This window comes from Phoxinus phoxinus, assembly GCF_949152265.1.
Source record: "Phoxinus phoxinus genome assembly, chromosome: 10".
Lineage (NCBI taxonomy): Eukaryota > Metazoa > Chordata > Actinopteri > Cypriniformes > Leuciscidae > Phoxinus > Phoxinus phoxinus.
The window spans coordinates 33,676,208-33,737,271 of record NC_136885.1 but is presented as its reverse complement, the minus strand read 5'-3'; the positions used below and the strand labels follow the sequence as shown (position 1 = coordinate 33,737,271).

The window sequence follows — 61,064 nt, the reverse complement described above, 5'->3', positions numbered from 1 at the left end:
ATATTATGACCACAAGTGATATTTACCTTGATCACAATTAGAAGCTCCGCACTGACTATTGTTTGGTAAACAAACAAACAAACAAACAAACAAACAAACAAACAAACAAACAAAACATTATTAGGGGAAAAGTGTTGGTGGAAAGGACACCAAAACTACAGATTAATGGAATTTGAACATTTGTAAAAAATAAATGATGCATTTTTTTTCATCATTTCATGATGGATTTTTTATCTGACAACAACAGTTAAATAACAGTTTTGATGATTCCTGCTAAAGGTTTTTTTAAAGGTCCACTGTTTTTTTTTCACTGGACATGAAGTGGAAACCCAACACAGAACTTAATAAAAGTACAGAACATACGTTGTAATTAACATGTAATCATGTAATGTTGCTTTTTCCCACTGTAACCTTATACACAACAGACCTGCAACCCAATGTTCAGCCATGAATCACCACAAATTCATATGTTTATGGATTAAAGGATCACGAATATAAATCTCTTCAGTTTCTCCAGTCACTTTCCCCACATTTAAACAGCTTTTTTTTTTTTTCAGGGTGTCATAAATAAGAATTGTGTTCTGAAGTCAAATAAAGGTGAAATAAATGAAATCAAATAAACAGCTGAGTAATCTTGGGTGTTTCTGTGTAAGGTCACCGTTAGGTGTGCAAACATGATGTTGTCATTGCTCGACAGGATCTGTGCCAATAGCTTTGATTTAAAGCCAAATTTTGACGTTACAAAACGTTCTTTGTAAAGGTTTCAAGTTTTCAAGCTTTCCTTCAGCCGTGCCGCTCTCCTTAGCTCTGATTGTAAAGTTTTATCAGATGAAATAAACATCATAATTCAGAGATGATGATCAGGATCAGGTTCAAACGGGCAAAGAATGATGTCAAGGCTGTCAAATGTAATTCTTCTGATATATGTGGAGCTTTAAACATCTTGTTGGTGCCTATAAGTCGTGCTCAATCCTGTCAGGGAAAGGTTTTAATTCACACAATGGACACTTATGTCGGCCCTTGGGTTTGTAGGGCCCCACCTGTAAACTGTCAGGCAATGGCCCCAATTAGTTTGCACACACCCCAGTCTGAGGACTTAATGACTACATTGTATGTTAGAGGTTTATTTGCAACTAAACTTCAACCAAACGGTGACAGAATTGTCATGTTTGGGTAAACGGCTCATTTAAAGTAGTCAAGATGGGTTTTTGGAACAACTATCTGGTTTGTAACAACATGCAAATGAAAGTTTGCATGCAGATGATTTGATTATTGGATGTTCACAGTTGCCTGGACGGTTGTTGTGATTGGTTGATCTGGGTGCGACAGAAGGAGGATTTGGTTCCCAGGCATGAATAGCCGTGCCAGAGCCCTCTGAATAATGGAAACCAGTGAAACTCAATGCAGCACATCAAGAGCGCTTGTTCTCAGAGAGATCTGCCAGTTCTGCATGTGATGCGAGTCTCTCCAAAATGCAGGGTTTCTAACTCAGGCTACTTAAAAGTTACGACCGCACTGGTGTCAAGCCTTAATCTGGTTTGCATTTAGAGAAAATGTTGCTCAAGTCACTTAAGGCTTTGAAACGGTTTAAGCTCCAGGTTCACATATGTCTCAAGATTTAGTTATGTGTCAATAAATGTAAAGGCTGTGCATCTAAACCACTGAAAAGCTGACCGGCATCTGTTCCAAGGGTAAATGACACCTGAAAAGCATGCATTTTTAATAATGTCTGTCTCCATATATTGCGTTGGATACTTCAGATCAGGTTAACAAGAAACAAGCTACAGGAAACTAATGTGTCAGGTGAAATTACACAACAAACATTATCATGGTAGCTGGACTCTATGCGCAGGCCTATAGTCATTCTGAAAGTGCAGGTCAGCGACCCCCTCTTCTGAAAACACACAGAGGTCAAGGGTCAACTTTAAACAACCCTCGTTTTGATCACCGCTTTCTTTTATTCAGATGTTTTTCTGATCTGTGGCCATTAATCATTTCAAATGAAAAGGGATAAATCTCACTCAAAACATTTCCTCGTCACATTTTATATGTGTTAATACAAAAAAGGAGAAATAAATAAATTATTATGCATAAAGAAAAGGGACTTCAAAAGGCCATTAAGATTTTTGTTGTATCATGACATTATTTTAAAGACATAGTTTAACCCAAATTCTCTTTACTGTTGTAAAGTGAAAAAAAACAACTTTTTTTATTTATTTATATTGATTCATATTTATATATATCATGATACATTTGTTATACTGTCTTTAATTTGATTAAATTAAATCATTTAATTTTAGTAAAATAATTGGTGTTATTTTAGTATTATTTACACTCTAAAAAATGCTGGGTTGTTTCAACCCAATTTTGGGTAAAATATGGACAAACCCAGCCGTTGGGTTAAATTTTTACATTACATTTTTAACCCAACGTTTGGGTTTGTCCATATTTTACCCAAAACTGGGTTGAAACAACCCAGCATTTTTTAATTGTATGATGTGCTTTGCCAGTTTTATGCAACTGACATCATGCATAGTTAGTTTGGCAAAGTCGTATTAGTTTCTAAGTGAGGAAAAAACACTCACATTATCATTTGTTGTTGAGTTCACTTCTGCGGCTGTGTGTGGATTTACAAATCTGGCACATTTATTAAGGTACAATAAACAGTGTTATGACGTTGGGTCGTTGCTTGATATCCAATGCAAAAGTCCTGAAATGAAACCAGTTGAGAAACGCTGCCTTTACAATTATAAGAATTAGAGGAAAATGTGCTGAATTATCATAATTATCTTGTTTAAGCTATTGTCATGAACCTGGTATCTTCCTTTTTCTCCCTTCCTTCCCCTTCTGGTTATTTTACACACACATTCACACACACCGTCTGATCAGAACTTCTCTGATTAGAACCTTCTTCCCTTTCTCCTCTGATTATTGTCTAATATCACGTATGGTACTGACCGCTATCTACCCACCAGTTGTCGCCTCTGGCTGTTTGTTGCTAAGCTTATGCTTTGCCCAGTTTCCCTGCTGATGTGATCTGACTTCGGTCCGGTGCTTCCGCCAGCCGTCCTTGGTTTCGTTTCTCCTCTATCCGGGAGTCCGGGACCACCTGTCAGCCCTGGGCCTGCAGTTTTCTGTTATATTCTACAAGAAGATTATTTTCTGTTTGTGTCTGCCCACGCGGCTTTACCTGTGCACTATTCTGTGCGGCGTACCTGAGTTATATTAAAGTGACTTTACCTGCCTTCGCGTTTGGGTTCTCTCTCCACATCTGTGACCGCTATATTCTCTTTTATTACTTTCTTTGAATTTCAGGGTGAAATAGGCTATACAAATCCAAAAGTGATTCTAACTAAAACGTTTTAGTTAACTTTACTTAATGTCTTAACTTACTTGTAAAAGTTTAGTAATCTGTACTATTCACACTATGCTTTGTTTACTCAGAAAACCCAAGTTAACATGAATTGATTGGTTTGAGTGTGGTTTTTGAGGCGGGGAAATTCTTAATGGATGTTACACTCACTTCTGCAGTTATTTGTATTTGTTTGCATTCACTATTTTACCAAATTCATCTTGAATGTTGAATTGAATATTAAGTTGTGTAAGGTTGGAAATAATCAAAGCAACAAAGACATTTGTTTTTCACCAAGACATTTTCAGCACAGCAGTTATCTGGGCCTATGGGCCAGATGTTTGGGACAATAGCGAGGTTGTGGTCATCTGATTGGTCAGTTTGAATGTCTCACTGGTCGAGAGATATGACAAAACAAGATTTCAAATGTTCTTCTCTCTTTTTTTCTCTGGATGCTGAGCTGGTGTTGAGAGAGTCTCTCTCTCTCTCTCTCTCTCTCTCTCTCTCTCTCTTTCTCTCTTTCTATTTCTCTCTCTCAGGTAACATTTTACATTTATGCTGGGTACAAATGGTTTAAATTCTCATTACATCCATGTTGTAACTATTTTAAGTGTAAACATAACCTTATTGCACATTGAACCTTTTTTAATTCATGGAGTCAGATTAAAACGAGATAATTGCATATGAGAACATGTGTCTTATTTAACCAAAATTCCTTTGAGACGCTGGAAAGACTTGAACACGCGCGTCCTTTACCGGCTATTTGGAAACCGGAAGTTGGGCCGAATAGCCGGCTTTTACAGTTGTGCCAACTAAAACTTAATACACTACTTTACTTGAAAATTTTAAGGCAATCAGTTTCCTCACTTTTTCTAAGTAAAGTCAACTAACATTGTACAGTGTGGGTTCACCTGTTCAGGTTTGTGTTTGTGTTTAAAACCTGCATTACTTTTTGGGTGTTTTCAAAGAACAATTATTGAATAGTCTTTTGAATAATAATAATATAATATAATAATAGCACATTGTCACAACTAAAGATCTGACCTTATTGGTGTCTATATATGTTCATTCTGCAGGGTTAATGTTACACGGCCTGCTCTTCTTAAAGTAGCCAACAAAGAAGTCTCAACTATTAGCGGAGCTGCTTGAAATATTCAGTAGGAAACCCACACCTGTTTCCAGGTAACCGATGCTGCGCTTCTGAGCGTGTGTGTGTGTGTGTGTGTGTGTGTGTGTGTGTGTGTGTGTGTGTGTGTGTGTGTGTGTGTGTGTGTGTGTGTGTGTTTGCGTTCACCTCTGCAACTGCCCGTTTCATCTACTTCAAACTGAACTCAAGGACTCGATAGCTGCCCGAATTTTCTTTTCATTCAAAGTGTCCGCATGAAGACAATGAGGAGAAGCTTGTTTTCATTTTGCACTGAAAACTGATTGTCTTTTGCAGATGGAACAGGAATATTGTTAGAGATTTAGATCTAAACCAAGGCTGGGCGGCTTAGAGATATCTTGGATTGTTTTTGTGCACATCTGAGTTTTTGAAGGTGTCCGTCATGAATCCCATGTGGAAAGTCTATAAGAGTAAAGTCATGAAGACCATCAACCCAGATATGGACGAGGAACCGGTGGAAGAGGTACAGACTGGCAATATGGTGGTCAGATATGGGTGAACATGCACTCAAAACATATTCAGGCCTACATTCAAGATTTGCATTATGTATTTGAATTGCATATAAAATCTCCATCCATTTGGATTACAGAGTTTTAACATAAGCAAACTAATAAACTTAATGTGATGCATATTTGTCCGTATACATAGACGAAATGCGTAAGATTTGTGCACTTAAACGTTATTTTACTTTTTGCATTTATTTGGTTTTATTCACATCATCATATTTGCAAAATGCATGTATTCATATTGCTTAGAATGTGTTAACTGTGAAAACAATTTAATTTATTCGGTTAAAAAGTAACTGTAATAACCGTAAAATACGGTTAGCTGGAACAAGCAATAGTCGATTAGTATGTTATAGAAATTGGATTTATTGAAGACCAATATAAACCTGGTTATTAAAACACATTACAGAAATCTTACTTAAAAGTTTAGTTTGTATCCAAACGGATAGAATTTCCATATGCAATTCAGTTGCATAAATCTTAGGCCTAAATATTTTTGAGTGTGTTTATTTGGCAAATCTTTATAGTAAATATAACAGCTGTTTGTAATGAGCAAGATAAACCTAAAGTAATATGAGTGAATCGACAAACATTAACCGGTAAATGAGGAAAGAACAACTAAATGCTAAATTTCAACTATCATACAGTGGCAAATATTTATGCAGTTTTTCATTTATATCGATATCTAGAAAAGCAGGATTCCCAGTGGTGGATTAATATACATAATACAATTGTGTTTATAATACATCAGCCGGTCCAGTATATCAGTCTATTGCTAGTACTGGGCCTCTTATTATGTGATCGCATGAATATGCATGAATATGCATGAATATGTATTTTTTTTAAAAACAAGAAAGAAGAAAAACTTAACGTTAGATTTATCCCAAATGCCAAGAAATAATGTCACAAAATGTCTTAATCAAACATTTTAAGTGCATTGAGTGACATCCATATAAAAATAAAAGATAAAATAAGACCCAGCTACATGAATTGCATCAATTATCAGTTTATTCTTGTGAATTCTTATTCGATTAGACAGTTTTTTCCTCAGTTCCTGTACTATATGTTGAGTTGCTAGCGCATGTGCTTTTAAAGCACTAATGATGCATTTCTGAGTTTCTGGATGCATTTGAATATTTTAATCATTCTTTCAAGTATCTGATCAAGGGAAACCTTGCCCCACTTTTCAAAGGCCCTGTAACAGGATCTACAGGAGTCCGTGTAGTAGGACTAGGATGGCATTCCAGTGGTTTATCGGAGACGGATAACTTACTCAGGGTGTGTTGGACTTGTTGGCAGATTCTCCACAGTTCTCGCCTGTCTGTGAAACCTCTCGCTTACCTGTGTGAACTTGCATAGTTTCCATAGTCTGCTACAACACACAACAATGCCAACAGATTAGCATCGTATTCAAGATAAACATCAGATGCATGCTTTTATTTTCTTTCAGCGCTGACTCAGCGCTGACTCTTCAATGCATAAAGTAAATGCATGATGGGAGTTGCTCCAAATTCATAACAGTCATTTAAAAGTATATGTTTTGTATTGAATGTATTGTTTGCTGGTCTTAGCTGGCCATCAGGCAGATTTCCACTGGTCAAGCTGGAGTTTTTTATGGTTTTTAAAGGGGCAATAATAGTATTATTTGACATTATTGTTTCATCCTTGCATTAAAGTCGGCATGAAATGGAAATTGCGATAATCTTTTCTTCCCTATAGTGACGTATATCCTAGTAAACGCTTCACGAACAAGAACAAATATAGGGCGGGGCTTGATTTTGTCCGTTGGGAATGCATTAGATGGTTGTGGTCTCCTATTGGATGATCTCATGTGATTGACAGGTTGCCCCGCCCTCGTCATCAGAGAAGAGAAGAGCTGCAAGAGGGAGGAGAAGATATTTTGATTAAAGATTAGGCACATGAATTTAAAAATTAAATAATGATAAATAATTTATAACAAATACTGTGATATTCCATAAAAAAAAAAGAATTGTCAATTTTGATTTCACAGTGACTTTAAAAGGACCTTGGTGTAGTTTCACAAAACACCACAATAGTTTATTCATGTATATGTATTGTACTTTAAAGAGCTATTTCTACCTGATTTAACCCATAAAAATGGCCTTTTGTTGGTATAAATCAATGTATTTAGGTGGATTCAGTGATGTTAAGAAATATTTTTTTAATATTTTTAGTGTACAAAGGTTGTAATTATGTAATCTCTCTTTATCCATCATTTGTTTTTACCTCTTACTGACCATTAATCACCTTTATTATAGTGCTTTAAAGCAGCTTTACAGTGAACAGGACACAGGGCATTTGGTCTGTAAAGCATATATCTAAAAGAAAACATTGTTCAGCTGAAGTCAGTTCAGTGTCGATCGAGTTGCGTTGTATCAGATCATCAATAATTAAAATTAGTTAATTTCCTCATTAAAGCTGTTCTGATGTCATCGTCCAGCTCTGTTCTGTTCTCATACAACAGTGTCAGTTCAGTCAGATCAAAAATATTATTGAATATAAGTGTCCCCATTATGACTTTGCCTTTGATTAATATTTGTCTGTGAAGGTCTGTGATGTGGCTGAAGATATAATACCTATCCAGACCGATGAAGGACCCAGTGCAATGACACAGCTGGCCAAGAGAGTAAGTTTTATTGAATAAATAAATAAAGTCTCCTGTACACTGTAAGAGTGTGCTTCACACACATGTGCAGGGCTAGTTCATATTTGTCCACAAACATAAAAACATTGTTACACAATTTGTTTAGTTAAATTTATGTCACACTTCAGGATATTACATGTCAACAGCATATAGACATACTGATGTTTGTTGGTTTGAGTGTGTGAATGTGTGTGTATTCCTCCTCAGATGCAGGGAGCCGGAGCGAAAGGTTGGAAAAGTGTTTCGTCTTTATTCACCCAGGATGATGAACACCAACTTCTGGAGGCAGAGACCCAGCCGGCAGCGGATCAGTGAGTGTGACGATGAAAAGTTTCCATGTTCCTATACTTGAAAAGCCTGTTTTATCCACTAATGTTCTGTATTAAAACGGCTTGCTGCAAACAGGGACAAATGCAAATACTATTTCACAGTTACACAAGAGCTAAAAATGGTCAAACATCTGACTTTTTTTGTGTGTGTGATTTATGTAAAAGTTGGCGAAAGTTAAAGTTTAAGAACGATTCTTAAAATATTTTTTCAAAGAAGTCTCTTCTGCTCACCAAGGCTGGATTTATTTTATCAAAAATACAGTAAAGGCAGTAATATTGTGAAATATTATTACAATTTAAAGTAGCTGTGTTGCATTTAAATATGTTTTAAAATGTAATTTATTCCGGTGTGATGCAAAGATTACTTTTCAGCATCATTACTCCAGTCTTCAGTGTCCTTTAAATGCTGATTTACTGCTCAGGAAACATATGATTATTATCACACAGCAAACAGTTTTGCTTCTAAAGACGTCCGTCCAAACACACTCCAGACGTCTATGCTGACACACGGCAACATTTGGGAAACCAAACACCTTGTAATCACTGTTGACTTTGCTTACATGACGGAATATCATATCTCGCAAGTTATTTTGGTACAAACGACATGTAACCAAATTCAAGATTATTTTGGCTAGAAGTGTGTTACTCATAGCCGGACTATATCGGGTCTATAGTTAACCTTGTTGGTGAAATGACGGCTATTGCTTGCTGGGCAATGTTGAAATCAGTTTCGTCATTTTTTTTATTTTATTTTTTATCAGGATTCTTTGATGAATAGAAAGTTTAAAAGAACACCATTTATGTTTAGCCTTATAAATGCCTTTACTGTCCATTTTGATTTATTTAATGCATCCTCGCTGAATAAAAGGACTCACTCTAAAAAATGCTGGGTTGTTTTAACCCAAATTTGGGTCAAATATGAACAAACCCAGCCATTGGGTTACATTTTGCATTACATTTTTAACCCAATGTTTGAGCTTGTCCATATTTGACCCAAATTTGGGTTAAAACCCAGCATTTTTTAGAGTGGGTTATGTTTCTTGCTGGACAATGTTGAAATCAGTTACTTTATATTTTTGTAGAAAATGTGATAATATATATATATTTTTCAGTATTCTTTAATGAATAGAAAGTTCAAAAGAACAGCATTTATTTTTAACCTTATAAATGCATTTACTGTCCATTTTGATTTATTAGCATCCTCGCTGAATAAAAGGACTCAATTTCTTTGAACAGCAGTGGTTATGTTTCTTGAAAGAACCTTTATTTAAAGCTGCAGTCCGGCACTTTTTTGGGTTTAAAAATATAAAAAAAGACATTTTTGAAAAAAAACTTAACCAGCCAGTGTTCAAAACGATCTGCTTGCCTTACCTCGATTCAAAACGGTAAGCTTGTAATAATGATTTTAATTCCAGTGGTACTGGTGGATTTCCGCGGGAATTTCGAGCATGTCTTTGCGTCATTACGTCACTTCTGTACACATAGAGAAGGAGTCCCCGGCTAGCGTGTGTGGATGATGGTGGAGATTTAGCTTAGCACTTGGTATGGCGGATCCCGAAAGTTTAAAGCGACAATCACCAGTGACAACTGGGATTCACCAGTTGTAAAACCCAAAGACTTCGGACTTCAGAGTGGCTACAGAAAAAATATATTTTTCACGTTTTGACGTGATATAAGCAATCGTTAGGTTTAATCAGCATGATATAGCTACTGCAATGCTTCCCCCCACCCCCTGAATTTGGTCAGAACAAAAGTGAATGTTACTTACTTGTTCAGATGACATTTTCCGATGAAAATTCTAATGTTGACACTTTCAAAAAGTATACTCTGAGATTGCTGATGACAGTACAGTATCCACAGCGACGCGGCAACCTCAATACATTGTGTTCATCCGCGCTGTTTCATGCCGATTTACTACCCACGCACAGTTAATAATTCCGCGAATAACTGCAATTGCAGATTTCTAACAGAGATGGCGACAAAGAGGAAAAACAACGGACTGCAGCTTTAATCAGAAAAAAAATAATTGCGAGTTGCTAGTACACTCTAAAAAATGCTGGGTTGTTTTAACCCAACTTTGGGTCAAATATGGACAAACTCCGCCATTGGGTTACATTTTATAATTACATTTTTAACCCAACATTTGGGTTTGACCATATTTGACCCAAAATTGGGTTAAAACAACCCAGCATTTTTTAGAGTGTAGTAGGCCTATGTTGTTTCCTTTATCGTCCATACAGTCCATTGGCAGTGATGCCGGAGGAGCCTCCACGACCCAACAAGCGCAACACTGGATTCTGGGATAACTTTTCCACTAAATGGCACCAGGCAGCGGCGATGAAGCAAGCGGAGGCCGAGGAGGCCGGAGGAGACGGCAGACCGGAGGAGGAGGAGGAGAACGAGAGCGGGGCGAGAGCTGAAGATGTCGAGCACCAGGCCGGGCAGGAGAGAGAGGAGGAGGAGGAGGGAGATGGAGGCGCGGGGAACAGCTTCTCCAAGTACGCCACACTCGGAGGAGGGAGCGAAGACACACCGGCCTTCAAGTGGAACTTTGTCACCAGCAAACTGGCTGAGCTGAAGACCAAAAGCATGGCCAAGAGCAACTAGCCAACAGTGGTATAGAGAACTAGAGAAGGTTATCACAGTTCAGACCTCAGGGGCCACAGTGCTTCATATGAGCCGTATCGCACAGATGTGATCGCATTTCACCCGTTTAAAAGCATCGACCGTGACCGACACTGTGGCCTCCTCTGGCCTGGACTGCTTGGCATTCGTGTGGGAACTTCCGGTTACGGGAAACTCGCACACACGTCTGATATTAAAGGTGATGTGTGTCATTTTTTTGTGATAAAATACTGAATCTGCAGCAGAATTTGCATGCTTCACCTTTAACAAACACTGTAAAACATCAGGAAATTATGAGAGTTAAGTAATATCTATATGCTTCAGAGGACAAAAGAAGTTATAACCCACAAATAAGTTAAAGTTGAGCTTATATAATAACTATTTTCTTTTTGTTAAGTGAAATCAGTTCACTACAAGCACAATAACACCCTAGATACAATTTATTTTAAATAATCATTATTTTTGCAAATCCATGTGGTTGAGCATAAATGACACACTTCACTTAAAAAAGCAACACTGTAATTTGAATTATAGGAATGAGGTATATACTGTTGCAGGGATTGATGTCATAATGTGAATACAAAGAAAATATTTATTTTCATTAATTTATGTATATGCATAAATCAATTCCTTAAAAGTAGTTGAAGATTAAGCCCAATAATATAAAGCCCATCATCAAGATGAAATATGATCTGAAAAACCTAGAGGAACAATCTCACCTTAAGAAAAGAGTAGCATTCAAATGATTGATTTTACTATTTTATTTAATGTATATCATGTACAACACTTTTTGTGTATTGTATATTTAACAATGCAATTTATAAAGTTGGGTAATCTCTCATTTGATTTTATTTTATTGGGTGAAGGTTTACAGAATATGTGTCCGGTGTAGTTTATGCGGTGTTCTGTCTGTTTCATAATGTTTCATAACTCCTGAAGTCCAATGTGATAAGTGTATTTACACAATATCTCAAAGGTTCTTTGTGTCTCCTGTCTGTTCAATGTTTGCTCTCACATTGATTGATTATTTTTTTTCCTGCTTTGAAGTTTTATTTTATGATACAATAAAGTTCTAATGCAAAAATATGTAGAGATTGTAATATATTTATGACTTCCCTGCTGTTACCAGTAGTGAACAGCAGGTGTCAGTGCAGGCCATAGAAACCAAGTGTTATCCAGCTCACTAAAAGAACCGGTTCAATTGAACGATTCGCCCACGAACCGAACATCACCAAAGCTTGTTGCTGAGATGGTTTAGCTATAAACAGTAGCTATTATATTCTACCAGAAAGCATGTGTTTTATTCACATACTCACAAGGTCTGCATAGCGTCTTTTTAAAGGGCATTTAACTATTTTACAGCGCATTTGACCTGGCCAAACCACCTTAAAAATCATAATAAATGAATGGGGCCTCCTTCAAACAATAACTTTGGTAAGTAAACAGAATATTTATATCATTTGATTTATGACAGTGTTTCCCTAGTTTTATTGCACAAACAATAAACACCTACCTAGTATTTGGGTGGAAACTACGGGCAGCACATTATCATTTCTCACTCCATTAGTTAGTTCACTTATTGTCTGAATCTGAGGCTGATGGATGAATGCAGATCCATGAGACAGACTTGAACTCCTGTTTTTATTGTCTCTCAGTAACATAACCCGCTCTAAGCCTGTCATAACATATGGCTCCATGCAGGATCTGGATAGTTTATGGCCTGCAGGTATGCTTTTCTCATACAGGTGTTGTGTGAGAAGAGGTTGCAGGCGTGCACCAATAACTCATCATTACAGCAGACACACACACATACAGCTAATAACCGAAGTGATATCAATCTGGATGGATTGACTTTCAGTTTTAATGAAATCGCCCAAATACTGTTTGTGTTCATGGTAGCACTTAAAATGTAGAACTTTGTGTCTGTAACAAATGCAGTAAATGAACAAAAACATGATTTTATAGCATACAACGGATTGGTAATTTGTATAGTAGGCCTACTTTGAAGATTATCACCTGTTTTATAATACATCATCTACAGTATATCCTGCACTGCATTTGGAACTGAAATCAAGAGAGTATTGTGTGTCTGGAATGGATAGATCTTTCACACACACAAAAATTTGGACCATATTTTTTCAAATTGATTTAATGACAATTACACAAATGACAATCTGTTATGCAAAAAAATCCTATAATATATTATCCAAATTGAATTTGTTGTACAACATTTATGCAGATTAAATACAACATATAATTTTTTTTGTATTACAGTATTTTTTGTAGGCTAATAATCTATTATTGGATAATGAGCATCATTAAGAATAATGCAATGTACACACACACACACACACACATAAAATGTAATGCTTAATTGTCATGAACATATTAATGCATGCAAAAAAATTATGCAATGCCATCATCATCATTTGTGTTTGCATGCATGTCATTGACAAACTGTCTATGTATTAATGCACCACTATTGTAAAGCATCCTTAACCTCTGGAAAGGTTTAAATTAAACGTATTATTATTAAAAAATAAGCTTTTTGGTTATGCAAAATATTGCATTCATTGCAATATATGCATTTGTTATTTTTCTTTTTGATTTTAGACGAAATAGGCATGCATTTCCTTCGCATTCAGCCTAGAGTTTGTTGACGTCTCAGTCTTTTGTGAGGTAAGGCATCACCATGAGTGAAATTATAAGACAACCATACAATAAAACGCATACCAGCTCAGCCCAGACTTTAGTCATCCGCACATAAAACAGACAGACATGCCTGTTAGCACCTGTGGGTGACAGCGGCTCGTGACTCACAGAGCATGCAGGCAACAGTCCATCTGGAGGATCACCGCACAAACACATGCATGCCTTTACCTTACAAACACAGAACCGCCCGAGGCCAGGTGTAGTTTCCCATGATACAGAGACACACACAGACACAAATACAATTACCACGGAGAACAAATGTTAGCTGTGACAGAGGGAAGTGTTGACCTCCTCACCTGAGCTTCTTCTCTGATGTGGCACATTTGCCCATTTGTTATCGTTTGATGTCTGAGTGAAAGGCAACTGGACTACTCTTTACTCTTTAGTGGCTTTCCTTTCAAATAAGCTGTAGCTGTGATTTTTTTGAAGGGAATAGCTGAACGTGGGAAGAAAATGTGCTGGTTATTTATGCAGCCTAGCCTGCAGGCCACAGGAGACGCTTCCTGAGAAACTCTCGGCTGTACTTTTTTGCTTGTTCATAGATTTCAAGAGATTATCGGCACTTTCATCCCACCCCATATAATATACAAGCAGAATGCTTACAGAAATTTTAGATGTGTGGGGAAAGTAGAATAGCCTGGAGGTGCTTATGCATAATACTTTCCCATGAATCAAAAATAAATTGAGATTTTCATATTAAAAGAAAGTAAATTACAAGAGGGAAAATTGGTTCTGAGAATGAATTTTGAGCCCGCTGGTACGGCAGCAGTTCCCTGATTATTACGCAGGAATGAGAGTATAGTACCTAGTCATATTGGCCTAGAAAATCACAACTATTTATTTTCTGTCGGTCTTAGTACACGGTGTAACTACAGAAGAGTCAAGTTTTAAATAGGATAAATATCGAAACTCTTTGGTCATTTTTTTTTAGAGAGATGCTAACGGTCTAATCAGATTCAATGATCTATGCTATATGCTAAAAGTGCTACCGCACCAGACCCGGAGATCGGCTGAATGGATTCGAAAACGTTAAAACTCGACTGTTTAACTCTACGGGAGTTGGAAAATGAACCTATTTCCCAAAAAAGTGGAGTATTCCTTTTAGACTAAGTTATTTACATAAATGAAGAGAGGGAGTTATAGACTGAAGAACAACTTGCGAAAGTGCGAATTGGCACAAACATGTCCTGGAGAAAAAAAACTCTTCTGAAGCCTCTGCTTCTCTGGAAAATGTGACCTAGTTCACGTGCAAGGGAGCCGACACCGTTTCAAATTGATTTCTCTGTATGTTATTAGTCAATTTTTCTGTCATGGACGTCAGGCTCAGGATGACGCTTGAAGGGAAGTGAATGGGAATCATGGGAGGCCAGCTTTTTCCCCATGACACTCATTCACAAATCAATATTGATTTTGTTATTTGTGCATTGCCCATAAACATGAATATTGATGTGCTCTTATACTTGCATGCACGCTTAGACCTGAAATATGTCAGTGTTGTTTTTGTTAACTAAAACTATAACTAAATCTAAAACTATTAAAAAATAAGTTTCAGTCATATATAAAATAAAGCTGAAATAAAATACAATTATATTAGATGGAAAAACTCAAACCTAGAAACTGAAATAGGCTAAATAATTTTGAGTTCAAGTACTAAAACAAAAGTAAATTATAAAAAATATAAATAAATACTATAATAGTACATAAATACGTAATATTGTACATGCTTAAGAGATTTTGTGCATCGTGAATTGTTGCATTCTCTGCATTACCTGATGCTATAGTGAGATTTAAATTAAATTCTCTTCTTCTATTGGTTTTCTTTTACAGGTAAACTCCTGCCATAGCAGAACAACAGTGGATCAGGACAATCTTACTAATGACATTTGCATTTTTGTGCAAAGCATGTTTATGGCTTCGCATGTGAGCATTGAGCAGGTACAGGAACTGTTGCATGTGTTAAAGTTTGTTGTGTGTTTGTTTATTGTATTTCAGGATGAGAGTGTGTCTTTGACCCTTCTCCCCACTGCTTCAAATCCACACTGGTGTCCATTTACTGTTTCTACAGCTGTTTGGGATGTTGTCTTTACTTTGCACCCGTGCTGCTAATATAGCTTCAAATCCCCTTCCCCCTGTTTCCTACAATCCCCTAAGAGTCAAAAAGAGACTAGTAGCATGAGTCTCACTAGTGACAAGACTAGTGGACATTTCTATAACACCAAAGGAGGAGGATACAACTGAAAAATAATCTCTTTGGGTCAAATATGGACAAACCCAGCCATTGGGTTAAATTTTGATAATGCATTTTTAATCCAACGTTTGGGTTTGTCCATATTTGACCCAAAATTGGGTTAAAACAACCCAGCCTTTTTTAGAGTGTATGTGTCATTTTATAAATTTCTTCATTTATTCAATAAATGCAGTAATAAGACATTATAGTGCTGATACCAATCAAATCTTCACTGCCATTCATAATTCCTCTCCCTTGGCCTCATGGGATAGTAAAGTGTCCATCGTATGCTCACCTCAGAATATGGCCGGAAGTAGTAGGTCATCTGGGGACTTGTTGCTTACTCTTTTATAAATACTGAGAATTCAGACATACAGTTTTTCCCCTACTTTATAGCAGGGAAGTTTGCGATTCCGGACGCAGCCATTGATTCACTCATTCAACTGATTCGTTTGATTGAGAATAATTTGGGAATGGGGCAAGTTATGAATGGCTTATGGAATCATTGACTCCCTTGATTTGCTGAAAAATGCTGTGAACGAATTGCCGCTGTGTGTTGATTGGAGATGCAACTGCGGCTTTGTTTGGAATTTTGTTTTGTTGACAAAATAGAGCAAAACATTCATCATTTAAAGGGGTGGTATAATGCCCGTTTCACAAGATGTAAAACTTTTTGAGGGTGAGCAAAAACGCACTGTTTTTGTGTCTGTTCCTTTAAATCCAAATGAGCTGCTGCTCCCAACACAGAGGGCGGAGCTACAACAACTTGTGTTCTTTTACCTCACACACACACACATGCACTGAAAATGTAAAAAACGTTTAGCCTTTTCTGTTCAAACCGGAGTCAGACAATGCTGGAGAAACCCGAGAAGAAGTGACAACATGTAGACAACATTTCTGAATGGTTTGTTGATGAATTTATGTATAGTTATCGTCTAGTCATTGATTAGCATATTCTGTCTTGATAATCTATAAATCGTGTTCCTGGAGGCGGGGTTTATGTAAATTTTAGGGTTGGTGTGTCACTAACCCCAGAGGAATGTGGTGTAGTCCCAACCAGACGTTTGTTGTAGTCCTTAAACTATTTCTTTAAAAGCAAATATCTTCCTTTGCTTTGAACTTTGAGCGTTGTAACTTTGCAGATGTTGTTTATGCTCAAACAGCAACATTACACACTAACTACAGTTAGAAAAGTGAAATCATAATCAACCACCCCTTTAATATAAACTTTAAAAAAATAATATTAGCAATGGATAAAGCTATATAAAACAGTGATGATGGACAATGGCTTGGCATTGTATATGGCATTTGCAAACCAGACTGTCCAACCGAAAACGTGTCGGATGGCCATCCTCGACAGGACTAAAAGACTTCTTTATGCTTACATACACCGTACTTGGCAGTGCCTGGCGCTGCACGGCCTTAAACAGAGGGAAGATCTCAACTATCTGCCTCTATTTTCACCTACCGTGATCTGCTCAGGGTCAAACATCCCCTCCTGTCCGGCCTGTCAGCAACAAGTCATTACAAACACAGTTCCTCATGACATTCCTCTGGACATAAGCTCCCATGTGTCTGTTTGAGGAGCCAGCCTGTGCGTGTTTGCAAGCTCAGCAGTGAACTAAGGTTACTTTGATATGAAAATCACCTTAGGATGTTTATGTTTATTTAAAAAAAGTTTGATATACTCGCTAGAAATCGCCATGATTAGCCGTTAATGTCCAGGTGTCTGCCAAAGCCCCCGCTCAGCGCCTCAGGTGACAGCAGCCTGTTGTTTGTGTCCTGGACAGATTAGATTGAGATAACAGGTCTTTTTTTTTTTTTCAATGTGGCTGGTGTGATTGACTTCGAGCTTTTAAGTGTTTGTGGTGTTTTCCCCCCACAGAGTAACTGACCCTGAAGTAATACACACACAGCTCAGTTTAGCTGTTCAAAGGCAGCTCATTTGACTTGAATAACCTTTAGAGACCAAATGCATTCCTAAATATTTTCTCTCTTTTTCTCTAACAACATAAATTGAAACAATCATACCTCAAATGTGGCGTTTGAAGCTGTTGAGTTCTTTAAAAACATAAAACGCAGGGACGTACATCGGTGTCAAGCTGACCAGGGTTAAATACAAGGATGTAAATGTATATGCTTGAACAGTTTTTATAGCCTATATAGGTCTTTAGAGCCTTTTTACTCAAGATACCTCCAAAGGAGCGAGCAAAGATCAGTATAACCAATGTCCGTCACATGTAGTGATATCTAAAAGTTATTTTATATATTTTTTCAGCAGAGTTCTAATTATACATGTCTATGAATGACTGTAATGCAGGTAAAAGGTATTTATACTAAAAATTATTTTTATTTTTATTTTGATCAATCTGGCTCCTATGAAATATTTTCAGATTTTAACCTGCTTTTTTATGTCATTTTAAACGCACAAAGTTTCATAATTATTATTAATATTATAGTTATTAATAATTATAAGGTATATTATTTAGATATTTGTTTAATACGACTTTGCTACAATAGGCCTGTGATGGTTCTCAGACGTACACAATCATGTACATATTTCCATATAGACTATTGCCTAAGGTGTGTTGTGCAAACGATGGGTTTTTGTGAAACTAATTTCGAAACTATGAAAAAAAGCAAAGCCTCATTTCTCTACAGGATATTGGTTGCAATGAATGCTAATGAATTCCTGCAAGCTTGTTTCCTAGTGCCTACATATAAGCTGGATTCAAAGAACAATGTTTATATTAAACTCTATATTTAAATGTTAGCATGCATTGACCAAGTGTGATTTATAAAATTATGTTTCTTAAAAGTAAGCGCAATTATCATATTTTGGTATGTACCTTTATTATGGAGCATGTAATGTCTTAAAATACACAGGCAGATCACTAGGTTTTGGAATAAAGCTGATGTCTATCTCATTATACAGGGCAAATGGACCACATTTTGAAGAGCAAGTCTCGTGTTTAACCCTGTAGCTGCCACAGCTGAAGGGTAAAATCTCATTCATAATGGCCCAAATGGCACCACCGACTCCATTATACAATCATAAACATGTTCTGATTGTGATAAAGCGTGTTGCTCTAGCTGTCGGCCATCAGGGGGTTTGTTTGAAGCTCTGCGCTGTGGCGGAGGGACGTACTTCTGTGTCACGCTGACCAGGGTTATATACAGAACTGCTCACCCCAAAAACTGTGGGCGAGGTCACACCCCAACCAGTCTTTGATGAGTCTTTTCTCATTCGAGCGCTACAGACGCTGCGAGTGCAAGCAGGGACACACATGTGCACACAAACAAACACAGATGGTCTTTTCCCTTGGAAAACATATGGAGTTTTTCCAGGTCTTGGAGCTAAACTGGCTAATTCCCCCTATCTCCTGTCCATCTGATTTAACCTTTCCAGAAGTACCTGATCCCCGGAGAAAAACCCTTAAAGCCCAGCGTGACCGGCCTCTAGACTGTGGGAACTGCACTGTTGACTCTCGCCCCATAAAAACGGCTCGCAATTACAGAGAGAAGGACAACCAGATGTAAATTAGACGGAAGTCCAGCTGCCCATCACTGCCCAGTGCTTTATAATCAAACTCAGCAGACTTTGAGGTCAGTGGGAATGGGCGATAGCATTTATTTTGATCCCATTCCATGTATCATGAAGGTTGACATTGCTTTATATAGTATATTGATAAAGTGTTAATACCTATTTTAAATTTAAAGTTGAATGATTTTGGAAATTAAATAAATTTAACATTAAAAAAACGTTAAGAATATAAATTGATTATTGTAATGGAATAATTTTTAACAATAATTATAGATCATGGTCAGTCCTTTAACTTCATATCATAAGATTCAACTTTTAAGCTTGATATACACAAATTGTCATGCTAAATAAATCAAATTAACAGTATCGTAAGTACACTATCTGTTTTTTTTTGTGAAAGAAATTAGTACTTTTATTCATTAAGTACACATTCAATTGTTGAAAAGGGACAGTTAAAACATTTATAATGTTGCTAAATATTTTTATCTAAAATAAAGGCAGTTCTTTTGAACTTTGAACAGCATATTTATTAGAATGATTTCTGAAGGATCATGTGACACTGGAGTAATGGCAGGGATGTTTGGGATGTTCATTTTTGACCGACAACCAACGCTCGTTATTGGCTAATAATAATTGCCCAGGTCATTTTCAAATTATTTTAGGAAGGTGACGATATTGAACTTTGTGCATTGTCACCGCCTGTTAATGAACTCTCACGCACAAAGAAAATGAAAGCGTATGCTACGCACATCATGTTAATCAAACCAATAAGTTAGAAAACAGCCGTTGCCGTCCTTTGGATGAGACGTTAAACCGAGGTCCTGACTCTCCGTGGTCATTAAAAATCCCTAATTTTTAAAATTTGCCCCTTGGCCTTTGTCCATCATGGCCTCCTGATCATCCCCATACACTGATTGATTGGCTTCATCACGGTCTCCTCTCCACCAGTAAGCTGGTGTGTGGTGGGCGTTCTGGTGCAATATGGCTGCCGTCGCATCATCCAAGTGGAGCTGCACATTGGTGGTGGTTGAGGAGATTCCCCCCCTTCTATGTAAAGCGCTTTGAGGTTTCAGAAAAAGCGCTATATAAATGTATTTAATTATTATTATTATTATTATTATGTTGCGGCTGGTCAGGCATGTAAATGATGCCTCGGCCCCTCAGGCCCCCTCGTGACTGCAAAGCTCTTTTACCAAGATGCCTTCTGGATCACCATCATTATACATGAGACATTTGCACATATGTTTTGAAATAAAAAGCAAATCTGACTTGAAACAGTTTGGAAAAGAAGACATGGCGTTTGAAATAATGTTCATGGTTCAGTACACTTGAAAACATGGAATAAACATGGCCCAGCTGTTGGCCTGATGTTCCTCCTGGTGTAATTCGATCACTGAGTCTCTAAATCTCCACCAACCGCAGCGCTCGATCACAGACCTGCACGTTCATCTGCCTGGTAGCAGAGATCATTCATTTTTTACAATCGGGGATCATATTGATTTACACAAAACGTGGAACACAGTAATCTGATGGATATATTTGTAATGAAATTTCCTTGTTAATTTGCATGGAGAGCTTATGCACAAACTTTAACAAGATGGCAGTGGGTCGCTTGTACAGACGTTAAGCATCACGTTACTGTCGAGACCTTTTACCCTCAATAACTCGAGTCTGTATCTTACTGACTGCAGACTCTCCAACACGGCTTTCCTCTCGTCCAGATTCACACCGCTCAAACTCTCCAAACGTATGCTAACACCATTAGTGCTTTTGTTGGTCCTTTTGGTGTCTGTGCCTCTGCAGCATGTTGTACATGTCTCTTTGAGGAACATTTGTAGAAATATATATTTATATATGATATAAATATTAATAATATTAACAGACAGACAGACAGACAGACAGACAGACAGACAGACAGACAGACAGACAGATAGATAGATAGATAGATAGATAGATAGATAGATAGATAGATAGATAGATAGATAGATAGATAGATAGATAGATAGATAGATAGATAGATAGATAGATAGATAGATTAATTTAGAAAAATTTGTAATTTTGCCACAGTGAGACTGAGGCTTAAAGACAACCAGCAAAATAAAATGAATGAACGAATGAATGAATTAATGTTTTTTTATTCACATATTTTATTATAAATAGTCCAAAAATCTAACGTTGTGAGTTGCAAAACTTAAAATATAAAAAAAGCCCAACTTCTGTCATGTTTTCCTGTGATTTTCCACCAAACACTTTCTGACCTTCATTCTCAGGTCCTGATGTCAGGAGGTCATAAAAAGAGCCGTAATTCACAAGCCATGTTCCCACAGTCTCTCTCTCTCTCTCTCTCTCTCTCTCTCTCTCTCTCTCTCTCTCTCTCTCTCTCTCTCTCTCTCTCTCTCTCTCTCTCTCTCTCTCTCTCTCTCTCTCTCTCTCCCCCTCTCTCTCCCTCTCTCCCTCTCTCCCCCTCTCTCTCTCTCTCTCTCTCTCTCTCTCTCTCTCTCTCTCTCTCTCTCTCTCTCTCTCTCTCTCTCTCTCTCTCTCTCTCTCTCTCTCTCTCTCTCTCTCTCTCTCTCTCTCTCAGATACTCTCCCTCTCTCTCTCTCTTTCTCAGATACTCTCTCTCTCTCAGATACTCTCTCTCTCTCTCTCTCTCAGATTCTCTCTCTCTCTCTTTCTCAGATACTCTCTCTCTCTCAGATACTCTCTCTCTCTCTCTCTCAGATTCTCTCTCTCTCTCTTTCTCAGATACTCTCTCTCTCTCAGATACTCTCTCTCAGATTCTCTCTCTCTCTCTTTCTCAGATACTCTCTCTCTCTCAGATACTCTCTCTCTCTCTTTCTCAGATACTCTCTCTCTCTCAGATACTCTCTCTCTCTCTCTCTCAGATTCTCTCTCTCTCTCTCTCTCTCTCTCTCTCTCTCTCTCTCTCTCTCTCAGATTCTCTCTCTCTCTCTCTGACCCCACAGAAGGGAGGTTACGCCTGAGAGACTGAAGTGAAAAGGCCTGTCCTCTGATTTATGACCTTCTCCTGCCATCGGATCTTCTCCTGCACCGAGATGTTTTTTGTGAAGCACCGAAACAGACCCTCCCAGAAACCCCCAAGAGTTTTAGGTTTCCAAAGCCCATCAAAGTAAGTTGTGAAGCTTTCACACACGTGCAACGATTGCCATGATTTGGGAACTTAATTTAACACTGATAAACTATTTGAATATGGCCTTTTTAAATGACAAGATTTTAGGTTAAAACGCACTACTGTTATCAAATATTTTCAATAGTTGTATTCAAAGAATCGTGATTTTTTTTATTTATTACAGTTTCTACAAAAATATGAAGCAGCAGCACAACTGTTTTCAACATTGATAATGATAAGAAATGTTTGTTGAGCATCAAATCATCAAATTAAAATGATTTCTGAAGGATCATGTGACACTGAAGACTCAGAGTTTGATCACAGGAATAAATTACATTTTAAAAAATATCCGCATAGAAACCGCTATTTTTAAATGGTAATAATATTTCACAATATTGTTGCTTTTACTATATATTTGATGAAATAAATGCAAGCTTGGTGAACACCTCTTTCAAAATATAAATAGTGTATATATGAATAGAAAGCTGTACCATTTATGAAAGTCTGTGGAAAGTCAATACTATAATGTGTCCAATGCAATATAAAAAGATAAATGTCACTCGTGGTTCCTGTCTGAGGATGTTTTCACCTATTTTTAGGTTCAAACTGTGTTTCTTTGGCAGGTGCGTGTCTGTATTTCTTCCTGTTGTAATTCTGTGCTCTGGTTAGCTTTGTTATTTTACTCCTCCATCCGTCCTCCACAACACCATTATCATGCATTATTTTCATCTGGATTATTTGAGTTCTCTTCCGTTCAAGTCCGATGTCATGTCGTGTGGTGTTTATGCCGAAGGATCATTCCGGGCTGTTCTCCGTCCTGACTCATGCACGGCGCTGGCAGATTGGAGCTGCTGGCCCAGAAGAATTAGGCCAGATTTGCCACACTTCACAACCCCAGCCGGGCCTGATGCACATTCCCTCCAAATGCACGAGGGCGATTTGTGAACAGAGTCTCATTATACCACCGTGGCACAATGCGAGTGGAAATCTTGGCATGCTCCTTCCTTACAAACCCAAAAGCCTTTTCAGACAGAGTTCAGATGTGTAGTGTAGTGCTCTTCGTCTGATGAATGCTTAGGCTTCTCAGACTGTGTAATTGTGCTTTTACAGTGCTTACAAGACCACCCACGACACCACAGCATCAAGACTCAAACCTAAACCTGATCACTGTTCTTCTTCAGGAAATGCAAATCTACATTTTCATCTCCTTTAGTTTTTTTGAGGGAAACGCATTTCTTCACTTTATTCTGCTTAACACGCAACATGAATGTGTGTCAGCTCAGCTGTGTGCACTACAGTATAAGTATTACTTTTTTATCAGGAAGTTGTTCATCCTACAGGCATATTTGAGCAAAACAAACTTTGTCAGTTTTGTACTCTTAGATAGACAGATATATAGATAGACAGACAGACATATATATAGATAGACATACAGATATATAGATAGACAGATAGATATATAGATAGATAGACAGACAGACATACAGACAGATATATAGATAGATTGACAGATATATATATAGATAGACAGACAGACAGATATATAAATAGATAGATAGATAGATAGATGGATAGACAGATATATAGATAGATATATAGATAGACAGACAGACATATATATAGATAGACAGACAGATATATAGATAGATAGATAGATATATAGATAGACAGATATATAGATAGACAGACAGATATATAGATAGATAGATAGATAGATAGATAGATAGATAGACAGACAGGCAGATAGATTGACAGATATATATATAGATAGACAGACAGACAGATATATAAATAGATAGATAGATAGATAGATGGATAGATGGATAGATAGATGGATAGACAGATATATAGATAGATATATAGATAGACATTCAGATATATAGATAGATAGATATATAGATGGATAGACAGACAGATATATAGACAGACAGACAGATATATAGATAGACAGATATATAGATAGATAGACAGACAGATATATAGATATAGAAAATATACAAAGTTCTGGCATGAAACTCTACATGGTGCAGACCAATAGGTCCTTTTACTCACCTGTTCATAATCACATCACTATCTATAGGGCGCAGCTGATTGGTTCCTGCCGTATCAGTAGCCAATGAGCTCTCTGCTCAACCTTCAAATACTTGGGTAACATTTGCCTGAGCTTTCAGAAACCCTCCACCTTCCCCAGCTCCACCTGTACACACACACACACACGCACATGTGATAGTGTGCGTGTGTACACACTACATCACACACTCAGAGATAATGTTGGAGGACCGAGACAAGGATTGCAAACATGATCTCTCGACCCGTCCCGTCCCCCGCAGCAGCTGCTCGAGGGTGATGTCTGTGTACGAGGGAGGAGAGGAGCTGTTTGATAACCAAACGTGTTAAAAAAACTATATGGACAGGACCAAAAACAGGATGCACAGCAGGCCACAGTGTTTGGATGTCAGGAAGACGACTGCTGTTTCATTCACATACGAATCTGACGGAAGAGAGGAAAGAGAGGTGGGGTGGAAGAGGGTAACTGATCAGCCCGGCAAAATAGAAGTTATATTTGTAGGTTTTAACCCTCAGAATCTCAACACAGATGATGTATGTTTAATCAATGCACTTTTAATGAAGCTAACGGTTGTGCTTCTTGCAATTTAAATCTCGCAACAGTGATTCTGAGGGTTAAAATCAATAAAAATGGACCCTATTTACCTCAACACATTCCTAGTCTTATGTACACAATTTATTAGTGTATTTTATATAATAATAGTTAATAATAATAATATTGTCTTCAAAATCTTTCTTTTAAATGTTACAATTGCACCATCTCTGAAATGACTTTTCAGCTCATCCCCTCCAACCACCTGAGTCCATTTTTATATGTAACGACCAATTTTGACCGTCCAATCAAATCCAGTCTCACCCATTTTCACACTGAATATCCTGTTTTACTTGGTAATGTCACATTATGTAAGTAAAATGGGTTGCAAAGAGTTTTTTTTGTTCCCCCAAGGTGATTTGGTGCATTTTACTGAAGTGCTTTACATGTTGTGCGAATGCTTTCAGAATAACCAACACGCCTGAGCTGCAGTGAGAAGTGAGCTGTGTGCTGGAAAGAGACGAGAAGTGGTGAGGTGAGACTCAACTGAGCCGTTCAAAATGTTGCCCAAATGTTGTTTAGCAACGGAGCCGTGTGTGTTTGTAACAACATTGAAGACTAAAGAAATCTAAGACTGACAAGTGTGTAATCATCAGCTCTGTGCTAGCATGCAGCTCTCACTTTGATTTATAGCATTACACTGTTGGACCGTGCAATCATTTTTATTTCCACTGACATCATCTACATCCTCACCTTCCACACTTCTCTGCTTTGGGAAATATGACACAACCCATGAAGGCTTTTGTCTGTGATGCTGACAAATGATTTGAAATATTAATCTTACAGACTGCACTTACCAAGAGCAATTTCTATATACACTACCAGTCAAAAGTCTGAGGTCAATGAGATTTTTAAAAAAAAATAAATTAATATTTTTATTTTAAATTGATCAAAAAGCGACAATAAATGCTTCAACAAATCTATTCAATGCTGTTCTTTTGAACTATCTATTCATCAGAGAATCTTGATTTTTTTTTTTATCACGGTGCTCAAAAATATATGTTTTCAGCATTGATGATAAGAAATGTTTCTTGAGCAGCAAAGCAGCATATTATAATGATTTCTGTAGGATCGTGTGACACTGAAGACTGGAGTAATGATGCTGCTTAAATTCATTTTTGATCGCAGCAATAAATTACTTTTGAAAACATATTCGAATAAAACAGTTATTTTAAATAGTAATATTTTACAATATTACTGTATTTTTGATGCAGCCTTGATAAGCATAAGAAACTACTTAAAAACAACATTCATATTTTATGTAGACATTTAGACTTGGAAATCTATCTTAAAGTCCCCAGATATTTCCAGGTTTACCCACTGTACAACATAATTATAACACAAAACACAACCAGCAACAGTCAATCAGAAATAGGACTTTATTTGAATTGTATCTGTAATATCTCTTTAGGTTGAAATCTAAATTCTTCTTTATAGACACATATACAAACGTACATGGAGTGTAAACATACATGCAAGAGAGAGATTTCGGGTGCTTGGGAACACTGAATGCATCTTGGACGTTGGGGATGAAAAAGTGTAGGAATTCTGAAAGGAAAGATCACAGTTCTTTCTCTGCGGGCCGCAGTCTGACCTGTGCATGCCGCAGCGGACCTTTGCTTCATTTATCAGTGGTATCATAGAGACTGATTCATTACCACAAAGGAGAATCAGTGTCTGATTGATGTTTAGATGGGGAGGCGTGTTCAAAGGTCTCCGTCAATATGAGAACACACCAGCATCTCCCACACTGGGAGTGAAAGTCCCCCCGTCTGATCAATTGCTGTCATGTCTTCCTCTGCTTTGCTAAAATTGAACTTTACTGAACTTTTGTGAGTTTAACACCAAAGCAGTGTGACCAAGTGCATACAGAAGACTGCATTGCCACAGGAACGGTCATTTGCATAAAAAAGTATGCTTTTCCTTGAGTCAAATGTGCAACCAACCATGATTTATCATTACAGTAATCAAAATAACACTGATATTTACCAAACACGGGAATGAAATTGAGCAATTTAGGGGCAAAATAATGGCCGTTCAAAACCCTAGTGAGCTGCGTACCAAGAGATTGCCAGTTTTTCAATGCCAGGTTAATCAATAATGAATATTTGGAGCTACCTTGCTGTTTAGAGCAAAAAGTCAATGCTTTGTAATATAGTGAGTTTTTGCACAAAATCGAATTACCACAACATGCATCCTTCCCAAATAGGGCAATTGCATTTGGATTAGAACAGGGGGGAAATCTAATCTAATCTAAATATAGTGTTATATACTGAAAATTATTGATAAAAAATATGCCATTTCACCCAGTATTTACTAACTCTTTAGATTAGCAACATGCTGATGTCAAACTCTCTCTAAGCAGCTCGATAAGGTTTGGAAACATATCAGTACAACAGTTCACAGCACATTTCTTTGTCATGAGTTAATGAAACTCAAAATCAGGTTGTTTTTAAGGCCCTGCATATTTATTTGCACACTCAGACAGTGTTAAAAATACGTATCATATCAGAATATATAGCTCTCGCTCCGTCTCTCTTTCTCCAAATCAGTGCATTAATATCCCCACGGGGGTGCTCTGTGTGTTTGTTCCAACGCCTGCGTTAAAGGAAAAAAGGCAACACAGAAACTAAACTGGGACATTTGAGAAATGAGGTACACATGGTTGATTTAACACTCATGCATTGGGTTTCCCAGCCCCAGAAAAAAAAGCTTAGTGGTTTTCAATGTTAAATTATTCATCAGGTGACATGTTCTTTAAGTTACGTTCAACAAATAATTGTTTCTGAACTGAAGTAACAGGACGGACTCATGTCTTTCTATATACAGGGAACAAGAGATGACATCACTATCGCCCCCTATACCCTCATACAGTGCACTAAAAGATCAGAAACCATAGTGGACATTATTGAGTGCACTCATTTAATCCCACAATGCACTGCAATAAGTGTAATAACCGATATACACTCAACAGCTATAGAGAATAGCCATGCAATATGAGAGTCTTGCCAGAAGTTGAGCCACAGAAAAATTTGTTTACTTGTTTTCATTTAATCCCTTTAAGTGGACTATATTAGTAAACTAATGTATGGAATAGTGAATGAGGGTATAAGGGGCGATTTCGGACATAGCCACAGTGTACGTCGTGACAAGAAGCGTCGGTTTGCAGCTTCATGTGTGACTGACACAAAGTAATATAAATGTTCTCATACTGGCTGTGAAAAGCAAAACAAATCTCTTAAATACAAATGTCCCACATAAAAATAAATACAGCACAGTTTCCCGTATTGGAACACGGCTCCAAAAAAAGTTTCAGTTTAGTTACCGTGATAATCAAACAGTAGACTCTTTAGGACCCTCTTGGACTGCGTTCTTGCAGCCGTAGAGCCACTTTATGACCCGTGCATTTCTCTCAATAATTGAGACACCTGTAGGGATCTGCTCGGCCAGTTCCTCCTGGAAAAGCCCTTCCCCGGAGTGTCGGGAAAACTCACTGGGCTCCGAGCCGCCGCCTCCGACGCTCCTCAGTAGCAGCGAGAGCGTGTCGATTGAACTGGCTCCTTTTAGAAAGTTCTCTGGTCCGAGTCTCTCCACCATATCGAAGTCCAATCCACAGTAGTCGAAGAAGCGTTCCTGCTCGGACATGGCTACCGAGCAGCGTAGTCGTAATTCTGACTTGGACCGTTTCAAATCGGCCCGTATCCGAGGAATGACGGGCTTCCACGGATCCATGTCGTTATTGTTGTACTTGCCAATGCTGTTTCGTATACTGTTGATCTTAGATAGCTTCTCTTGAAAGCCAGTGTTGTTGTTGTGTGTCTCTGGCGTCGAGTGCTCTTGCTCAGATTTGCTCGATCGTCTGGTCTCGTTTCCGCCATCGACAGTGACTTTGTCATTGGACCAGGACATTCGCGAATCCCCGTCTCGAGAGGAAGACGCCTTCTCCTCATTTATCACCAATTTTTTTGCCTCGTTCAGGCTGTTCTTTTCACGCATGGATCCCTGGAAGAGCCGTCGCACGAAACTGTAGCCCTTGACCTCCACATTGGTGTTGCCGTTTTCGCCACCATTGCTGGGACTCCTGCACTCTTTCTTCTGTCTGTAAATGACCAGGGAGTCTGGACGCAGCATGCGCTTGCCGTTACTCCGGCGCATTATTGGAGCACTATGTGGAGCGACTAATGGAGCAATGATTGGAGTTCTTGGGGAAGGTACAGGAGGCTTATTTGCATTGTTGCGATTGTTGGTTTCCACATCAGTTTCATTCTGACAGTTCTCTTTCCTGGAGTCATCCTCGTTTTCATCCCTCACGAACTGCGGTGCAGAGAAAGGCGCCATTTGATTTCGAGGTGGGAGAACGGGAGTTGAAGGAGTGGACACGGTGAAATTTCGACGGGGCACCGGTGGAGGGGTTGCACAGGGCACTAATACGGGCTCCTGCTTGGTGTTTATGACCTGTTGACTCTTGACGTACTTCGCCTTGTCTGCTTCCAGCCGCTCTACAGCGCTAATGGACCGACCCCTGCTTCCGGCATCCATCTGCCTGCGAAGGTAATCTGGCCCCTTGTTTAGGAGCCGCAGCGGAGAAGGTGAACCAACGGGAGTTAAGGGCTTCATTTTAGAGTTCTGGAAAAATGCATCCAAACAGAAAGGACAAAGCAATTGCTTTGCCCTACAAAGAGAAGGAAACCCTCTTGGAAACTACAGTTTCAATGCTTCTTCAAGATCTGACGTGTCTCAGAATAGTAGCAGGATTTTGATCCATTTATAGGATCCCTATGAATGTAGACTTTTCGGCATTTTGAAAATCTGAGAGGTTTAAGCAACAGAGTTGGCTGCTATATTTAGTCTCTTTACTGGGTGCTTTTGGAAAAGGGACAGATCTCCATGCAGTATTTACACAGGCATTGGCATGAGGAAATCCTTTTTCTGCAATCTAAAATCTCAAATCCCAAATGAGATGTTCCCTTCACCACAGAGTATCAGAAATAGCCGTCGATGTTCGCTTTCCCCCTCTGGTTTGGTCCTCTTTAACTTCCTCTCTTCTGTTGATCTTTTCAGAGAAGGTCGTCTTGGGGGAAGAGAGCTAATGAGCTTGATTATTTGCTTTTTGATAGCCGTCTAAGGTCTTTGGGTTGGGCTCCTATTGTCCTGCGATGTTGCGGTTGGGTTGACCTATACAGCTGGCACCGGGGCACTTCAGATTTTGATAGACAGAGGTCCTTTGCTTCTCCCTCTATACCTGGAGCCCTGTGAAAACAAAAACGGTAGAGACACAGTTCAGTCTTTTTAGCATTTCTCAAGGGAGATCTAATCTCCCAAGGCGTAGGCCATATGGCAGTGTGGATAGAAGTCCCTGTAGCTTTTTGTGTTTCGATGCAGTTGGCAGAAATGCATGTCTGGGGCCACAGGCAGTGCCATTAGCTCATGCATGGACTGAGTTGACTTCCCAATGCTTGAACTAGTCCTAAATAACCGTTCACTCGTACAAATGTGCTGTCCTGCACAAATTTAGTGTATTTAGCTCTGAATGAACATGCATAATGCATGACAAACACAGTGAAGTCTGGATTGACATTATAATTTTGCTAGTGGAATTTTACCCATTTACCCTCAGATGCATTTAGAAAGTCTATTAAAGGAAACTGTGACCATGTGCATACAGACTGTAGAGGTAATGGCCTTCACCATCAGCATTAGCTTAACCCACATGCCACATTTGCATTCCTTAAGGGCTTTGCTAAATAATGCATGACTGCGTCCATATTTTGTAGACCCCAAATTTCCTTTAAAGACGTAGTGGGACCACTTTTATTGTATTTAATTTTGAACACACTGCAGTGGCTTTTACAACTCTACAAAACTCTGCATGGTTTTACTGCTTTTAATAGAACAGCAGAATATGATGCAAGAATTTTAGCTTAAAACAATTTTGATTGCATGGTTTGTTCTGAAAGGGAAGACATTCAAAACATGATGCATCAAAGTGCTATTTTTGTACACCCTCGAAGGAGAAAAAAAAACAGCGTTTTCAAGTGAATATGTCCCTGTGACCTAGTAAACGGGAAGAACTGCAGAACTCACTCTTTGTTTGCCAGTTTCACTATGATGAGTAGTCATTTACTGCAACTAAAAACAGGTGTGCGCTGTTAAATTGCAAGCTCTATTTTTTTCAGTATTCAGACTTGGTGAAAAAAAAAAAAAGGAAATCCACTACAAAGACAAAAATCTGATGGAGAAAAATCCCTAAGATAAAAGAGAGCTCATGCACTTCTGACTTTCTACCCTATAAATATAGCACCTCTCATGAACCTCGAACCCCCCCCTGAAGCCCTTCGCTATAAATCCAGTCAAAAGGGGAACTGCAACATTTTCCAGATGTCAGACAGTCCCGGGAAAAGCAGCCATTGTTTGGGAAAGTTCCGGGAAAGAATTCTGAACAGGTGTTGAGCATGAGATGGATCTCAGGGACTTTCAGAAAGTGGTGAGCAACAGGGTGTCCAAACTCAGAAAACGGCTTGTTTAGCCAGTTGGGCTGAGAAATACAGCTAACAGCCTCAATGTTTTTCACCCTTTTGATTTTATGATATTCAAATATTTACAGGTGAAAAATTTGAATATCGTGCAAAAGTTCATTTATTTCAGTAATTTAACTTAAAAGGTGAAACTTGTTATAATTGTGATGATTATGGCTTACAGATTATGAAAACCCCAAATTCAAGATTAGATTATTGTGAAAAGGTTTTCTGTAAGCCATAATCATCATAAATCATCAATCATAAGGATTTGCTCTGAAATGGCTTAAAATATATTTTATTAGATGAACCATCAGTCAATTAGACACAAAATGTTTAATGCAAAAAAAGTTTTTATAACTAACTTTTCGTTTATATGCAATGCATAATAATAAACAGCAATATCTTTCATTTTATATTTAAAAAAATCCTAATACTGTGACAACCGTAAAAATGTGTAAGTATTGATTTTAACCAATTCATGGAAATTAATATTACTTACTAACTTTACTGTTCTTGCTGAAATTTAAATGAGACACGATTAAAACATGTCTTAAAACTCAATACTTACAAGCCAAAACATTGTCAATTTTAGATATGATGCTCAGCCCATTGTGAGTTGCGCATGATTAATCATTAGAATAACCCGTCAGGTTCATGTAATTGAAATATGGTGTAAAAACTACAGCACAGTAGTGTGTTTCATAACTATCACACACTATTATTAGTCGTATCTACATCACTCTGCACTCAAGGGCATTATTGGCTTGTAGATGCATTACATCATTAATATAGATCTTTCCAAACCAGCGTTAAAGCTTGAATGCTGGACCGTGGTGTTTAGGATGGAAACGGGGCTAATAATAGCCGAGCAGAGGCTTGAATTAAAACATGCTACATTTACTGACTGATAGAATAAATCCCTGGTAAATTCTCCTTCAAGCACCAAACATCCCCAAAACAACTTTCTAAACAATACAATTATTATTTTTATTATGTGAATTTAAATACACTTATTATAACTAAACTCTTTTGCCAAGATGTTGGTTCAAAGAAGAAATGAGAGGTCTGACTGATTCACAGACGACTCGTGTCCTGCGATTGATCCAATATGAATCAGTTCAATTGATTCATTAAAAAAAGAATCATATCAATCAGCATATTTGTTCATGAACTGGACATTCAAATCTCAAGCTCATAACGCACCTAAAACAACAAAGTGAGACTAACTGAAAATATGAAAATAAAGTAAGCTGCATGAAAGAACAGCCTCCAATTGTCTTCCAATAGACACAAAATATCTCTCCAGAAAATAAATAATGTCAAGTTGACTCAACTAAAAGTTTGTGCGTGCGTGTGTGTGTGTCTCACAGATAACTTATTTTCAGTTTGTATAACTGTTATTTGCAAAAGTTGAGTCAACACGAAAAAGCTAGGGGAAATTAGTACTAAGATTTTTTGTTGTGAGTGGATTTTTGCTGAACCAACACAACAAAATCAGTAATCTCAACTTTTTTTTCCAAGTTGTGTTTTTTACAGTGCATTTAAAGAAAAGTTTCTGTTAAGCACATGGTCAAAACATTACAGTTCACACCATCATCACCCAGAGCGTCTGCTCCGTTACAATGGCCTCTATTACTCTCTATAGAGGCACATTAGTGCATGAAACTGTCTCTCTCTTTTGAGGGCTGAACTGCGCCGGTAATAGCAGCGGCTCGGCTCGCGACGGCTTGTAATTAACCCCTGCTAATCCAGCCTCTCTCATCTCAATGGCTCTCCGTGAAGCTGGTGGGCAGGTCGTCTGCCGGCAGGGGTGGTGAAAACAGACGGCCAACAAGGTCAAAGAGAAACCAGATGTGTTCTGTCAAGCTGCATCTAAGCTATGATCTACTGAAGACTTCACGCAAAGCAGGAACACAACCATACAAGGCCTCTTTCTGGTTGAATATCCTGAGATGTGTTAGATTATGGAAGGGAAATGATTCACAAACTGTTTAATGTTTAAAGTCGGCATGTGTTGTTTAGTACAGTTTGCTGTAAACCAAACCTTAAATGGTGTTCATAATAGGGCAAAAACAATCTATATATTATTCCAAAGGGGGAATCTCCAAAGAGGAACTGTTTATGTTTACTAAAAATATATATATATTTTAGAATCATTGAGATACTATTATAGTTTTGTTATTTTTTCAATTGGTTAGTATTTTTCCATTTTATTTGAAAATTGTAGTAAAAATTGTGTTGTTTAAATTTCATTATTGCTTTTTAAATATGCCTTTATGGTTTTTAATATTTTTTTTAGTTTTAGTTATTTTAATACATAAATTTAGTTATTGTACATCAAAAAATAAGAAATAATAAAATAATGTTTAAAATTTTATTTCAAGTTGGGATGGGCAACGATTAATCGCATCCAAAATAAAAGTTTGTGTTTAAATAATATATGTGTGTGTACTGTGTATAATTATTTTGTATATATAAATACACACACATGCATGTATATATTTAAGAAAAATGTGTTATTTATATATAACATATTTATATATAATATAAATTATGTATAAATATATACATGCAAATAGTCCTTAAATATATATATATATATATATATATATATATATATATATATATATATATATGTGTGTGTGTGTGTGTATTTATAAAATAATTATAGTACACACATATATTATTCAAGCACAAACTTTTATTTTGGATGCGATTAATCGTTGCCCATCCCTAATTTCAAGTAACAAAAAAAAAATATTTTAATGGTTTGTTTTAGTTAACTATAATAAATATATAATATAACTATAATAAATAATATTAATAATAAAAAAAACTTATTTTTTCCAACAGAAAATATTCAATTCAGGAATTGAAAATTGGTAAATATTCAAGTCAATGTCTGTATTACATATTAATGTTTTGGGAATAATAGTTCCAGACAATAAAACAAGCCCCTGTTATGAATTTCAAATTGAAAGATATTGCATCCAGTTGATAAAAAACGTTAAATCCTGTAATCAAAAGCATCCACAAACGTGTCTGTCCCACCCAGTCTGAGCTGCCCAATTACACATAAATGTCCCGTGTTGGATATAAAACTACAAAAGCTTCAGTCAGGACGTCCATCACACACACCAAACCCTGCATTATTAATCGGCGCAGACAAAAGCCCCCTCTGGCTCTGGAGATGAGATGCTGAACTGAAGGCCGAGGCTCATTAGTAAGAAAAACAGAGAGAAAGAAAACACATGACAATAAAACTCAACAGACACAAACACTCTTCGCAACACAAAGGCAGAGCTAGCAGATATCTCCTCACTCTTGAGGGCCATTATGCGGCTGATGTATGATGGGTGGGGTGATGGACTGGCATACGGGCCACAGGAGGGTCACAAGGGAGCTCTTTAAAACATTACAGACCCCCCTAAACACTCTCCAAATGATGTGGTGGACTTAACTGACCCCTTTGTCATTCAAACCTGACAAATGCGAGTGGCTGGATTGCCGGAGACTTTCAGGGGTTTGTCAAATGATCAGTGTTTACACCTGGCATTAACACCCGTCTCGGCTGATCCGATCACAATTGCTCAGCGATGAATGCAGGTGTGAACGGCTCTGGATCCAGTCGCTCAAACCGCATTTAGAGCCGTGTTAGTTTAGATGGAAGCCAAACGCTTAATTGAAAATAAAACTTGATTCATCGAACAGACATCCTTCCGTAATCTTATCTAACATGTCAGAAGTTTCAATGAGAAAAATAATTGGATAATGAAAAGAGTGTAACATTATTCGATTACAATTACAAAGACATTATTTTTCATTGGAATAAAATATAAAAAATAAATGTTAATGTTTGTTCCAAACACTTTGTTTAATAAAAAAAATTATATATTTTAGTATCATTGAGTTTTATAATTGGTTAGTATTTTTTCATTTTAATGTTTTTTTTTTTTAAATACGTCTATATAGTTTTTACAAATTTTTTACACTATTAGTTATTTTAGTACATCCAACTAAATGAAAACTTTTGGAAACTTGCTGAAATAAAATAAGAAATAATACAATTATAATTTTAAGCTTTTATTTAAAAAATTTACTTTAAGTAACAATGTTTTTTTAATGGTTTGTTTTAGTTAACTATAATAACTCTGATTCTAAGGTTGTCCGAAACATTTAACGGGCGAATTTCATAAAGCGATCAGGAATATATATTTAATCTTAAAAGCCATAAAAACTATATATTTAAAATGTTGGTCCTAAAAATGCTTCGTCTTTAAAAAAAAAAAAATTGTATATATATTTTTTATTATCTTAAACTTGAGCATCTACTTTTTAACTTTTCATAAAAAATGTAGCAAGTTTTCATTACTGTAAAAAAAAACAATTCCTATTAAAATGTAAATTTGAAATTAAAATGTGTTCTAAACACCAAAAACAAAAGGTGGTTTATTAACCATCGAGCTAAAACACAGTTTTAAAAGAACTGATTGATACATTTGGAGAAGTGTATACACATTCACATATGAACTGTTTCTTTGGTCTTTTAACTCAAAATGTCTTCACTAAATCATGAACACGGAACAGAGTAATGATTCAAAGCTGAAAGTGAATGAATTAAAGGTGTAGTTCTCAGGCTTATCTATTTATGCACACACCTGAGGAAAATTGATTTAAGATAAACTACTGTAAAAATACATGTGTAGGAAAACCCTGCTGTTATCTGTGGCACATTTGCTCAGCGCCAACCGCAGACGTTTCCTCTTTATCACATTCACTTGCTTTAATTATAGTCGTCTGCTTACGCAGCACTTCTCTAAACACAGTCTCTCCTCATACTTGTGACTCTCAAAACTCATTCAACAACCACAACAAGCTAATGTGGGTTCTCATGATCACTCTCACTTTGACCCGTATATAGATTTAAACAATGTTTTGCTACTGCAAACGTATAAGGCTGCTTTATGCAGAATACCTGCTCAGATCATGGGTTTATCATTCAGTGAATGCAAGAACTGATCAAATGTACATCATGCATGTCCCTTTGGATGAAAGAATCTGCTAAATACATAAATACAAATGTCATTTTGCACACAATCTCTACTACATGCCTTCTGTCGTCTGATTGATAGTTCATACATTTATTTTTTTACTAAGTAAAAGTTATTTTAGTTTAATTGTAAACTGGACTGAAGCAACTTTTTATACATATATTTTTAGAAAAATCTGAGAGTATCAAATATAATCAGATTTTTTGGCTTTTTTGTTTTTCCCTCCATATTCTCAGTGTATAAATATATGAGCCATAAATCCTGATCAATACCAAATATGATACATAAACATGCAAACTTTTTGGTTTAAATATTTTGTCTAAATGTTCAATAACTGTTCCAATCCATTTTTGACATTATGGCAAACTGTATATCAGGCATTACAGGGTTAAGATGTTGTGTAAAGGCGTTAACACATCACATCAGTGGACTTTACCCTACTTTTCCATTAGTTACGTCATAAACCGCTTTGGTTCCTTCTTTATGCCAAAGATATGCCTGATAAAGGTGCTATAAATTCCCCCAGTGTAAAACCAAAAACTCTACAGCACAAAGTGTCCTCCTCTGAATCTTCAATAGATGCATGACCTGGACTCAGCGCCGGACGCTGAAGGCAGGAAGAGAAGGAGTTGCCTTGAGTCATGAGTGAGGTGATAAAGCTTGTGCATGTCTATAGCCCAGGACAAACACAAAGAGGCATGGAAATGTCTTGCCTTTCCTGAGAGAAAAGCACAAGTTGTGTGTGTGCAATGAAAGGAAAGGCGAGGTTTTCAATAGGGTTGCACTATATTGAAATGAAAGAGATTTTTGTATTATATTGTATTTTGTTCTTCACCAGATGACTTGAATAGCTCTATCTGGAAATAATTTAACATTCTAGCCAAAAATTAAAACGTTTTGGGGAAACATTTGTGTGTTTAAACTTGGGTTTACTCTTAACACGAGCCAACTCAAACCATAATGTTAACCATTGAGTTTTATTTTATTTTAAACACTTTCCATTGAGTTTTTATAGGCTACATTCACAGTTTTTGACCAATTCAATATGACTGAAAAAATATAATTATTATGATTTTATTGTGATACAGTTAAATGCATTTAAAAGAAGATTTTTTTTTATAATACTATAGTACTGTAAAATAAAAAAAATTGAGTATTTTTTTTTTACTGTAAAATTACAATACTAATATTTACATCTTAACTTCTTAATTTTCAAACGTATACAGTCATGCTTTTATTTTGCCAGCAAATCAAGCCTGCACAAGCCGCACTAAGAATCACAATATATATATATATATAGGCTATATATATAGGCTATATATATATATATATATATATATATATATATCATCCAGCATCAGGGGCGTAATTTGTGGGGGGGTTGGGGGGGAGATAACCCCCCCAATATTTAAATCTATGCATTACAACCCCCCCAATATTTGTACCATGAACCTGAATTGTACAGACTTTTAAATGCAGTATTTCAGATGATCAAATTACCTTACGGATAATGTAGAAGGTTAAGTCTTAACTTGATTGCCATGATCCAGAAAAAAACTGCTCTCATGGGATAGAAGTGATAAAAGTTGTTTAGTTTATTCCTCCAGAGCCTTGTTTTCTCAGATAAATTGTCTGTATGTTTTAAGCATGTTTTCACAGCGCTTGCTGACTGTGCCAGACACATGTTAAAGTCACTGCAGACCCGAGTGTTTACAGCAGCGGTTCAAGCTAACGTGACTTGTGATGGGGTCAGAGAGGTCATGATGGGCTGATGGGGGGGGGGGATCCAGTCCTCCTGTCTAACATCAAACCATCAAATGGGACACAACAATCCTGAATCCAATTTTCACTCAGTGACAACAAACACAAAACACTACCAGTGATATTGCATCGATTACCCATTGTGACCTGAAGCCAACAACTGGCCCATAAAAACACTTAACAAATCAACAGTTGGCAGTACAAATGAGTATGAGAGAGTTCATATTTAAATAGAAGCAATAGTTATCTATCAGCCTTTTCTCAACTTAGAGGAACTTATACTTCTCAGAGGTTCCTCTTTCATAATCAGAAATTCACCAAAAAATTTAAATTCTGTCATTAATTACTCACACTGATGTCGTTCCAAACCCGTTAGACTTTCGTTAATCTTCAGAACACAAATGAATATTTTTATGATGAAATCTGAGGGCTTTCTGTCCCTCCATTGACAGTCTACGCAACTACCACTTTGATGCTTCAAAAAGTTCATAAAGAGATCTTAAAACTAATCAATATGAATTGTTTGCTCAGATTTCACCAAAAAGATCTTCATTTGTGTTCTGAAGATGAAGGAAAGTCTTACGGGTTTGGAACGACATGAGGGGGAGTAATTAATGACAGAATGTTCATGTTTGGGTGAAATATCTCTTATTTTGAAACTACATGAGAGAATAATTAAGTTTGGGATAAATTTTTCCTCTCCTAAAAATAAAATGAAAGCCAGTTCTCAATCACTCTCAAACGCCATGTGATTCACTGCCATTTCTTCCTGCTTCATAACCTCCACCGAACCTGTCAGCTGTCCTCTCTCATTAGCCGCTAGTCTGGCTCGTTGGTCGCAAACAGGCCCAAAGTGCCACAGAAATAGCCCCTAATCTCCCCTCAAGCCCCCCCGCCACATCAGCAAAGCCAGCGTCGAGTTGAGGGGAAGATCATTGGTTACCGGCCCTGTCAGAACAATGTCTTGTGAGCGTGACAAAGGACACAAGCCCCTTCATGTGTGATGAAGGATCCGCGCGGCGCTAGGTTTGATTGGACCTGGCAGGACGGCGGTGCTACCTCGCCGAACCCAGGACAATTAAAGAGATGTGTGACTATGAGCGACCCGCTCCCACAGCTGTCAGCCCGGCCCACGGGGACGTCCCGCATCGGGATTTGTCCATTTAAAATTAATACTAAAGAGAGTAAATAAATCATGAATGGAAAAAAAGACTATATGACTACAGTACATCAGTCAGCCCATAAAACACACACACACATAAATGTGGGATACAAAATTAGGTTAGGGTCCCATTCTCACTATTAACTAGTTGCTTATTAGCATGCGCATATTATTAGGATATTGGCTGTTTATTAGTATAAAGCACATATTAATGCCTTATTCTGCATGACCATATTCCTTAATCTACCTAAATTTAAAAACTACCTTAATAACTATTGATAAGCAGTACTTAGGAGTTTATTGAGGCAAAAATCATAGTTAATAGTTTGTTAATAGTGAGAATTGGACCCTAAACTAAAGTGTGACCAAAAATTTTAAAAGTAATTTTGACTTTAGCTCACAATTCGCATTTCTGAGGAAAAAACTAAGATATGTGAGAGATAAACAAGATAAAAAGTAACCTAATTCAGTGATGGAAACAAAAAAACAGAATTCTGAGAGAAAAAAGTCAGATTTGCGAGATATAAACTTATTTTTAAGTTTATGGCCTGGTTTCACAGACAGAGTTTAGATTAAGCCAGGATGAAGCCTTAGTTTAAGCCTGAGTTTAGGACATCTAAGTAGCTTTTATAAATGTGTGACATAAAAACAATGACTCTGACATATTTTAAGATATGCCAGTGCAAGTTGCTTTCAGTTAAAACAGATCAAACATGCATTTTAGTCTGGGACAGCTTAAACCTTGTCTGAGAAACCGGGGGGTATAACTTTCAATTCCGAGATAAAAGTCAGATTTGTGAGGTGTAAACTTGTCCTTTTAATTCCTTGGAACAAACAAGCTTCATAAAACCAATAAGGTGGTCACTTTAAATAATCTGCAGGACCCTTCAGCCTCTAATTAGTAACCTGAGCTTCACACGTTTAACACGCAGCCACACATTAGTGCCACAAATGTGAAGTTTCCTTTTGGGGAAATGACTGTTTACGTGATTGCACTCGAACGGCTGAAAGAAGAGAGCAACATTTGGCTTGATGGAGTTTGCACGATAAAAAAAAACAGCTGCTGCCTTTCCGTCCTGGACCCATAAAAGACATTTGCGGGATACAGTATCACAGCAGTTGAGACTGATGTGGTCACACCGGGATGAGTGTGTTTGTGGAATCTCTGAGAGGGAAAAGCCTGGAAAACAACTGGTCAGAAGCGTGTTCCCTACACTCTCAAAAATAAAGGTTCTTTATTGGCATCAATGGTTCCATGTAGAACCGTTAACACCTTTGGTTCCATTCCATTGTACAAAAGGTTCTTTATTGTGGAAAAAGGTTCTTTAGATTAGTTTTAATGTCCTTCACAATAAGACAAACATGTTTCTTTTAAGAACTGTTCACTGAAAGGTTCTTTCGGGAAGCAAACGTGGTTCTTCTATGGAAAAAAAAAACTTTATTTTTAAGAGTGTATAGGGTTCACTTCCAGTCAGTAGGGGTCACAGTGTGGGCCATGCATCCCAGAAGCCGGAGTGGCTCAGCACTCGCATATAATCTGAAAAAGGTCATTGCACACGGCCCGTGGGCTTCTCTTCTGTGTTTTGAGCGTCCTTTCGCATTTATTCATCTCAAAGTGGTTGTCAGCACCTCAGATGAGATGCAGACAGCTAAGATCTGTTATTTTATATTGTAAAACATTATAAATAATATACATATAAAAAAAAGAGCGAAAGTATACATCTCTCTTTTTATAAGTGACAAATAAAATAACACCTTAGCAGAGAGATCATATATATATATATATATATATATATATATATATATATATATATATATATATATATATATATATATTCTCAATTCAAACACCCACGCAATCTAATTCCTAAATGATATCGGTTCAACTGTAAAGCTTTGATAAGTACGATCACAGATCTGTGTTGGCGCTGCTGCTGAGCCGAGAGAGCAGTTGTCAAGAAACAGCTTCATAAACAGTCTTTTCAACCACACAGGATCATTATTTCTGTGTTACAGTAATTGAAATGATCACAGAAGTACTGGGATAAAAGTTTATAGTTCTGATATGAACATTGATGTCTACGGTGATGCCTGAGGCCCGTCCCTGATAATAAAAAGCATGCATTAAAACAGGGTTGTAACTTTTGCAGTGAACTTCAGGGCATTACACTCAGCAACACTGCAAAGACTTTAGTGTAGTTTGCCGGTTGATACTGGACCTTACACTACTACAATATCTTAAAACATCTGCACAATGACAGGAAAGGCAGCAGAGGAGCATCGTAGCCCTCATCATCATGCTGATGTTTATATTTGACATGCATCTGCACATCAGACACGTGTTTATCCTATTTTGGGGCTTGGAAGACAATACACCAGTATGAAGAGACCTCACTTGTGGTTCAAGGACAGATGAAATCTCTGCGTTTGGTCTACTTTTTTGGAGTGTTTAGACTGGTTTCGAGTGGTTAATACTGCTGACCTTGTGGAAAGTTAGTGCATGGTCTGCGCACCTAACCTAAGTAAAACCCGTTGGAAGGGGAGGGTTACGAGCATTACCCTATCCATTTGCACATAACATAATGCATTAAAACCATACAAATTGAGAAAAGACTCTTAATTTGCTGGTAAGCAGTCTTTTTGGATTTGTGTCAATTGTATTCGACTACTGCGTCCGGGGTTTCCAAAAAAACACATGTGGTCACCTCACTTTCCTCTACCTGGAGTCTATTCTTTTGTTTAAAGCTTCTCCTACAACACCAACCCAACTCACCCTTTTACCTCTTTTGCACTGTTTAAACTTCAGGTAATAAACTTACATAATTTACTAGTATAGATGAGAGCCAATCATTGTAGGTCATACTCAATGCAGAAACAATTCCTTCTCTAAAATTTTGTATTTACTATTTAGGTCAAAATCTTGCATTTCCAAAACAACATTTTGTCATATTAATGTCTCAATTATACTTTTATTGATCGTAACTGACTGTATGAGTGATTTTGGCAGATTATAGCCAGAACATACAGACATGAAATACGTTCTTCATTATGCAGTAGATGAAGGAATTTAGTCTCAGCTAGTCATTATTATTGCAATTCGGTTTGGTGCCGCTAGAGGCGCAGGAATTACACTACCTTTAAGAAGAAGATTTTTTTTTTACAAAATAAATATTATTACATTGAGTAAATGATAAACCAGACTAATTAAGTTTTTACATACATTAATATTCATTCATCTGAAGAATAAATAAAAATCAACCATTTAAATTTAATGTAAAAATGTGCTCATGTTCTAGGCTATACTTTATGCATATGCAAATTACATTAAAGCACCAAAATATTCCGTTTTCAAAACTATCAATATTATGCAATACATAGAGATAGGCTTATTTAGGCTATATGGAAGAAGAAAAAAATCTCACCTATTCATTTATTTAGGCTATTTAAAACACACAGACTCATAATTTGTATACCTCCAATAGTATCCACATAAAACTCAACGAAAGCTGCAGTGACATCAATTATTTATAGAAAACAGAAATAATAATGATCCAATTCGTACATCGACCTGAACTTAAAATATTTTTTAAATCAATGGCCGTTTATGTTGAATGGACACAAACTCCGCTGTTTGTTTACACAGACTCACGAACATGAATTTATGCCAACATGACTCTGTAAATTAAAGTCGCTATAAATGCTGAATGAACATGATCTGATCGGATATGTATTCACTGCTCGTACACTAAGTGCTAGACTTGCGCTTACCGTGTGTCGTGATCCGTATCCACATGTGAAAGCTCTGGTAATCTCCGTTAACTGACTAGCACGAGCTGTGTCTCAGTGGTTTGTGAGTCTGAACTGAATGCCGGAGAGCGTCTGTGGCTCGTGGATGTACCGGGATCATCCCACTACGGTGGGCGGGCAGGTATGAGTGTAAACTGACCCCCACCACAAACACGACAGCAGAGGGGGATTGTTTGGGGGGATTGACCTGCACTACAACACACAAAAGTGTTTAAACAGGTATTTATATCGATATACCGCCGACACGCATTGCCATTGCATTAGATGAAAAAAATATTATCAAGTTTTCACAGTGACACTTTTTACTCTGTATATTTCTCAGGATGGGTTTCACAAACCTTAAAAGCATGGACTACAAATGTGTTGCTGAACCTTTCCCTGACTCACACACACACACACACACACACACCCACACCTTCCCCCCGTTTTTTGTGGTGATTCTTTTAGTTTACTCAAGCATCCTAGAACTTGAGGGGAGCAGACTTCATGATATCCTCTAAAAATCCCCCAAAACACCATTTTGATTAGTCACTGACTAAAAAGAAAAGTGAATGTAGGTCTGAGAAAAACCTAATGAATTACATCTGAAGTGTCCAAGTACTTTTCAACATCTGCACATACTGTGTAGCTATTCATGCTTTTGAAAAACATCTTGAATCCTAAAATTGTTTGTTGAACAGGTTTTACTTTTGGCTTTTTGTCAACATGCAGTCTTGGGACAAATTCTATTTACCAGGATTATCAATTACACTCAGCAATATAAATCATCTAAATATAGACTACTATTTTTTGTTTGCACAAAGTTTGGATGGTGAATAGATAACTGCAGATAAATGGATAACCATGATAAGCTATCAGCAACGGCTCCTCCTCCAAAACATTACTCAGAAGAAGCTCAGCGCTGGCCGATCATCTATACGTCTGAGCATGTTGTTCATGCAATGAAGAGAATGTTGAGATTAGATTAGTGTTTAATGTTTTGTGAACCTTGGCTCCATAATGTTGTTGGAATTGCATAAAGGTATACCCTGCAGGGGATCATCAGGAAATCAGGGGTGGAAGACAGACTCTGAAAATAGTGCATGAGATGAATTTACTAATTTCTAATTCCATAATTCATTCCTAAGTATTTTCATTATTTGAAATTATTTAAGCGTTAACTGAAATAATATATATATTATATATTATTTTCCATATCTATATATATATATATATATATATGGAAAAAAAATGTTTTTAAGCATTTTCCAAAAGTTGCTTGTCCTCACTGACAAAACTGTCCTCACTGATTGGCAAACGGTTAAATCATCTTCAGGGTCTTTTCCATTGTTTTTCAATGTAAATGCGCACTAGACGTGCGTCTTTTAACTGTTGCATTTGTGTCTTTTGCAGGGGCTCGCACATGACGTGTGAACGTGTAAGTTAAAAATAGGTCTGTCAAGACAACTCTCTGAGTGTTTGGCATGGAAATAGATTTGACAATGTTGACATGTTTGGTCTTGGAGGAATAGATCTGCTATTGCTGCCACTGCTGCTGCAGAGCAAGTGTGAGACTTGCGAAAACAACAATCCAATCGATGCGATAAGATCCAGCGACAAATAATTTGTCTGTCCACACTAGACGCGACTGCGAGATGCGTACAAATCAATCAAAACCCACAACGCGAGGGAGCGCAATAATGACTGAATTTGAGCAGATTTTTGGGCCCGCCGCCTCAAAGTTGCAAGGCTGTTTTTTCCGCTCACAGGCGATAGGGGGGTGCAAGACGACCACCATTCAAACCGAAAAAATATAATATAATATAATATAATATAATATAATATAATATAATATAATATAATATAATATAATATAATATAATATAATATAATATAACCATTCCAATGACTCTGCAGCTGTTCAGTTAAGGTAAAAACCTGCATAGTTCACCTTTAACATGAGTTATCGTTTTCACAGTCCACTCCACAACGTGATATGGAACGTGTGTTTTTAAAATGCCACATCATGTGCGAGACCCTGCAAAAGACACAAGCTCTACAACGTGACTACGACATTTTCAAATTTATCCACTTGGGAAAGCGTTTTCAAAAAGCTGTTTTCACAGGACAAAAACACCATCTCAGTGTGGACGGAAGGCCAAAACGGAAAGAAAAAGATGCTTAAATGAAAGCGTATTAATTTGGACAGGGCCAAGGATATATGCACAATATGCATCACATGACTAAACATACATTGTCATTTGCAAATACTTCAATTTTTAAACAGTCCACACAACAATGTGAAAACACAAAACTGTTTTTCAAATTCATCCTCTTGGGATAGTGTCTTCAAAAGCTCAGTGTGGACTGAAGGCCAAAATGTAGAGAAAAAGACGCATTTTCAAATGTATCTGTACACTCTAAAAAATGGGATGTTTCAACCCAATTTTGACAAACCCAGCCGTTGGGTTACATTTTTAAATTACATTTTTAACCCAACGGCTGGGTTTTTCCATATTTGACCCAAAATTGGGTTGAAACAACCCAGCTGTTCCACGCACATACACACACAGTGTGCAATTCCCTCATAACAGTACAGTACTGTAGTGATGCTCAAAGCACATATGCCATTTTTACAACACCCCTCGTGGTTCAGAGGTCCAGTTCCTCTGCAGCATCTCAGTCCATCTGAAGGAGAAACCCAACACCGTTTAACCCCGGTCCTGATACGGCTGACCCTTGTCCTGCACCCGGAGGACCCTGGAAACCAGACTTCCTGTAGGCCACCCTGTGTGTGGGTGCCAAGGGCCCTGACCTGTTTGACGCCATCGCTGGCGTCACCTCCCCAAGGGATTGAGTAATCTTTTTAACGTCACTCTTACACAGCAGGTGACGAAATCCTCGCGTAATTTGCGGTGCCAGACAGCTGTTTGGTCTCTTATTATCGAGTAGTGTTAATCTCTAAGACTGTGTCGTGATCACGTAGGAGGACGGGCCGGTTCCAAAGTCTCAGTAAGAAAGTCCTTTCAGAATAATGTTTGACATGGCCTGAGGGGCCACAACCAGCTGATAAAGTGGTAACTGCACTCTGTTGTCTTGTGGTGTCCCAATAGGCAGTTCGTGATAAGATTAGTATTCAACCAATATGAGATTTTCAATGGCTGATAGTGATACTGATATCTAGGCCCTGTTTACTCCTGGTATTAAGATGCGTTTTGGTCAATCGGATCGCGAGTAGACGAGGGAGACACAGCCATTTACACCTGGTGTTTTGTCCACTTTCAAACACTTATGTCCTGATTTCTTTAAGGAGAGGGTCTATGAACGAATAAATGTATGGGTTTTTCAGATCTTTCTGTCTATTTGGCAAAGCACGCACAATGTACATATGAACACGACCGGCCTTTTGTGGCTGTTTGAACACATTCGACCACATGAGCGTCTACACTAAAGCAATCCGGTCGAATGCGTTTTCGGCTACCTCTGGAAGTGGTGGAAAGTGGACAAGCTCAAAATGTTTTCGGCCCTGTTTACACCTGTATTTAGTGTCGTCCACTTGTGATCCGATCGACCAAAACACATCTTAATACCAGGTGTAAACCAGAGAGCAAGGTGCCAGATGGCCTTTATAATACAGTATATACAGTGAAATACTTCTATTTTAATGCACTTTTATTATTTTATTTTGAACATAAGAGATGCAGATGATAACTTGAATGTATGAGGCTTCTGGTGTCAATCACTTACATTTATTTTAGTACAAAACATTCTGATAGAAGGCAGTATAAAATTATCATATTATCTCGATTCATTATTATAATCATAAATTGGTTTGTAGCACAAATAGTTTTTCGGTTTGGTGCACTTTGTTATTCGGGTTCTTTCAATGAAAATAGCTTACTTCAGCGTCACAAAAAAAGGTTGGATTGTATCAGCATAATAATTTGAGTGACAGTGAAATGAACATAAATTTGAGTGTCTTTGTATGTAGTTTGTGTCTGTTTTGCTTGAATGGCAGCAGCAATGAACAAAATGATAGCAACATGTTCTTCAGCACGATTTGAGATGATTCAAAGAGCTTCAGTGGAGGTGTCAGACTTCTGGACCCTACTCTACATAACACAAGTTAATGATGAGTATTTGCTGAATAGAAAGCCTAATTTTCTATATATTCACTTAAAGATTTATAATCTACAAGGTTGTTGATAGATATTCTTTGCTAGATCTAATTGACCATTTGGACACGGTTATCAGCCATTGAGAATGATCTCAAAATGGCCAAACATTTTATGATTAATCTACCTGAGTAATATCAGTCTGTCACTCGATAAGACAAGTCAATGATATTAATGATTTACACTTTTGTGTATTACTGCTGTGAACGCGCACGCATGCACACACTCCGTCCAGGGGCGTTTCCTGTACAACTACGTAACTCGCTGCTTCTCTACCATAGTATGATGCATCGTTGGAGAAATCAACTAGCTAGTCACGACTGTTTCCCGAAACCATGTTGTCGCAAAATGGTCGTTCAACCATGTTGGTTTATGACGTCACGCACGTGGTGGAGTAATAACTTCTTTTAATGAAACTGTTTGAGATTGAATTAACTCTAAATGTTTTGATATAAATTACAGACATGGCATCTGAGGACTATTTCTCATTTATCTCAGTTATTCTGCTTTATTTCCAGATTCAATCATAGACTCGTTCTTACACACTAGAGCTCGTTCACACTCTTCAAAAAACGACGCTTTGAATCTCTTGACAAACTAAAAGACGTAAATGACATTTGTATATATTCTAAATAAAAGATACAGATTGTACTGAATGTCTTTATTTAGCTCAAGATAAGGATTTATTAAGTCCACATGTCATGTAAACTAGAAACTCTGCTTCTAACCACAGGTCGAGAGCTGTCGTTAACCACACAGGTTTGTGAAGCTGTTTGCGAATGTTCGTTGGAACAATGGTTTCGGGAAACACTGACTCTTGATCTGGACTGGTAACGACGGAACTTGCGTACAGTTGGCTAACGATGCTTTTGGGAAACGCACTCCTGGTCGAGATTAATGACACACCTTCAGGGTAGGGAGTCACAGTAAACCCAGCTTCCTGTCTGAATGCTGGGACCATTTGCATCTTTGCATTTGAGGCCCTATACGTTTGAAGCACACGCTTTCTATTAGAGGATCAAGCACATAATCACATAGACCGATTGATGATGTCCGGATGGGGTTCATTGACTTTTGCTAAACAGCCTTTTAATCAGTGAAACAGACCGTCTTACCTGAGCATGTACCCGTTGCTCCGCGTCTGTGCATACACCATCTGTGACTTTATAGATTTGGTTTGGAAATGTGCCAGCTTACTTGAAAAATTAATGACTTTTTCTTTCTAACGGCAAAGTTCTCCAACAGAAAGGGTGAAAACATGCATATCAGATTCAGCATGTTTCAGATTTTTGAAAACCAGCTCACATTTACATTGCATAAAGAAAATCAAGCATTGTGCATTTTTGCATTGTGATATTTTCATGTCCATTCAACATGTTTTATTCTCATTTCGTTCTTTTGATCAGTTCTTGGTCAGTTTTGACAGGTTTCGTGAGATTTACCCAGACAGTTCTATAACATTTGTAGTCTTTTTCCTGGTTGGTGGGGCCTTCCATTGTTTAAAATGTGGTTCTCTGTAGATCTTGGACTCTTTTACCTTTCCCTTTGCCCTGACCTTTGACCTACCACACTCCCTACCGACCCCATCGTGACTCTTTTGTTTAGAGTCTACATCTGGTCTGGAGCTCCATGCCCTCACGTTGTTTAGTTTAGCGCTCGTAATCTCTCAAATGAGACACACAACCAGAAGAACATCCTTCTTGTCTTGGATTGTTGACTTCTCTCTGTCTGTCTTTCTGTTGATCATTCTATCCATCAATCATCTAAATTGAACATTGGAGTCTTTTATCATATTGCTTTTGCTGCCAATTTATAAAAGCTGCATAAATTTACTCCTAATTTATGCAGTTAGGAGTAAATTAGCAATTCTGTGCTCATTGTGGTTTATTTTTAAACTCAGTTTCTGTGTAGTCACAAACCTCTTATAGTATTGACTAAAAATACATTATATATGGTTTATTAAAACCACATGTTTTTTTATGTTGCTTTATTATGGCAGTTCTCTTCTCTTCTTCTAAGGCACATATTTAAGTCTTTTCTAAAAGGATTGCTGCAACTTTGCCAACTCAATGTCTACATCTAAGCTGTAAAGTTTGATAAACCGATCAGCCTTGGCAACACATAAAACAGAGATCTTTATCAGATATTACGTTTTCTTTCTCTGTTTTTATGAGAATACTCTTACATATTACTTCCACAGGAGCACAATCTCAAACAGCTTGAGCTTTTTATGAAATCTATTTGTAGATGTCTGTGAATCTTCACTTAATATACTGTAACTAATGTGCTAAAGTTAGATTATGTGCATGGAATGAGGTTTCACTGTCATGCCTAAATTGTCTCGATAATGGCTATTAAGGGAACTCTTTTTCCCATTAGGTAGCATTAATGTGCACTTGTGAGTTTGTTTTCCCACAGTCCGGAGAAACAAGCAGTATAAATGTCAGTTGCACAGTTCTGATGCTTTCGCATGCAGTATTTCAGAGAAAAACAAAGTTTAATCAAGTGTAAAGTACACTGTTAAATTACGCAATTGTCATTGGTTTGCAGCATAAAATGAATTGTTTTTAGTGAATCCGTTTAGACTTTGGTGGTCTGTCTGACACGTCCCATTGTCTCGTCTTTCTCCGGTGGTCTTTGTGCCGGTCAGGAAACACATCCTCGGCTTCCTTTCTCCCATTCATCCTGATGTTTAGATGTCGCTGTGGTCAGGTGAAACCCCTCGGAGAAACTTCACCACCTGTTGCATTGCCAAAACATGTTGCTAAGTGGACCGGGCTTGTAAGGACAAGAGATCAGGAGATTGCCACTTGTTCTTGTGAATTTGTATCCAGTTTCTCCTTTTCTTTCACTGGCGCATGACAAGCTCCCGTCTTCATCACCGTCTGGGTCTGAATGACACGGGCCTGTCCACAAAACACAGGAATGCTGACTGTTATTTTAGTGTTGCTTCAGATGTCTCAGATGCTCATGGTTTTTGAGGTTTATTATGATGTCTTTAATTCAGTAAATTGTTGAAGATGAATTTAAATTCAGCATGAACTGTGATCATCTTTTCTTCCCTATTCTGACATAGGGGTGAATTCAGATTGATTGGGAAACTTTTTCCCAGTCATTTCAATGGAAACAAAGTCTCCTACTCAACCTGGATTAATACACCTATTTCAAACGAACGAGAAAAAAATTAAGGGCGGAACTTGATTTTTTCCATTGAGAATTTATTGTTTGCTTTTGTGTGCATGAATTAAAACAAAAAACATAACAATGTGCCTGGATAAATCATTTGTAATAAACTGCAATATTCCAAATAAGAATTATGAATCCAGATACTGTACTTGTTTTTTCCAGCCTGTCAAAATCTATCTATCTATCTATCTATCTATCTATCTATCTATCTATCTATCTATCTATCTATCTATCTATCTATCTATCCATCCATCCATCCATCCATCCATCCATCCATCCATCCATCCATCCATCCATCCATCCATCCATCCATCCATCCATCCATCCATCCATCCATCCATCCATCCATCCATCCATCCATCCATCCATCCATCTATCTATCTATCTATCTATCTATCTATCTATCCGTCTGTCTATTTGTCTATCTATCTATCTATCTATCTATCTATCTATCTATCTATCTATCTATCTATCTATCTATCTGTCTATCCATCTGTCTATTTGTCTATCTATCTGTTTGTGGGTGTTCAAGTTGTGTGGACCTCATGACCTGTTCATCATGCCCACGTTAAAGTGTCGCAACACTCGTAATTATTTTGTTTCGCTTTTCACAGACACATTTATTCCATTGCAAGACCTTTTCAAGTCTAAATTATAATCATATGAAGCATCTCTTTTGTTTTGCCCTGTAGGGTCTCTGATTGAAACCACGCAGTGTTGCCGGGGTCAGACTTTGAAGTGTGTTTGCGAGTCAGAGGTTTTAATGGTCTCAGTCATGTGAGTGTGGTCTGGGTTTGGGGGGTGAAGTGGTCGTCTGAAGCGGGCCGTCACTCTGGCACCGCTCTTGCATAACCTCAGGGCTCGCTGTGACACGCTGGTTAGGCTTTGCGACCACCATTACCCTGCAGGAGGGGTCGATTCTGACACCGCGGCCCACCACACTGCTGCCCTTTATGTGTTCATTACAAGGCCTGTTGGTCAATGTCTGTGTTGGACAGTTGACATAATGGGGTTCTTTGATGGACCTTTAGGGCCGTATTAAGCCAACAGGTCACAGGGACTGGGCAGCCCGCGGGGTCATGTGCGTGACAGCGGCTCTGCATGCTGTGGATTAACTCTGGCCTGCAACACGCTGAAGGAACAACACACTGACCCTTGTAGTTTTCAAATGATTTAAAGCAACCAGAATTTCTTTCTTTCTTTCTTTCTTTCTTTCTTTCTTTCTTTCTTTCTTTCTTTCTTTCTTTCTTTCTTTCTTTCTTTTTTTCTTTCTTTCTTTCTTTCTGTCTGTCTGTCTGTCTGTCTGTCTGTCTGTCTGTCATTTCATTTCATCTGTCTGTCTTTCTTTCGTTCGTTCGTCCGTCCGTCCGTCCGTCCGTCTTTCTTTCATCCGTCCGTCTGTCTGTCTTTCATTTAATCTATCTGTCTGTCTTTCTTTCGTCCGTCCGTCTTTCTTTAGTCTGTCCGTCCATCTTTCTTTCATCCGTCCGTCCGTCCGTCTGTCTTTCATTTCATTTCATCTATCTGTCTGTCTTTCTTTCGTCCGTCCGTCATTTCATCTATCTGTCTGTCTTTCTTTCGTCCGTCCGTCTGTCTGTCTGTCTTTCTTTCGTCCGTCCGTCTGTCTGTCTGTCTTTCATTTCATCTATCTGTCTGTCTGTCTTTCTTTCGTCCGTCCGTCTGTCTGTCTTTCATTTCATCTATCTGTCTGTCTGTCTGTCTTTCTTTCGTCCGTCCGTCCGTCTTTCTTTAGTCCGTCCATCCGTCTTTCTGTCATCCGTCCGTCCGTCTGTCTGTCTTTCTTTCATTCGTCTGTCTGTCTGTCCGTCCGTCTGTCTGTCTTTCTTTCATTCGTCTGTCTGTCTGTCCGTCCGTCTGTCTGTCTTTCTGTCTGCTTACTTTTTTGCCTTTTCGTTTGTCTATATGCCTATAGTGAAAATGAAATGTACCAAAATGTATTTTCTAATGCATTTATTTTATGCTAAATATACAAATACAATTACATGTTTATGTACTTAATACAAATACCCTGCAATTGTACTTTTGCTATACTAAACTGGTATACTTAAAGTCTGCTAAATTGGAACAAAACTTAATGTACTTTAGTTATTCAGAAATAGTGCTAAAGATAAACTAATCTAAAGATACTTAAAGGGGTCATGACATGAGAAACCAAATTTGCCTTGATCTTTTGGTATATAAGAGGTCTTTGTACCATTAAAACGTCCTGCAAGTTTCATAGCTTAAGACGTCCTCCCCATTATAAACGAATCATTTATTTAATCAAGCTCTAAATACAGCTCGTTCTGGATTCATGCTAAGAAGTGACGTCACGGTACGAAGTGACGTACCAGCGTTTGCATACGACCGCCTCCGGCACAAGACAACTACGCTTTAAGCGCAAGGCAACTACGCTCATTTCGTATCATTGTCGCGCCCGCGCGCCTCACAAGTGTTCAGTCGACGGACAGCGAGTGGGTCTGTGTACAGGGAAATTACGATGCCGCAGATGTGCTGTTCCTGGCTGTGGACAAACAACATCTTTGAATACGCTGCGAAAGATCCAGTCGTCAGGGAAAAATGGATGCACTTTATTTTTTGCGGACGTCCCAGTCACGGCAGTGTTAGTTTAAGCGTTTGTTCTATACATTTGAAGGATGACTGTTTTGAGAACAAATCCCAAAATGATGCTGGCTTTGCCAGAAAACTGTTGCTCAAAGATAAGTCTGTGCCGACTATTCTGGGCTCAACAACGACGACGCAAACTGTAAGTAATGTGTTTAAAACTTTAAACTACTTTTTAAATACGCTGAATCCGCAAATGTTCTGGCTGATGCATGCTGATGGTTAATAATTGATGCATAGGCACTGACGTTAGCCAATTATAACAGTGGGCGTTAACACTGAACTCTTAAAGGGGAAACACCCCCAAAACAGACTGTTTGAATCAGAGGATGAGAAACAGGGTGGGAAAAGGTCATAAATCACTACATTTTAAAAGTTTTTTGTAAAAAAAACTATAGTAATACTATAATTGCACCTAAGGGAACATAATAATAAAATAAAAAAACCCATGTCATGACCCCTTTAAAGGAACACGCTGACTTTTTGGGACTTTAGCTTATTCACATCCAGACACAGACAGCCATCTTCTAACCGTATACACTGGGAACTATATTCTAATATAGTTAGAATATATAGGCGAAGCACTTTACAAATGCTGACTATACTATACGCTGTGACTATACAAATCACAACATGTAAATAGGAAAATATTGGTCTTATTTTGTCAGTTATTGGGAGCAGTATGCTAGCTGGAGCCGTTTACCTCCAGTCTTTGTGCTAAGCTAGGCTAGCGGTGGGTGCGTCAGACAAAGTTACGGCACGGAGATGAGAAGGGTGTGTGTGGACTTGTCCCCAAAAGTCGGCGTGTTCCTTTAAGTATATTTGATTGTGCTAAAATGTAACTATTGCAAGTACACATAGGTACACTTTAAATATCTTGCATTTAAAGACTGATATTATACAGAAAGCATACTTTCCTTACTAATAGTGATATTAAAACACATTTTAGGCTTAATATTAGGAATGTGCATTGTGCAATAAAGAAGTACTCCAAATAAATTGTCATTTTAATATTTATATCAGTAAGTCTCAAGCGATTTATGTCAGTAAAATGATGTTGGTTTTGTAGTATACTTTAAATGAAATTAATGTATTTTAAATTCACTTTGGTACAGTTTTTTTTTTTTTCTAGGGTATGTAAACATACTACACATGTATATCTAAACACAATAGGTATTGACATTTTGGGGGCACAAAATGTCAATACTTATTTTAGAGACTACAAGGAAGACAGGATAATTGTGGGAAGGAGAACAGAATGACATATCGGGGTCACATCTTGATAAGCATGCAATGCACTCAAACATCTCATATTTTAAACTTTCAGTCGCTTCGTGATTGGTGGAATCCTCTCGTCCAATCGCCATCTGCTGTCCTGCGTTTGAATCTGACCCTGAAAGCCCAGGACAGCATAGGGTTGAATAAATAGAACACATCCGGTTCTGGAACCAACCCATGAGGGGAAATAACGGCACACATCCTGTCCTTTATGAGCTCACTTCCTGTTTGGCTTAAGTACGATTAGAACTTACTGGTATCACACTTGTATTCAGTTCCCTGAATCTGTCATCACACAGAACAATAACACTGATTCATTTATCGAAAGCAGAACCGAACAAAAGATCTGACTAGTGTCTGTGAATTCCTTAAAGGAACAAATATTTTTCATTTTTTACTCACCCTCATGTTATGTTATTGTTATTTTTTTCTAACTGTTATTTTTTCCTTGCACAAAGATGATTTCAAATTCAAAATCAATTTGTTTAGATGGTTTATAATAAATTCTGTTTATAACGATTGCCATTTTATACTTATATTTTTAAATATCGTTATATTTAAAGGGTTTGTTGTTGAGTGAGGGGAACTGGAACTAAAACAGTTTATAGTGTTAAAAATGTTAGTATTGTTTGATTTACTGATACATTATTTTTGAATGTAATAGTAAAATGTGACTTATGCACCAATGCAACTTTTCTGTGATTTATTTTCTCTCAACAATGCAATTTCGACCCAGTGTGACTTATTTTCCAGAAAATATGGTAATTATAAATATGGATATTCATAAATATAATTATTATTTAAATGACTTTTAAATGTAAAATATAATGTATATATAAACATTATAAAATAATTAAAATTATTACAATTCTTTAAAACTAATGTGGTCATTTAATGATATTCATGAAAACTGCATGGATAATAATTAGAAAAGAAATTCAATGTTTTTCAAAAAGCATTTAATGTCATCTATCTCTCTGATATCTATTTAAAAGATATGTTTTGTATCTAAACATATATTCTCTCACACACTACACATTGTTTTTTGAAAAAAAAACAACATTTGAAATTATATGAGGCTGAGTAAATAAAGACAAATTGTTTGTTTTATTAGGGATGAACTATTCCTTTAAAGGTGTGGTTGAGTATGATTTCACTTTTCTAACTTTAGTTAGTGTGTAATGTTGCTGTTTGATCATAAACATCATCTGCAAAGTTACAACGCTCAAAGTTCAAAGCGGGAGATATTTGCTTTTAAAGAAATCGTTTTTTAAGGACTACAACAAACGGCTGGTAGGGACTACACGACATTCCTCCCGGGTTAGTGACATCAGCGATGCAAAATTTACATAAACCCAGCCCCCGGGAATGTGATTTATAAATTATCATGACAAATAAGTGATCAATGACTAGAGGATAACTACACATAAACTACATAAATTCATTCAGAAAATTCCTGTTGCTTCTACATGTTGTCACTTCTTCTTGAGTCTCTCCATCATTGTCTGACTCAGGTTTGAAAATAAACATTGACATTTTCTGTGTGTGTGTGTGAGGTAAAAGAACACAAGCTCTTGAAGCTCCGCCCCCTGTGGCGGGAGCAGCAGCTCATTTGCATTTAAAGGGACAGACACAAAAATGGTGCGTTTTTGCTCACCCTGAAAAAGTGACAATTTTAACATGCTATATAAAAATATCTGCGCAGTATTTTGAGCTAAAACTTCACACACACACTCTGGGGACATCAGAGACTTATTTTACATCTTGTGAAAAGGGCATTATACCACCCCTTTAAGAACAATGACATGATAAACCTGGCTGTGAGTTTTCATGTTCAGAATAGCTGGATAAAAGTGCTTGTCTGACGCTCACACATGGAGTGTGTTAGAGTGATTCACAGCTGCATCAGCACAAGCACAATAATACGGGAGAACAATAAACCAGGGATGAAGGGAAGATAAGGTGGAGGGAAAAGGAAATGCAAGGGTTTGTTTGTGTTGGACTGTCCCTTCCTCTCGTCCCTGAGGGCTTTGTCTCTGATGGCGTGAGGGTCTCCGCTGGTTCCTCCTGAAGTCCCAGTTCGCTGACTGAGGACTTTACCTCCTCCTATTATCTTTAATGGGTCTGGAGCCGCGACTCCCACTGAGACTCAGACTCCACTGCTGCCTCTGATCTCGCTTTTTGAGGTCCTTGCTCCAAAAAGGACAAGATCCACCATAAAATATTCTGTAAAACTTATGCACTTTTACCATAAGTGTACAATCTCGACTCAATATAACTCCTTTTTCACTGAAAGCTCAGCCATTTGAAATAAAGGATGCCAGATTGGTTATCTCATGACCAATGTTCATTTATTTAATATATTATACGTGTATTTATTTGTTAATTACTTTTTACACTTGACATTTTCAGTTTTATGTCAGACATTTTAAAGCCAGAACAGACTGCCATAGAAGAAATGGATTCGTTAACCATTAAAACTTTATATTTAAATTTGTTCATGCATTTTCTGGGACTCAAACCCTGGACCTTGTTGTTGCTATCACCATTCTGTACTCAGTTTTGGTCTGTTTCTCTCTCAAAACTATTGTATGACTTAAAAAAATAGATTCAAGAACTAACAATAACACACATAAGGCTGAAATTATTTACACACCATAGTTTGAATGGTGTCTGATGAAGTGTTTCAGGATGAATTAACAGCAGACGTTTAATATCTAGGTGAGGACGAACGCTCAATATAGGCCTAGTCGACATGCAGTGAGTGTAAAAGTTAGAACATGAATGCGTATATCACAGCTCAGATCTTTTGATGATGAGAAATGTTTGAGTTCATATTGAGACCTCTGACTTTTGATTGCAGATTCTCAGACTTTTGTGCACATTTTTCTGCTGTCTAGAAACAGTTGGGATGCCAAAGAGATCTGTGATTTTCTTTTTGACTGTTAATATTTCAAGGAAGTTTTGTGAACCGGCATTATTAAAAGTGTGATCTGAGATGACACACACACACACACACACACCTCCAGCTGCTCACACGTGTCATTGGCAGCACACACACACCGCATGAATGGTCGTTCCTCCAGCGCTGCTCTCATGATGTCTCTGTAAATATAGTGCTGTGGCTCTCGTGGAAATCTGACCTAGAATAGGAATCCTTGAATAAATTATTTTGGGAAGTATTTTTATCCCGGCAGTGACGACCCATGAACATGCTTGCATTCTGCTGACTGTAGTCATGCAAACCCCTTTAAACTGACGCATTTAAGATACAGTGACAAGAGAGATGTAAAGCATGTTCGTTTAATGAGTTCAAACTATAACCGACTTAATCAACATCAGCCTCAGAAATCATAATCACATATTATTGAGATGATTATTTAACTTGATTACTCATTGACTTTGAAAACATCATTCATTTATTGAACTGAAATATGCTTTTTTAAATACTTTTTTTCTTGAACTTTAATTTAATAAAAAATATTTCTATCTATTCCTATAAAAAACTATTAAGCAGCACAACTGTGTACAACACTGTGTAATAAATCTGCATATTATACTGATTTCTGAAGGATCATGTGACACTGAAGACTGGAGGAATGATGTTGAAAATTCAGCTTTATCATCACAAAAATAAATGATTTTTAAAAATATATTAAAATAGAAAACCATTATTTTAAATTGTAATAATATTTCACAATCAAATAAATGCAGGCTTGATGAGCATAAGAGAATTCTTTAAAAAAATAGTCAATTAAATTCTCTATTATTAGTTTACGTAATTATTAGAAGCCAAGCTCGTGACTAATCATTGGCAAATAGTGATTTTTACGGTATTTTAGTCTAATTTAGTGACATTATCTTAGTCCTTGATCTAACGTCACCTTGCAACAATTGTAAGATAAATGCACATGAAAATGTTCCTCAGGAGTGTCGAAATCACGTTAGATATTATGGTGGAAATAAGTTGCAATTGTGAATGTTGTCCATAAAATTGATTTCCATGCATTTTGTTCTGCTAATGATGAAGAATGGAGATAAAACTAGGCAGAAAACATCATTTTTTTCCTTGGTCAATATGAACTTTTGTGACAAACGAAACACATTTATCATGCTCGACTTCATTTCTCACAGAAGGATACACTTCCACATAATGCTTATCTATTGCTCCTAATTTTGTTGCATGAGGACTCCAATAAAATCTGTTGTGGAAAAGAAAGAAAGAATAATACGCAACGTAAACGTTTTTTGAGAATAATTTAAACGCATCACAACTCAAGGGGGCGATAGAGTTTCCTTAAACCAGATTTCATTCAGGTAGCAACATACATATATGTTTAAATAAGTTGTTAAGATTGTAGTTGAGGACTGATTTCTTCAAATGCTGTCAATCAGTGATTTCACAAGTACTTGTTTGTCTGTCTTCTAGCACACTAAAACCTAGACGCAAACAAACACGATGACAAAAGGCTCTGTCTCCCACTCTTCAGGACTTGACGTCACCGCACAATACTTCACATATTCCCTGCACTGAACAATACAGATCTGTTCAGTTCTTCCCTCCTCCTGCTTTTATAACCACACGAAAGCATGCCCTGCTTGTCGTTGCTGTGCTCTCAGCCACATATAAATGATTTCGCCAGGTTTGGCTTCTCACATCATTGGATGGCAGTCAGCTCGAGAGACGTTCCTTTAATCTTCTTCTTTGAGGTCGTGTAATTTGGCACGGTGAAACACGTCTAGGAGAACCGGCTGGGACAATGTGTGTATTGTGAGCGGTTGAATTGGACCTGAGAATATGATGTTTGGGGCTGGGATATAAATACGAGGGGGAGATTCGAGGTCGATGCACTCCTCTTCTGTGATGACGGAAGAATGTGTCTTCTCTCAGACGCACAGATGTTGTCTCTGTTTCATTCTCACTGGTTCTTACTCATATGTGTTTGGCTCTAAAAGCAAAGCAATTTGACTCAAATCTGAAACGTCCTCTGCCATGTGTCTTGTTTCTGCCAGCTGTGCCCTCAGCGTTTCCACATCTCTCGTTGTCTCAGTCATTATGCCACCATTGGTCATCACTGGATGTAGCCGGTGTTTCCCTTGATAGAAATGACATGCAGGCTTTAACCCATTAGAAGTGTTGGGGGAAACTCCAGTTACGTCATCAGATTACTTTTTTCAAGTAACTAGTAATGTAACGCATTACTTTTAAGTGAAGTTAGTTTTTCAAATAAGTAACGCAAGTTACTTTGTTTTCCCATTTATTGACTGACAGCTCTCGTCCCCATGTTGAGAAAAACTTTATTGAGCAATGTTCTTGCTCCCGACCTTCGATAATTCAGATAATTCATATAAACCATAAGCAAAAATGACTTTACATTTTTTGTTTTTATTGGTGAAGTAACTTTCTCCTGCATCCTATTCTTCTGTGATCCAGAATGGCATCATAGTTTGCAAGAAAAGATAATAAACTACTACATAAGTAGCAAAGATTAAGAGAGACGATATGTTTAGGTTTTTATTTAAACAAAGATTTTTGTAGTTTTAACATTTTTTTTTAACAAAATGCGATGTTACACTGCTCAGATCTTAAAGAAATTATTTTTGAATTATAAAATGTATTTATTTAATTATTTTGTATTATAATATTTCATCTTTCTATGATATCTTTTCAAATATTTAATAAAATTTGTATATTTATTTTTTAAAGAGTCAAGGTTTTGATTGTTACAAGTGTGTGTGTGTGTGTGTGTGTGTGTGTGTGTGTGTGTGTGTGTGTGTGTGTGTGTGTGTGTAAATTACAATAGTAGTAAATTAAATATAAAATATTTTTATATTATACTATTTATTTGTATTCATAATATAATTGTAATAATTATAACGATATAGGCTACTGTATATGTATATATACAATTTTAGATCTAATATTATTAGATAGCCTAATATATGTTTGTTCTTAGAGAGCGCTGTTTTAATGAATAGTTTTGCTATATGATCATCTTTAATAACTTGGCGTCCTCGCTGCAGATCTCCGAGTCCAGCTGGCAGGAGCACAGATTCTCTGGCCTGTGGTTTGGAGAGCGTCCAGGTCTGATCCAGATCCTCCACTGATGTCTTCTCTCCAGCGACTCCTTATCATGTCAGAACAGAGATGTTGGCCTGAAGAAGAGCTTGTGGTAAACCACAGGAGAAACATCTGACGTTCAGCGAGTGATGAGAGCATCAGTGAGTTGTCTTTTCCCCTCTTTAACCAACCGGAGAGATCATTTGTACCAGCATTTAGAAAACTATAATTAGTTCGATATTGCTGAATGCTGGGACTATAGACACAATATATAATCACTAACAATTCTGTGATAGATAGATAGATAGATAGATGGATGGATGGATGGATGGATGGATGGATGGATGGATGGATGGATGGATGGATGGATGGATGGATGGATGGATGGATGGATGGATGGATGGATGGATGGATGGATGGATGGATGGATGGATGGATGGATGGATGGATGGATGGATGGATGGATGGATGGATGGATGGATGGATGGATGGATGGATGGATGGATGGATGGATGGATGGATGGATGGATAGATAGATAGATAGATA

General features: G+C 37.5%; 2 protein-coding genes and 1 long non-coding RNA gene across 5 annotated transcripts; 2 read left to right on the top strand and 1 right to left on the bottom strand.

Annotated features, from left to right (window-relative positions):
- The first annotated feature begins 2,593 nt into the window (after positions 1-2,593).
- On the top strand, positions 2,594-11,523 carry LOC307005771 (uncharacterized protein C1orf232). Of its 2 annotated transcripts, XM_079626223.1 has the most exons (6): positions 2,594-2,654; positions 4,429-4,534; positions 4,794-4,980; positions 7,593-7,670; positions 7,896-7,999; positions 10,258-11,523. In XM_079626223.1, the coding sequence occupies exons 3-6, from the start codon at positions 4,900-4,902 to the stop codon at positions 10,622-10,624; spliced, it is 630 nt and encodes a 209-aa protein (XP_079482349.1). In that variant the 5' UTR covers positions 2,594-2,654; positions 4,429-4,534; positions 4,794-4,899; the 3' UTR covers positions 10,625-11,523. The 2 variants fall into 2 exon arrangements, with proteins under 2 accessions (XP_079482349.1, XP_079482350.1); XM_079626224.1 differs by lacking the exons at positions 2,594-2,654; positions 4,429-4,534 and having other exon boundaries at positions 4,698-4,980.
- A 331-nt stretch (positions 11,524-11,854) lies between these two features.
- Positions 11,855-25,836, top strand: LOC307006091. Of its 2 annotated transcripts, none has more exons than XR_013799402.1 (5): positions 11,855-12,076; positions 15,182-15,289; positions 18,991-19,187; positions 22,092-22,255; positions 25,322-25,836. It is a non-coding gene; the product is annotated as an uncharacterized lncRNA (long non-coding RNA). The 2 variants fall into 2 exon arrangements; XR_013799403.1 differs by lacking the exon at positions 25,322-25,836 and adding an exon at positions 23,015-23,618.
- Positions 25,837-26,276: 440 nt separating this feature from the next.
- Positions 26,277-43,311, bottom strand: fam110d (family with sequence similarity 110 member D). The gene is made up of 2 exons (XM_079626729.1): positions 43,175-43,311; positions 26,277-30,164 (listed from the first exon to the last, which is right to left on the bottom strand). The coding sequence occupies exon 2, from the start codon at positions 29,529-29,531 to the stop codon at positions 28,248-28,250; it is 1,284 nt and encodes a 427-aa protein (XP_079482855.1). The 5' UTR covers positions 29,532-30,164; positions 43,175-43,311; the 3' UTR covers positions 26,277-28,247.
- Between the last annotated feature and the right edge of the window lie 17,753 nt (positions 43,312-61,064).

What these genes read in the sequence shown, in the direction of transcription:
- LOC307005771 (XM_079626223.1), top strand. Translation starts at nt 4,900, where the DNA reads ATGAATCCCATGTGGAAAGTCTATAAGAGTAAAGTCATGAAGACCATC. An exon ending in ACGAGGAACCGGTGGAAGAG is followed by an intron (nt 4,981 to 7,592) that starts GTACAGACTGGC and finishes TTGTCTGTGAAG; the next exon opens with GTCTGTGATGTGGCTGAAGA. An exon ending in ACCCAGCCGGCAGCGGATCA is followed by an intron (nt 8,000 to 10,257) that starts GTGAGTGTGACG and finishes TCGTCCATACAG; the next exon opens with TCCATTGGCAGTGATGCCGG.
- fam110d (XM_079626729.1), bottom strand. Translation starts at nt 29,531, where the DNA reads ATGAAGCCCTTAACTCCCGTTGGTTCACCTTCTCCGCTGCGGCTCCTA.